The sequence below is a fragment of the Papaver somniferum genome, chromosome 10 (assembly GCF_003573695.1).
Source record: "Papaver somniferum cultivar HN1 chromosome 10, ASM357369v1, whole genome shotgun sequence".
Lineage (NCBI taxonomy): Eukaryota > Viridiplantae > Streptophyta > Magnoliopsida > Ranunculales > Papaveraceae > Papaver > Papaver somniferum.
The window spans coordinates 11,480,094-11,552,182 of NC_039367.1; the positions used below are offsets into that span (position 1 = coordinate 11,480,094).

Below are 72,089 nucleotides of genomic sequence, written 5' to 3' on the forward strand. Positions count from 1 at the left end.
TAAAATATCATATGTATTCGATGCATGTAAAGCATCGCTTTTAAGCAAGCAACTCAAAATGATCGATGCATGTGAAGCATTGTTATATTGAGCCTGTCTTGGTTGGTCGCGGAACCTAGTGTCTTAAAAAGAGCATGACCAGCCACTTTCAGGAAGATGCTGGGAACTATTTATGCATGCCAAAGGTAGGCCGGTCATTCCATATAGGAGTGATCAATGGTAGCCATTTTGACATCCTATTGGTTGGTCCAAGTTAAATCTAGACCGGTTAAATTGGCTAGCCAAATTGGATGGATGAGATGATTTGCGGCAGTTATTGGTTGACGCTAATTTATTTAAGACTCTTATAAGAAGCGCGGCCAGCCATTTTTTGGGCGATCGTTTAGGAGCCATATGGGCAGTCCACTGCATGGCCGATTGTTCCTTATGGAAGGGAGGTGGCCGATGATCATGGCCACATGTTGTTGGCTGTCTAAAATAGGAGTTAGGCCGGCTGATTCGACTAGCGAAGTTGGGAAGCCGAGATGATTTGTGGAAGTTAATGACTTTCGTTGATTCAATTTAGGTTTTAAAATCCGTGTAGACAATCCATTTTGGGCCAACGGTTTTTGATGATGGCGGCATGCTATAGACTATTCGACCGACCAGTGCTATAGTCGGGCCACCAGTGCGCATATCCACGCCTTGTCCGTCGATCGGAATTGAATCTAGGCCGGTCAATTCAGTCTACCTGATGATGCTTGTCCGGTCGCGTTAGAGAGCGGCTAAGCTTGATAGATCAGCCGGCCAAAACATACAGACGTGATTATTTTAAGACTGACATGGGCAGCCCATATTAAATTCCTTAAGGAATTTAGTGTCGACCAACCAACTTCTAACTTTATTAAAAGTGCGTGTGATGCATTTAAAGTGATCTGATTGGTCGATGGAAAGGGGCCCAGCAAGCGGCAACATGGAGTGTAGCCGACCGTCCACGGGTAGCGCCTGCTGGAGAAGATCGGTCGGCCAAATGGTGTGGCCACGCCTCCCTTTGTTGCTGCTTTTACTTGCCGCAGTTCCTCTTTATTTCTTTGTTTTCTGCTTTTTTAGTAGAATCTTGCTCCTACTAGCTCCATGATGGATTAATTTCCTATCTTTCCTACGTTTAGTTTCGACCAATAGGGTTCGAGATGTTGCGCAGGGCGCAAAAAAACCTAACTTTTGCAAATTAATTAGGTTAAAATTTGAATTTTGCGAGCTGTCACAAAATTGGTCAAGTTTGTTGAATTCTGTGTGTTGACACAAAATTCTTAATTTTATTCTCAGAGAGTAGTCAGTGATCTTCTGACTGAGTACTTTCATGCATACCTTAATCTTGATACTTCGGGAAATTCATGCTACTCAGCTGCAAGTGAACACTAATTGTCATGTCATATCAATACTAAAAGTTCAGCCGGGGAACATAGCATAGGAAAATAGTCAATAAACCATACATTAATGAATAATGCAGGCGAGAGGTTAAAATTTATAGAATAATTGGGATTGTTGTTGGTGGAAGCTAAATTGACTCACATATGAAGCTGTTAGTGGATTTAAGTTGAAAGATATTGATTTCAGAAACATAGAAATAGAAACTGGGCTTTTGGTATTGTATGTAGATGATTGGTTGCTGGTGGAGGAAGTTGTAATTATTTTGAAATAGAAACATTGTAGAATGTGAATATAAAGTTGTCTTGAGATGTCATTGGTGAAATACCTCATGAATTGGCTGCAGTTGGTGGGTTTGAATGAGGAGATATGGTCTTGTAGTCTGTTGGAGTTGATGTAATTTCAAAGAGAAGTGAGAGATTGCAGGTATAGGCAGTTGCTGGTTTAGTGGTAATTATAGAGAGGAGTTTGAGTATTTGTGATGGTTGTGGTGTATTGATTCTTGTGGTTTGCCTTAATTAGGAATGAGGTTGTCGTTGAAGATGAAGAGGGTATGTATTGAGATCTTGTAGGTGTTTCTAAAACTAAAGTTTACAAGAATGAAGAGTGGATGGTAATGGTATGAAAATGAATGAAGTGGCAGTGTTGTTAGTGTTCAAGAGATATGAATGATTAGGATATTACAAGTATGCAGTGGATATGGTAGTGAGTTTTCTTGCCATTAGCTTTGTATTGTAAAATGTTATAAGTGATGTTATAGTTGAAGACTACAGACATAATGGTTGTAGAGTCGCAGTTGCATTTGAGCTTGGTTTGAGCATCTTGTCTTTTGTTGTTATCTTAGTGTTCTTGGACAGTGTTCTGTCACTCTAGTCAGATGTCTGACTAATTTAGTTTACCTGACTCGGTTTTCTGACTGAGTTGAATCGGTGTTGACTCACCGAGTTTCTATTTCTCGACCTGAGCTGACTCAGAGACCTGACCAGTTGACCTTGACATTTGACTTGTACGTGGACTGTTAGTTGACCTATAACCGTCAGTTTGACCGTTAGTTAACTCTTATGGACTGGACCTTAGATTAATGGGCATGTTTAGTGGACTTGGGTTTAGTGCTAGATTACGTAATTAGGCGTTTTGGACCCCTTATGGTCCGAATTTACCTTTGGTTCCTTCTACAAAATTGTAGATACTCTTTAGACTTATCAAATGGACTATATATTCTACCTAATTGAATTAGTAAACCTTTGTTATGATAGATAATGAAATGATGTAGAACTATTAGATAGTTCACTTATCCTATAACTAGAGAATTGTATGAGCCTTTTGTCCAATCTTTAGAGTGCTTGTGTGATTAACATTTAATTGTTATTAACAACAATCGACCTAAAGAATGAACCAGTGGATTGAGGATCTCAAGGTAGGTGAGGCTTGTCATCAAAACAGGTGGGAACTCATGTAACTTTCTAGTAATCATTAAGACTCCTTTTTATTTGCGAGCATGATATGTATTTACCATTTTTGCGCATGTTGTGTGTACTTTAATGTATGTGTGTGTTATGCGTTGTGTGGTTTCCCCGCGAGGAGTGTCTGTGGTTTCCCCACAGTTCCTTGCTAAGCACTATTAGGCGAGATGTCGTGGCGAATATTATTACTTTTATTTTCTATATAATAAATTTATGTCTCTATTAGGACGGGAAGACGTTTGCGAATATTACCTATTACGCGAGATGTCGTGGCGAATATTATACTATATATTATGTGGGGAAATCATTTGTATGCATCTCATACTTGATTGTTTTGAAACGATTATGTTGTGGAATGTATTTTCTTTCTTGAATGTCGTATTTCGATATTACGTATTGAGTTGAGAGTGAAAGTGTAAGTGTTAATTGATTTCCTTTATTGTTGTACTTTAATTATTCTATATTTTAATAGCATGTTAGTGATTACCTGAGAGTTATATATTTCCATTGGGCACCCCTTTGTTCCTTCAAGTCATTATTTATTGAGAACATAACATACGAAGTAAATTTTGTTTACTTTCCCTTAATATTGGTGACTTGGTCATTACACTATGATCAAAGTGTCAAGAAAAGATATGCTACCTGTCTTATATAATTTGAGAATATTGAGTTATGAAGTATAGTTTATCTATGGACTTCGTAAAATCGATTACACTGATTGGTAATTCGCTATTATTTAGTGTATTGAACTTCTGGATGAGTTTAAACCTTGGAATTATGTTTGAAAGAAATTTCATAAACAAAGTTTAAGGAAGTGGACTTGCGAAACATCATTTCATAGTCTAACGTTGATTCAGGACCGATCATAAGTTTAGGACCGATCCCAAGTCAGAACCGATCCTAACATAGTTCAATTTTGTTTCCACATTTTTGACATGTTTGTTGTTTTAGGGTTTCCGCAAACATCGATATGTACATGGATTGAACTTGAAATGTTCATAAGATACCACATAGTGATTTGAATATGTGTTAGATTCTTATATCTTAATGATTCAAGTATTTTCCTTTGATACTTAAGGCAAGATCCCGAAACCGAAATTTCAATATTGTCTAGGTATTCAAAAATATATTTTTACCATATCATGTAAATTTGTGTATCTCTATTTACCATATTGTTAAAGTATATGGTTGTATGCTAGCTAATGTTAGTTGTCAACTATGAGCGATTCCGTTTTATGAGTTGGAATACAATTGGTATTTGTTAATTTTATAAATAATCTTCTCTGCATATCTTTGAGAATTTTACGAAATTGGTAATACCTTATATTCCACTCAAGCCTTTGTCTTAACACCATAAACAGTAGAGCTTGTATTCATCCAAAGCTTCTGTTGCGTAGGAAAAGGAACATTGGCCCTTGGCTAATGCGTTGAAATGTTCAGCTATCATGGCAGGACATCAGTTTGGCAGCGGACAGCCATCACGGATGGATATTGGAGTTGAAAAAGCGGGGGTCTAACAACCACACCCAATATTTCACTTAGCAATCTGTGTGGACTAACTCCAATATACTTTTAAGAGAATCAACTAAACAGTTATACTCAATCTTAATAAAAATATATCAAAGAGTTATATCTCACTTTCTTGATTCAATACTTACTCAAGAAAATAGAAATCTACGAGTCTAATTGAATACAAGAGAAATCACTTGAACGGTACCAAAGACCAATGTTCAAGGATCAATAAATTTCAATCAACAACCAAAGGTTGGATTTCCCAATTGATCGATTCAACGAATAACCTATGATATTTCAATTATATAACAAAATATAATGCGGAAAAGAAATAACACAGACACCGGAAGTTTTTTTAACAAGGAAACCGCAAATGCAGAAAAACCCCGGAACCTAGTCCAGATTGAACATACATTGTATTAATCCGCTACAGACACTAGCCTACTACAAACTAACTTCGGTCTGGACTGTAGTTGAACCCCAATAAATCTCACACTGATCCAAGGTACAGTTGCGCTCCTTACGTCTCTGATCCCAGAAAGATACTACACACTTGATTCCCTTAGTTGATCTCACCCACAACTAAGAGTTGCTACGACCCAAAGTGAAAGACATTAATAAACAAATCAGTATCACATAGAAAAGTCTACGGTAATAGATAAATCTGTCTCCCACATAAATACCTAAGAGTTTTTGTTCCGTATTTTGATAAATCAAGGTGAACAGGAACCAAATGATAAACCAGACTTATGTTCCCGAAGAACAACTCAGTATTATCAATCACCTCACAATAATCTTAATCGACTAGCGAAAGAAGACATTGCGGAATCACAAACGATGAGACGAAGATGTTTGTGACTTCTTTTATATCTTGCCTGTCGGAGAAATCAATCTCAAGCCAATCTTACGATTGTACTTAGCACAATAGAAACATCAAGATCATATCACACAACTACAAGATAGTAGTATCGATCTGGCTTCACAATCCCAATAAAGTCTTCAAGTCCTTAACCCACAGGGTCTCAATATATACCTAAGGTTAAAGGAGAATCGACTCTAGCTAATACAACTAGTATCACACAGGAGGTATGGGTATTAGGTTTCCCAGTTGTTAGAGTTCTCCTTTATATAGTATTTCAAATCAGGGTTTGAAATCAATGTTAGCTTAGTAACAAAGCATTCAATATTCACTGTTAGATGAAAACCTGATTAGATTCAAGCTAATATCTTTCAACCGTTAGATCGAAACTTAGCTTGTTACACACAAATGAAAAACGTTTTAGGTTTCTGTAACCGTACCCAAACATGTACACTTAGTTGGTTCAACAGTAGTTAACCAAATGCTTAGCCATATGAGCACTTTCATATCAACCATATTCTTCTTTACCATAACTAATTTAAATGACTCAAATGAACTAGTTATAGAGTTGTTCAATTGCTTAGATCTTGTAGAAGTATACAAGACACAATCGAAGCAAAAACGATTTGATTCACTCGAATAGATTCATGAACTTTATAGCCACGGTTTACAAACTTGCATTCCTTAGTTTATATAAGTTTAAGGTCACATATAATCGTTTTTAGAAAATAACCAACTTAAGTACGCATACTGGTACGCGGACTTAAGTACCCGGAATAAGTTTGTTTTTCAGTTCACAAACTCCAGCAGAAATTCACGGGATGTGAACTTCCGACAGTACGCAGACTCTAGTTCCGGTTTTCCTGAGCAGCAAAGTACGCATACTTTGGTTCAAGGAATAAGGACTTATACACGTATGAGTTACCACACAATGTTTATATCCTTTCATGGTTATGTAATCTAAACTCTCATTTCAATCATTAAAACATTCTTAGAGGATGTTATATAGTTGTTGTTCACACACTATTTTTCGTCAAAGCAATTTTCAAGTAATTGAAACTTAATATGACTTTCGTCACTAGTAAAGATGAACTTGGCCAAAGAGAAAGCTTACCAATACATATTTCGAGAAATAGATAAGCGAGATAAACTCGACTCGAAATAGCAAATGTGTATAATAAAAGTCTATATAGCAAAACGACTTTTGTCTCAAGATAGGAGATAGAATATATAGACTTTTGAGTGATAGATAAGTTCAAGTCTCCACATAACTTTTAGTCGATGAAGTTCCACCAGTTCCTTGAGTAGTTCTTCGTCTTTGTATGATGATCTCCATGGAGTCTTGAGCTCAACTACACTGTTTATCCTAGTCCGAGACTTAGTTATAAGTAGACTAGAAATCAAGACTTATAATTTTGATCACTAACATTGACAAACATGCTTGAGATAGAAACGCATGCGAGTTCGACCGAGCAATGCTCTAACAATCTCCCTCTTTGTCAATTTTAGTGACAAAACTATCAATACATATGGAATACAAAAATAGATAAATAAACTTTTGTAGCTTCTTTTCCACATGCCTGATCTTCTTGGTTCTTCAACATTACTCGAAATCTTCGTCACTTCCAAGTACTCCAATGATTCGAAAGGTTGTAAGTTTATTATCATCGTTGTTGAAAATCCGTATCCATAACAATGAGAAAACAAGAATTCTCAATCATTGTTATACGGTGTCATAGTATTATTACACAACATCAAAGTTCAGTTTTATCACAACTTCGACAACAATACTATGGTGATATGTATCACTCCCCCTTAGTCAATACTCCATCTCACATGGAAACCACTCCCCCTTACATAATGATCCGAAAACCATATGTGTTTGTAGTGTGAACTACACATTAATTCTCCCCTTTTTTGTCAATAAAATTGGAAAAGGTACGAAAACTAGTGGGATCCTAATGAAATTTCCATAGAGACATTTCATAACCAAAAGATAGCATATATCAACTTTTTTAGATGCAATCATATAGCCGAAGCTAAATGCATTCATCAAGGAGTTTATAAATATACTAGATAACCCTTATAATATTCCACAGCCGCACTCCCCACGAAGATTTGGCAATTAAGCACAAGATCAATTAAGAACTCTCCACCATAAAATGTGATTACTGAAAGAACAACATGAGCGACCTTACTTTCACAAGAAAATAAGGATTTCTTTGGACATAACAAATCACATACGAATATGAATTTGAATCCAAAAATACTCAATTAAATTAACCACAAAAAAACCCATGATTAATTTAATCGGAAATGTTCAACATAAAAGAACTTACGGAGCCGCACACTATATACATAAAACATGGATCATGGAAGATAAATACTGCGAATAGACAAGGATTCATTCTATTTTCCATCACTATTTGCACAATGACATACAATAGACAAAATCCTCATAAACAAAAGTTCATCCTATCTTCCATCAGTATTTGCATAATGACATATAATAGGCTTAAAACTTTTGTAATGTCAAAAGCTCATTCATTCTTTTATCAATACATGCATATCGACATACGAAGGACTTAACTTTTGACAAGGTATGGGACAATCATAGTTCACGGACGTAAACACACATATCCCATAACAGTTTGCAATATATAAAATCATGAAGATTAAAATTGGAAAAACAATCTTTGCCCTTTGAAGGTAGAATCAATCTTTTTCGCATGGATTTACACCAAGAGTGGTTACCACGGGCGTATAAAAAGATTTTCTTAACAAAGAAGAACATATAAAGTCATTAAAGACCATGCATCATAGTTCACATAAGATGATTGTGAACATTCAAGAATCCCATAGCAATGCGTACTACTGCTTATTCTTGAACTTCGTTCTTTGTGATTCACCAACATCATTCTTGTAAAATCTACAAATGATCTTATAAGAGAATTACTCCAAGAATCCAAGTGGCCAAGTCCAACGGAAGTATAACAAGTGCGACGAAACGGAGAAAATTACTCAAAACCAAGATACGGGACAAAGACCAACCTCAACTCATTCAAATTTAGGATTTCTCACCACCATTTTGAAGAGAATTCAGAGAGGAAGAGAATGCAAAAATAATTAGGTCATTCCGAGTTCGGACGAAGAAGTTACGATCAAAACAAGTTTACCGAACATCGACGTTAAGTATGCATACCGGTTTGCAAACGAATTTTCATGACCTGGGAGAGTATGCAAACGGGTATGTGTACTTAAACCCCTGTATTTTGATTTTAAATGATGTTATGCATACCAGGTAGGTGTGCCATGAATTCCAAACATCCCGAACTATTATTTTCAAACCTAAACTTTTAAGAACCTTAAACACAAATCAAGTTAGGTAGAAGTGAACAATAAGCAAGCTACATGGATCATTATAAGTACTCTAAGCAAAAAAAATAAATCTTGCTCAGGTTTATAGACATACCTTTTTACAAGAATCCAGTAGAATTCTACAACCTTACCGAACATAATCCGTGTGCTCCAATTCTCGTGCTTCCCTCACCGTATACATAGCAGGGCATTCCTTGGTGGGATGCACTTACAACACAATCAAGTTGCGCTGGGGTGAACAATGTCTTGCTCACCACAAGTGACCTTTGGATTATCATGAAAGAGATCGTTTTTAGAACCTTTCACATCCAATTCCTTTTTTCCAAAAAACTTGTTAAGTTCCAACATCATGGATACTTCCTTCTCCATAGTCATGGAATTTTCTGGAAGATCATTCATTTTTACACTGAAAGTATCATTGGATTTCTTTGGTACCCATTTTTGAGTGCGTTTATGAACAACCGGAACCTTCTTCCCATTACTCTCTTCAAGATTTCTCGGAAGAGAATTGGATTGACTATTCTTTTGCAAGTTAGTTTTTCTCCAATTGGGAGCGTTGGATATTGTCTTAATCTTTACGAAGTTATTCTTTTGATAACCATTACGATTGTGAAATGGATTCGTACGATGTTTATAGGCAAATTTAGATTTATCACAGCACTGATTCCTTTGCCTAAAGGTTGGACAGTTACAACCTGTAGCATTAAGGGGATTAGTCTTAACATATGATCTTGGTTTCACAACTTCTTGTGATGCCTAAACAAGAACATCACGAAGTTTATCATTCCTTATACGGAAACGACATCTCCTTTCCATGTGACCTTTATTTCCGCAATACTGACAAACATAAGGAATGTTCTTACCTCGATCCATGTGTGCTGACTTTGGAGGTTGATATACTTTGCTCTTTTGAACCTTAACTGCCGGTGAAGGTATTTCACTTTTGCCATCAGTGGAAACCTTTTGTTGAGAAGCATCACTAGCCTTAACAAATTTTACCTCTTTGCTAGTACTTGGAGCATCTATTCCCCTATAGCCCAATCCTCGTGTATCATGATGATTTTTACTTGCTCCTAGCATAGTGGTTAATTTGCTTGAACTAGTATTGAACTTTTTCAAGTCATCTTCCAACATCTTGATTTTATCAAGAGAAGCAGTTAAATCAGCCTCAAGGCGTTTTTCTCGAGCGAGATAAGCGCTTTCACTGTCGTCAAAACTTGGTTGCTGGGAGTTAATCCTTGCTTCAGATTCTGCAAGTTTCTCTTCCAACAAAAAATACTTTTGATGAAGATTATCACATTCAAGTGACTTCATACGTAGGTTTTCCTCAGAATCCTTGAGGATCGATTCGTTATAACGATTCAAAATATAAACACTTGCGTAACATTTTCTCAATTTCTTGTTTTCTCGACATAGAGGAGTCAGAAGAGGAGTGACATGAGAAGTTGTCATCTTATTATTTCCTAACGAATTCAAAACCTTCACATACTCAGAGACTTCCTCATCAACATCTCTATCAATATCTGAATCACCTTCATAAGAAAGTTCATCCAACTGTTGTTCTAGGCGTGTTTCTCAGACTTCAACAGGTTTTACATTAAGAGAATATTTAGCAACTGACCTAGATGTGACAGTCCTCTCCGGTGAATCCAATATTTCAAAATCATCCGGTAATTTATGAACAAGTACGTTATTAGAGATAGACTCGTCCATAATCAGGTCGCTATAAACACCAACTTATGAGGTCTTAAACGTGTTTGCCTGCTCTGATACCAATTGAAAAAGCGGGGGTCTAACAACCACACCCAATATTTCGCTTAGCAATCTGTATGGACTAACTCCAATATACTTTTAAGAGAATCAACTAAACAGTTAGACTCAATCATAATAAAAGTATATCAAAGAGTTATATCTCACTTTCTCGATTCAATACTTACTCAAGCAAATAGAAATCTGCGAGTCTAATTGAATACAAGAGAAATCACTTGAACGGTACCAAAGACCAATGTTCAAGGATCAATCAATTTCAATCAATAACCAAAGGTTTTATTTCCCAATTGATCGATTCAACGCACAACCTGTGATATTTCTATTATATAACAAAATATAATGCGGAAAAGAAATAACACAGAAACCAAAAGTTTTTTTAACGAGGAAACCGCAAATGCAAAAAAAACCCGGGACCTAGTCCAGATTGAACACACACTGTATTAAGACGCTACATGCACTAGCCTACTACAAATTAACTTCAGTCTGGACTGTAGTTGAACCCCAATCAATCTCACACTGATCCAAGGTACAGTTTCGCTCCTTACGTATCTGATCCCAACAGGATACTAGGCACTTGATTCCCTTAGCTGATCTCACCCACAACTAAGAGTTGCTACGACCCAAAGTCGAAGTCTTTAATAAACAAATATGTATCACACAGAAAAGTCTACGGTAATAGATAAATCTGTCTCCCATAGAAATACCTACGAGTTTTTGTTCCATCTTTTGATAAATCAAGGTGAACATGAACCAATTGATAAACCAGACTTATATTCCCGAAGAACAGCTCAATATTATCAATCACCTCACAATAATCTTAATCGACTAGCGAAAGAAGATATTGCGGAATCACAAATGATGAGACGAAGATGTTTCTGACTTCTTTTATATCTTGCATATCAGAGAAATCAATCTCAATCCAATCTTACGATTGTACTTAGTACGATAGAAACAACAAGATCAGATCACACAACTACAATAAAGTAATATCGGTTTGGATTCACAACCCCAATGAAGTCTTCAAGTCGTTAACCTACAAGGTCTCGATAGAAACCTAAGGTTAAAGGAGAATCGACTCTAGATAATACAACTAGTATCACACATGAAATGTGGAGATTAGGTTTTTTAGTTGCTAGAGTTCTCCTTTATGCAGTCTTTCAAATCAGGGTTTGCAATCAATGTTAGCTTAGTGACAAAGCATTCAATATTCGCCGTGAGATGAAAACCTGATTATATTCAAGCTAATATCTTCCAACCGTTAGATCGAAATTTAGCTTGTTACACACAAATGAAATGCATGTTTTAGGTTTGTGTAACCGTACCCAAACATGTACACTTAGTTGGTTCAACAGTACTTAACCAAATGGTTAGCCATATGAGCACTTTTATACCAACTATATTCTTCTTTACCATAACTAGTTCAAATGACTCAAATGAACTAGTTAGAGAGTTGTTCAATTGCTTCGATACTATAGAAGTATACAAGACACAATCGAGGCAAGAACGATTTGATTCACTCGAATCGATTCATGAACTTTATAGCCACTGTTTGCCAACTTGTATTCCTTAGTTTATATAGGTTTAAGTTCACGTATAATCGTTTTTAGAAAATAACCAACTTAAGTACGCATACTGGTACGCGGACTTAAGTAGCCGGAATAAGTTTGTTTTTCAGTTCACAAACTCCAGTAGAAATTCACGGGATGCGAACTTCCGACAGTATGCGGACTTGGTACGCAGACTATAGTTCTGGTTTTTCTGAGCAGCAAAGTACGCATACTTTGTTTCAAGGAATAAGGACTTATACACGTATGAGTTACCACCAAATGTTATATCCTTCCATGGTTATGTAATCTAAACTCTCATTTCAATCATTGAAATATTCTTAGAGGACGTTATATAGTTGTTGTTCACACACTATTTTTCGTCAAAGCAATTTTTCAAGTAATTGAAACTCAATATGTCTTTCGTCACTAGTAAAGATGAACTTGGCCAAAGCGAAAGCTTACCAACACATATTCCGATAAATAGATAAGCGAGATAAACTCGGCTTGAAATAACAAATGTGTATAATCAAAGTCTATATAGCAAAACGACTTTTGTCTCAAGATAAGAGATAGAGTAGATAGACTTTTGAGTGATAGATATGTTCAAGCCTCCACATAACTTTTATTCGATGAAGTTCCACCAGTTCCTTGAGTAGTTATTCGTCTTTGTATGATGATTTCCATGGAGTTTTGAGCTCAACTACACTTTCTATCCTAGTCCGAGACTTAACTATAAGTAGACTAGAAATCAAGACTTGTAGTTTTGATCACTAACATTGACAAACATGCTTGAGATAACAACACATGCGAGTTCGAGCGAGAAATGCTCTAACAGGAGTGGCCTATGGGCCAAAGCCGGAAATACATCCACCACGACCCTTCACTGGACCTGGCTCAGGAAATGTTCAACCATCATGGCCGAACATTGGAACTGGCCTGCGAGCCAGAACTAAATGTACAACCATCACGGTCGTACATTGCATTTTTCCAGGGGAGTCATGTGCAGCCATCACGGCCTTGGGACTTGATGAAGTCATTTTTCACCCCTTTCCAAATTTGTAGAAATTGCAAGTTAACATATATAGAGAGGGCTAGTTGGTTGAAGGTGCATATGTGGACCATGAACCAAGTAAGCTTTATAGCTTAGCCGGAATGGTGTAAATTATACTTAGGCCTCAATTATAGATGCGTAGACTTGCCAATGGAACATGTTAAGCATGGGAATTGCTATGCCATGCCACGGGCTCGATAATGTATACCCTATATGCATTTTGACGAAACGGCCTACACGGACTAGGCCATTACCATTATTGCTTGGCCACGGCCTTGCAAATGAGTTGGATTAAGTTTTCTATCCCTTTGAGGATGAACTACGGTTTTTGTTTGATCCCTTTAGAGTAGGGAAGGGTACGTAGGCAGCCGCAATGAGTTGCAGTATTGCTGGTCCAATATGTTGGCCCCTCATATCATCTACGCTCGGTAGCTCGACGCAAGAGATGATTGTGTCCAAGCTTGATGAGGCTTAGTTGCATGCCAGCAAGTGGATGCTCATACTTCCTATCAAGCTACACAGAGTTGGTAAGTGCAGTAGGGAAATTGCAATAGGATTGGGTCGGCCTATGCCTAAGTCCAAGGCTTATGCCTTGTGCAACTAAGGCATAAGGCTCGACGGTATGACGATTGCTCAACTAGATAGGAAATTCAGTGATGAATTCCCTACATTGAGGCAGAGCCAGTGATGCATGCAAGAATGCATTGGCCTTGGCATAATGACGTTACACCCTTTAGCGGATAAGGGTAAGTTTGGAACGGTGTGGAATCTAAGTTAGATGCATCATACTCCACGAGCATGCTTGCAAGGGCAAATGGACGTGCATTTGCCTAGTGTTAAGGTCCGGACTGTAGCATCATCATGGCGCATTGGGAGAGTTATGGCCTGCGCGCCCAAACGTGCCAGGCGTAATTTTCCGTGTCCGTCACATCAATGCTCTAATAGAAATCGCTACAATACTTCCCGATATTTGAATGGATACATGTATATATGGTATTGATTTCTTTAATCGTAGCTAAGTAGCAAGTATTTGGCGCGTTTGGGCTCGCATGCGCTTGCAAAACCTTTGACAACTCGCCTCATGCATTAGCTTTCAAAATTTACGTACTGAATTTTGAGATCCACGTGTATCAATACCTTCGTATATATCGAATTTCTTAAATAAATTCCATTTATGAAAATATTGATTATAAACTTTCTCCGAAACACATATATCATTCCAAATGGATCTGTCTTTCTTCTTCCTTTAGTTTTGTTATAGAGAGACTGAAAATCGTTTGATCAATCCCTGGACACAAAGACTGTGTTAGTTGATGTCGAGCTTCGTATATAATTTGATGCGCTGTCATGTAATTCTGGCATGCAAGAGGTTAGTGATCATATTCAAAAATTCATATTCTTAGATTTGTTGCTTCTCGTCTCTTTCATGTTTATTTTTGCAAAGATTTTTCATGATAATAGCCTATGTTAGTTTTACGTTTAGGTAGATATTCATAGCGAAACCCGTAATATCGACTTTGAACAATAATAACCCATTCCAAACTAGTTGTTTATCAATATGTTCAACATTATCTTTAAATGTTCTTGTACCCAAAGGGTTAAATAATTTTAATATCAACCATTTTTCCAAGGGTTAAATTATTTTATGGTGGGTTTGGATGTAGAATTTTAAAGGTGGAATTTATGGGTTTAGGGGATTTGGTAGAATTACGTTTCCCTTTGTACGTTTGGTTGTCTGAATCCTTGGAATCACGTTTCCTACGGGATTCAGTTTTCCAGCAAATCCTCCATATGGAGTCCGACTCTTCCCACTAAGATTTGCTGGGAAACTTATCAAGGGATTTATGGACCCACTTTTTTTTAACTCTAAATCCCATATATATGCAATTTTAAGATTTTAGGGTAATGCCAAGCGGTACAAAGACTTTAATACAAAAAAACTTTATAAACTTTATAAATACACAAAAAATTTATATGAATCCCATAATTTGTAATCCCATGGAATTATAAATTCCTGAAAATGATGAATTCCGCAAACGAACTCACCATTAATATCTGTATCAGTAACATATGTGTTATTTCATTATTAACACACAAAAATAACATTTTAAGAAAATCAATTTACAAATTTATGGAAATTACCGAATCCAAAATTTTATCCGCACATTTTCTCTTCTTTTTCTTCTCTACCAAAATTTTCAATTTTGTCATGGCAAGTTGTTCTTTCTCCCTATCCAGATTCCCTGCCATTAAAAGTCCAAACCAACCCTAGTTACTAGTTAGTCTCCGTGGCAACTCAACCCTAAATCTGAAGCACCACAGAGATAAAGAATAAAGAAGTCGCATGTCTTATGTGGTTTTAAGTCGGGCAGTTCCCTTCTTCTCCTTCAAAAACTCACTCGAACTGAATTTCATATTTAAAAAATAAAAAAGTTAATTTAGGAAAGAAAAGAACAAAAACTTTAAACAGAAAAGAAATTCTCACGAGAAAAACCCCCAAACATTTCGAGTCACTGGGTGAGCCGTGTGGTGTTGTATTCGGTGTTCATCATTCATCATCAGTTGCATAAATAAAAGCTAAAGGGCAGTTAAAGTAATTGTGACACAAATAAATTCGATAACTATAGATAGATAATAAAGTAAAAAAAAGAAAATCAGAAATAAAAAAAATTCCTCTTTTTGATTTTGTTTTCCACTTCCTGTGTCTCAAAAGCAGGGTTTGGGTTTTCAGTTAAATCTCTTTCTCTCTTCTTTCTCACTTAAACAACACACAGGACTGGAGAGAAAGAGAAACAGAGTCTTATTTCTTTTGGGCCGGATTTGATACTTTTTTTTTGGGGTTAGATTTCTCTCCATTTCTTCTTCCATCATCATCATCATCATCATCCCGTTCCGTCTCTATCTATTTTTAGGCGTTTCTTTCTTTCTTTCTTCTGTAACCCCTTTTTCGAAACCTGGCGCTATATCTCAGAAGTCGGTTCAACAAACTCTACAATCTTTCTGATCTATACTCAGTTTCACCCATCACATTTGTCATTTCAACTTTGATTTTCTCGACAAATCTCTCTATTCAAACAATGCAAGAACCCAAGACTAAATCATCGAAAAATAAATCCCTAGTATTCTTGATTTAATGGATTCTTCAACTACACCTGATACTGCTAAACCCTCAGAATCATCATCATCTCGTCAACCTTTGGTTTTTGAAATCGATCTTAATGAGATCCCTTATTCCTCATCATCAAGACAGGAAGACCCTTCCGTCTTCAGTGCTACGCCGCCTCTACTGGATGCAAATGAAGTCGTAAGAAGTGTACATGGTAATCCTAGGTTACCATTTAGAGCGCCTACTGATTTACCAGCTGATGTACGTGGTGTACCATGTGTTTGTGGCCGAGCTGAAGCTAGAGGTGGTGTCCTAGTTTGTGATGGTTGTGATAGATGGTTTCATTTGAGCTGTTGTTCAATGCGTTCTCGTCAAGCTATTGTTTTAGAAGATTGGATTTGTTCTTCTTGTTTAGGGAATGGTGTTGGTGCTAAGAGATGGAACTTGGGTTGTGTTTCAAATACCGTTACTGTCGCCATTCCTCCTCCTCCTCCTCCGACGACTAAACGTACTGCTGTTAGGCCGCTTTTGGATATCAATTCTTCTCCACCTAGAGATGAAGATGTTGAAGAGTTTGAACAACATTCTAGGTATGCCCCCCTTTCTTCTTGTTCTTTTCGTTTTCTGCTGATTTGGGGTTTCTTAATTTGGTGCTACTTGTTTGAATATGAAGTTTTTCAACCAAAGATTTCACCTTTATTTAGTGATTTTTCTTCTAAAGTTAGCTCCTTTTAGTAGTGGGGTATGATCAAATTCTGCCAACACCCTGTGAATATGATAGATATTATATACAATTTGAAAACATTGAGTTTGGAGGTGAAAGTGTATACTAGAAGTAGAAAGGTTTTTCCTTTTTCTTGCATTAGTTGCAGAAATTAGTCCAAGTAGTTATATGCATGTTCCATGCAAGCAGGTCATTATATAAGGGCTTGGGACGTTGTCAACTGCTTAGTCTCAAAGCTCAAACATTTTGATAGACTCTTATAAACCAGTTCTCCACTTTAGGGTACCACAGTTTCTAAAGATTTACTACAATATTAACAATAACAAACCCTAAGAGATTGATCCTTTGGAAAGAGGGGAAAGTAATCAGGATATGGGGGTTCGTACTGGGGTTCCATGATATTATGCATGCAGGGCATCTCATAGGTGCTTTCGCTGTTAACAACAACTTCTTGAAAGCTCGAGCATTTTGATAAAGGACTAGTGGCATATACTTCTAGCTAGGTTCAAGGGGTAGAATCATATTAATCAGTACTGAATATTATTAACTACATTCAGAATGTGTGAAATCTTCTAGGTTTAATCTATTAACCTATCCAAGGGATAAATGAACAAGAAAAGACATATTTATTATTTCAAGCATATCTGCATTCGAAGTGGATCGAGCATGCAAACATGGATAGCTCTAATTTGCTGTGTTTTAAGACTTTTCATGTAGCACAAGTTTCACTGGCATTATAAAATAACCACCAGACATTTGAAGGGCCTTCATGTGGAATTCTTTAGTTCCGATCATCATGATCAAACAAGTAGTTTTACATTGAGAGTCACCTTATGCTTGTGTAGTTCCCAACTCCAGAGGTTGTAGCCTTGTAGGAAAATGGAGAAGGATAGTTTATGGTGTTAAGTTAGGTATCACCACCAAGATTCTCATGCCTGCCATTTTGGCAGCTGCCGTGCACTCATGCATAAGCTGGCAACTAGGAAAATTTTTGCTGGTTCGTTCTCTAGGATGTTGTGACATTGAATCCTTGCGTGTTAGACATCATTGGTGCAACTATTAGCCCTTCAGTTTGGGTTGATCATACACTTGGGGAACTAGCCGACTGATAAAATGTAAAGCTGAAAATGGTTTGGCTGGTTAAGCAGAGGAGAACAAAGATGAATAGACCTCACAAAACTGAAGACTTCTTCCTAGAACTACGAATGTTCATTTCATTACTTTGTTAAGAGGGCGTTATAGATATTGCCCAGTAATCATAATGTTCGAATTTTGTTTGGTCAAGGGCTCTCTTGAATTTTGGTTGCTATGATATGCATATTGTGTATGTGATGTAGTACGTAATATTTTAGGATCTTGAATCTGTTAAATTCCTTTACTTATTGTTTTATATGGTTAGTCATAGACCATCAAGTGTGCACCTAGGTTTCTTCTTAACAGATTAATGAAGATACACATTTAATTACAAGTTGCAACTGTAACTAGTGATTAGATGGTTTCTCACCGTGTGTGTTATTTTCCATCTGGCTAATACTGTTGGGAATACGCAGTGCCTGTGACTTAGCACACAAGAACAGCTGATGTTTTGAGTAAACTGGAGCTCCTGTTTCACGTGGCAATGACATTTAAAAAAATAATATTCAGCTAATTAAAACTTAGGAGATCACTGGTTCTTCTATCCGTAGCAGTTAATTCATGTAAAATTTGTTGTAGCATGATTTTTGGTCTGTGGTTAATATTGTTGTTGATTGCTCAAACTTCAAATTTTTTAGTTTGATTTGTCTTGTTACGCTTTGTAGGATGCGTACTCTGGGTGATACCCATATTAGTGGTTTTCCGTACGGTACTCCTGTGAAATATCCGATCTTGTGGCATCCAAGTGCTGCTGTACAAAGAGAATCTGGCATAAATTCACACCCCATCAAATTAGCTTCAGAAAGGTTCTTAAACCGGGAACTGACTATGAGTAAGAGTTGGGAGGAGGCAGATTTGAACCCCACTCCTATGAGAAGATTTAGGAGTACTAATTCCTTTAATTCACCTAGGAGAAAGGAGCTTGCTAGACATTCAAGAACTAATAGTTCTGCAGATAATCGAGAAGCTCTGAGAAATAGTCGAAGTGGGGATTTTTCCTCTGATGTTGAGATTGTGGAACCTCATGCCAGCAATCTTGGGAGAAGCGCAAGAATTAGGGAAGCCGGACAGGGGGAAAATGGTGGCTCTGAGTCCGATCGACCTAATGTGAGATGCATTTTCTTCTCATCCTTATATAAATACATTCCACCTGTAATTCTTAGAAACTAGGTTACTGGTTCTTCGTTCAGTTCCTTTTTGTAATGTTATCATGGTAGTCTAGTCATGCTTTTGTGCTAATTCGAGTTCTTTCAGCTCATCATACATGATTTTGTTTGTGATTTCAGAATGGACTTCCCGTTCAGTTTGAAGATCTCTTCCTTACCTGTTTGGGGAAGGTTGATTCTCGACCATCATATCATGACAGGAGTCATATCTGGCCTGTTGGTTACAGATCTAGTTGGCACGATAAGGTAACCGGTTCTCTTTTTGTGTGTGACGTACTGGATGGTGGAAGCTCTGGACCAATCTTCAAGGTCAGACGATGTCCTTGCTCTGCATCAGTTATACCTGATGCATCAATAGTCCTACTGAGACAGATTCTTGGTCAGTCCGAAGCTGAAAGCAAAATAGAAAGCGAAATAGTCATTTTGTCAGACTTGAGCGATACCGAGGACACCGACATTCAGGTGCTTCTTTCCGATCCTTGTCCACCGGAGCAAGATCTTTTATCATGTTTTGCAGTCAGTACCCTTAGTGAATCTTACCGTGTTACGAAGGATATTTTCACCCCACAAACCAAGTGCTTAGTCCAAAAATCCGGTGGACTCTTCTCTAGTAAGTTGGGGTTGCAGGATGAAGTTGGTGAGTTTTTTGCTGAAGGAAGGTCATCATCTTCAGTGTGGGGTAAGGTCTCCGAGATGTTTGTTGAGGCCTGCCGTGAAGCCTTTAAGAAGACTTGCAGTGTTCAGTTCTATTGCACCCATGAGTCAGATGGTACGAATTCTTGGTCAGTTATAAATTCCAAGGACAGAAATGGTGTTGGTTCCCCGTCCAAATTCTGTGACATGTCTGGTCCCAGGCACATACCCCGTGTAATTCAAAGTTTAGATGAGCTTGAGATGATGTGCCAGGAAGTGGAGAAATGGTTGAACCAGGACAGGTTTGGACTCGATATGGAATTTGTGCAGGAAATGATTGAACAACTTCCTGGGTCCGATGCATGTTCAGAATATGAGTTCCTGACTAGACGAAGTGAGTACTCCAATTTTGAAGTTGTTGGAAATGGGCTACTTCATGCTAAAAGAAAGGGTCTGTTTCAAGGTATGGAATATGGAGAAGCTGCAGATGGTTTATTTGGGAAAAGTAAAAGCCTGAAGCAGAATATGGTTCAAGACCTTGGTATCAGAAGACATTTTCCTCATGGCAAGCCGTTGAGCTCAAAGCTATCAACAGAGCTGGTTGGTGATGTTCTACAGGTATGTGTATTTCGGATCTTAAGTATCCAAGTGGCGTAGGCTGTAATTTGGATGTAACCCCAGTTTGCCAGACTCTTTTATCTTACCTCTTTCTGGTTTTGTTTTATGTTTTTTCCTTATCCTTTTTTTATCTTTATTTTTTATGATTAGGTGTATGAGCTACTTTGGCGTTTCAATGATGTCTTGGCTTTGAGGGAAACCTTATCTTTTGAGGAGCTTGAAGGGGAGCTTATAAATCCCTGGTTTCATGATTTATCTTTTATGCAGAAACTTGAGAAGGGAAATCAAGAAAATACAGACCTCGTGTTGCATAGTAGTCACGGTATGGTTGGCCATAATGTAACCCCAAGTGGTGAACCAAATTCTATAGTTTTAGGGGATCTTTCACCAAAGTTCATCAAAGTGGACACAGCATCTGAAAAAGAAGCTGCACAAGCTAAACTAGCTTCTCATACTTACTATAGGTGCACAGGGGTGGCTTTGACTAAGGTGCATAGATCTTTGCTGAATTTACTGGTAGGTGAGCTCCAGGCGAAAGTTGCTGTCCTTGTAGATCCCAATTTTGATGCTGGAGAGTCAAAATCGAGGCGAGGGAGAAGGAAAGACGCAGACAAATTGTCAAGTTTAAGAAAATTGAAGATTGATATGCTCCCAGTGAATGAGTTAACTTGGCCTGAATTAGCCCGTAGATTCATTCTAGCTTACTTATGTATGGAAGGCAACCTGGATTCTTCAGAAGTTTCATCTCGTGAGGATATAAAGGTGTTCCGTTGCCTACAAGGTGATGGTGGGATGGTTTGCGGCTCATTAGCTGGAGTGGGTGGAATTGAAGCAGATGCCCTGGTAAGATTATATCACAACTTTACTCTTTGTCCAACTATCATGTAGGCTAGTTCTTATGCTATTTCTGTTCGCATTTGAGTTTCTAAGTTATAAAGTTCTCTGGTATGGATTTGTGAAGGGCATAGATTGCCATCTTCTTATTGATCGGTAGGATAACGTTGATGAAGTTTGTCATCACTCCATGGTGTTCAAGGCTTCTTCTAACCGGCAAATGAGTGTGTTCTTTGCCCGGGCCACCCCAGCTAAGCTTAATAGCGTGGTAAAACACTTTTGGGAACAAAGTCAACTTAGCCCAAGGTATTTGTGGTCTGGAGTCTCTGGACATCTATGAGCCTATTCTTGTAACCTAATTTAAAGAGAAAGTTATGGGACTTACATTTGAAACAAGTAATTAGTGAGACCACAGATTTGTGTTTCAATGAGCTACACAGTTTAAGGATTCAAGTACGCAGTAAATATGATGATGTGTATCATCTGGCATCGCGGCTCTACCACGCCATGCCTCCATATTTAAGGTCCCATCCCCCCACCCAGACAACATACAATCAGCCTTACCCCATCAAATGACCATTGGCATTTAAATGCATTTTGGTAGCACATTATCTATTTTTTTCAAAATTAAATCAACATGATAATCAGAATTCTCGCCGAGTATCACTGTGGTTGGTTCCTTTTTCTTTTTGCAGCATATTTACTGTAGTCTCTGTTGAGATTACTTTTCTTGTATCTCAATAAGAGCCTAGTAGGGTATACAATGGTAGTTCGTGAATTATTGTTTTGTCATAGTCAGGAATGTCTTAATTAGTCATCTCTCTAGTCTCGAGTGCATATTATGAAATATTTTTGGATTAGTATTTGACGCTTATGGAGCTAACAGCCAGGCTAGCATACAAAAGATCTGCGATAAATCAAAATTTTTTGCTCTGTTTTTTTGAGACCATTGCTCGAATACCATAATCTGAAGCCGTGCTAGGTAAGAACTATAAATTCTTTACCGATGCGAGTCTACATTAGAATATTGTCATGTTTCTTTCATGTTCGTGCCGTTTTTCCTTTCTCGTATTTGTTTCTTTGTCGTTTCTGAAGGCAAAGTCAAGGAAGTAGTGTGTAGAAGATTGAAGTAAAGTTAAGTAGCAGCTCGATGTGGCGGTAAAATACCCCACATATTGCTAAATGCAAGAGTGTGTCAAGTCACTCTAAAGACCTTACAAGTAAGGCCCCTAAGTCACTCTAAAGATCTTACAAGTAAGGACCCTACAGTAGTAATTTCCATTTAATGTAAGGAAACTGATTTGTTGCCGTATGGGCTGTCAGAAACTTAATGCTGCATGGCCGTAGTACCATACTTGGGTTTTCACTTGTCCTTATGTTATATTCCAAATTTGTTCTCAGCTTTAAGACTTTCCTACTCTAATCAGGTGATAGTGATAGATACCTATTTTAGGGGAGCACTCATTTATTTGATTCTCAGCTACTTGCAGAGGCTACAAAGCATATTTTTGGTTCCCTGAAGAGAGAAAATGATATTTGGTCAATGGAGTATATTGATGAAGTTGATGCCCCTGAAACCATCGTTACTGAAACCAGCAACGAGATTCCAGAGTGGGCAAAAGTCTTGGAACCTGCAAGAAAGCTACCCACAAATGTTGGAACCAGGATTAGGAAATGTGTCTACGAGGCGTTGGATAGAGGTCCGCCAGAGTGGGCGAAGAAGATACTGCGACATTCTATTAGTAAGGAAGTATACAAGGGCAACGCATCAGGGCCTACAAAGGTGCTTTTCTTTTTGAGTGCATATGGGGAAATTTTCTTCTTCAGATTGCTTTTTCTTATTAATTATTAATCAAGTCTTCAGTTTTACTTCATTTTGCGGAGCTACACAAAAGTTAAAAGAAATAACCAATTTATTGTTTCATTTTTGAGTTGGCAATGAGCTCTTTTTTTGCCAGCTTGTTTTTGAATCTATATTGATCTTGTTTATCGGATACGCAGAAAGCTGTTGTTTCGGTGCTGACACGTGTGGCTGACGAAGTTTCACAGAGGAAACCTGTGGTAGTAAAAAAGGAAAGACGTGTCAAAACAATGTCTGATATTGTCATGAAACAATGTCGTTATGTATTGCGCCGTACTGTTCTTGAAGATGAGGCAAAAATGTTCTGCAATTTGCTTGGAACAACCTCACTAAACCCTAATGCTAATGAGGATGATGGCATTCTTGGATATCCTACAATGGTATCTCGTGCATTGGATTTTAGAACCATTGACTTGAGGTTAGCAGTAGGCACTTATGGTGGATCTTACGAAGCTTTTCTGGAGGATGTACGTGAGGTATGTTGATTCCTGTCTTACTTCCTGTGAATTAAAAAAAATACTTGGCACCAAAGCTCATCATAGTCTTGTGTAGACGAGAAATTCTTAGGATGAGTTCTAGGTTCTAACTTGTATTGTTACTAATATTTGCTCTATCAGGTTTGGCACAACATACGCACTGCTTATGGAGACCGTCCGGATTTGATGCTTTTAGCTGAACAATTATCTGGAAATTTTGAATTGCTGTATGCAAAAGAGGTGTGATTATTTTCCATTGGTCAATCTTGCAATCTGCTTGTACATCCATTTCCTGTATTACCTTGTTAATTTACTTTACGGTATATTCTTCCAAACAGGTTCTTGATCTTGTACAGAAAATTAAGGAGCATGCTGATCCCCAATGCTTAAGCCCCGCATTAAAGAAGGAAATAGATGAGTTTCTGTGTGGCAAGGAGATCCCTAAAGCTCCTTGGGACGATGGTGTCTGCAGACTCTGTGGCATTGACAAAAGTGATGAAACTGTGTTACTGTGTGATCATTGCGATTCTGAGTATCATACTTACTGCTTGATACCTCCTCTCCTTAAGATTCCCATTGGAAACTGGTATTGTCCCACATGTATTGAAAGTGGTGAAGTAAAGGCACCACCCGATACTCACGTCATTCATCAGCGTAGACAGAAGAGATATCAAGGTGAAGGAACTCGTATTTTCTCAGAGACACTGAACAAGTTAGCTGCTGTTATGGAAGAAAAAGAGTATTGGGATTGTAGCCTGGAGGAGGTATGTTCCTGACACTTTATTTGCATTTATTGTCAAATTGTCCAAAAGATGTTCATTGCTAATATATATTTTGTGGCCACGTCATTGTTGCCCTATTATATAGTCAGGTTATTTTATTTATTTCTACGATTAACTTCTTACTTAGTTTTAGAAAATTAGCAAGCTGAAAGTATTCTTTTCGTGAGTGTTTCTATCTGCTCCATATTACAAAAATGACCTCCCTTGTTTATAGAAACTGATAACCATCAACCTTTTTGCTTGGTCTCACTTCTCAGTGAAAGTTTTTGGTCCCGACTACACCATGTTGTTTCCTGCTAGTAGTAAAGATGGATTGTTTCAGCTGCGAACAACAAAATGTTGAATATAAGTCCTGAATTGTTTGATCAAAACTCTGTAAGCAACTCAGAAAGTTAAAAAAAGTGTTAATGTCAGTTAATGGATGCTCATTTTTTCTTCTTCTGGTAGATCTGCTTAGGGCCTTTTCAGGGCACTTGTTGTGGCATTAATTCAGTTTTATCTTGATGTAGAGGGTCTTCTTGCTGAAGTTTTTGAGCGACGAGGCGTTGAGCTCATCTGTTGTTCGTGAACACCTTGATCAATGTGCCGAAATGTCGGCTGATGTGCAGCAGAAACTGCGTTCTTTTTCTACAGAATTAAGAAACCTAAAGTATAAAGAAGAAGTCCTCACAAAAGAAAGCAAAGTCACGCTTAATGGAGTTGGTGAAGCTGGAAAAGAAGGAGTAGCCAGTATGCTGTTGAACCTTAGCAGGGGTAGCGGTCAACACCAAACTTCTAATAATAGTTACAACTTCTGCTCACCCTTCCCTGGTATGATTCAGCTTGATGATGTTGCCGGGGAAAATGATTCTAACAATGTGAACAGTAATTCTAATTGGTCACTCGGGAAGAGCAATTCTGGGGATCATTGTAATGGAAGTAGAAACTTAAGTGTGTTGGCTGCAGATAGTGATGGTCAAAAGCCAGATGGTCTTTCAGTTCTGGATGACAATCTCGCACTTGAAAGTCTTTCCCCAGTTAAGGCTTCTAAGAGTAGTGAATCAAACAAACACAGCGAGGTACAGCTACCAGCTCTCCAGCAAAAACAAGTAGGTGACTTGAGAAAGGAACTTCCAACAGAAAGTACCATGAGTGAGAAACATGAAGTTGGTACGGAAACCACTGATTGTGTGCAGCCCATGTTTGAAGTTCTAAACGAACCACGAGCCTACAACCTTGAGGTGGACTCACTCAAGAATGAGATTTCACGTATGGAAAACTCAATTGGAGGCTTAGAATCGCAGCTTCTTCAGCTATCTATGCGTAGGGAATTTTTAGGTAGGGACAATGCTGGTAGACTTTACTGGGCTCTGAATATGCCAGGAAAATGTCCGTGGTTGGTTGTTGATGGTAGTACACCAGTCAATAGTACTCCAGATGATGCAAAGAGCAGCAATTCAAAAGAGCAGGTTCTGCCCGGTATGGAGGGTTCAACTTCGGCTTGCGGCTATGAATCTCATGATGGAGTTCTTGGGTTTTCATCATGGGTTTCCTATGATTCTGATGTAGAAATCCAAGAACTTCTTGGATGGTTGAATAGTAGTGATCCAAGGGAGAGAGAGTTGAAGGAATCGATTCTGCAGATGCACAGATTGAAGTCTCAGTCCTCTCAACAAGCTGGAAATCCTATTCTTAGTGACTTCCAAGTCACTGGGTTGAGGTCTTTTGATGGTGGAAAAGATGGAACTTCTCTTGCAACAAAAGCTTCAACAATATTGGAGACGATGTATGGTCCGTGCATGGACCCAGAAACCTCTGATGCCATCCCAAAGAGGCGGGGTAGGAAGTTGAAAGCAACTTCTGATGATAAAATATATAGGTGTGAATGCCTAGAACTAGTCTGGCCTTCCAGACCCCATTGTCTTACTTGCCATCAGACCTTCTCCACCAACTTGGAACTTGAAGGGCATAATGATGGGAGGTGCAACTCATTGTCACCAGCCAATGATGAACGCAAGGAGACTGATGATCACACAAAAGGGAAAGGGAAAGTAAGCAGCAATCGTGAGGAGCATGCAAGTGAAACAAGCAGAATTGAGGCATCGAAGAGTGGAAAATTGGACACTAGTTCTAGAGTGATAAAGTTTCAAAAGAAGGAAATGGTTTGTCCATATAACCTGGAGGAAATAAAAAAAAAGTTCATCACCAATGATTCCAACAAGGAATTAGTGAAAGGAATAGGACTCATTGGTTCAGACGGGATTCCATCCCTTGTCCCATCCACTTCTCTGTATCTCCATGATCCAACACTAATTTTAAACATTGCCCAACAGAAAGAAGCTGAAAATGGTACTAGGTGTAATGCTCTGGAGGTGGTATCTCAACAGAAAAACAAGACTGTATCAGCTGATAAAAATCCCACGGATTCTGCAAAAAGAAGTGCTAAGAACAGTCTGAAGGAGGAACAGCCAAAAGGCAAGTCATTGGTTTCAGAAAGTTCAAACAAGAAAGACCCAGAATCTTCAAAGAAGAACACTCCAGCACCTAAGGCTCCCTGCTGTGTAGTGCCTGAACGTTCATTGAGACCTGTGGTGGGAAAGGTTACTCCAATTTTAAGGCGGCTCAAAAGTAACTTACTCGACATGGATGCTGCTCTTCCTGAAGAAGCACCGAGGCCACTAAAGTCTGACCCATTGAAAAGATCTGCTTGGCGTGCATTTGTTAAATCTGCAGAGTCTATATTTGAGGTGAGCTTGTCTATTTCCTTGCCTTTTTTCCTAAAATGGTCGACTTAGTAGGTTATAATTACAGTTTTGAAGAACTGTCATTACATCATTTTTTAACCAGTGGTCAATTTCCATTCCGGTTTGTGTTATTAGCAGATAATAAGAAAATGTGGTAAGTGCTGTAGAAAAGAATTTACATAATATGTACTTGGCCACTGTTGAGCAATTCGTAACATTAGATTTCAGGAGAGCTTTAGTTTGACATCAATAATCTATACATTCCATTGTTTACGTATTATCACGATATGTTATTTTTTTTCTGCAAGTATGTTGATGAATAATTTTTCTTCAATTTTCCTTCTTGCCATGATAAAGTGAAAGTTTGTTTTGATCTTTCAGATGATTCAAGCAATAATTGTATTCGAGGACATGATCAAGACGGAGTACTTGAAGAATAGTTGGTACTACTGGTCATCTCTTTCAGCTGCTGCAAAAACCTCCACAATTTCATCTTTAGCCCTTCGCATATACACACTTGACGCTAACATCATTTACCAGAAGAGTCCTCCGCCAGATTCAGATGCGAGTCCTCCTACTACAGATACCAATCCAAGGCTGAGCAAGAAAAGAAAGGATACAGAGGGTAGATCTTAGACACATAGAAACCAGAATCAAATCTAATCTTGGTTGGTGGTAATGTGGTACAGCAGTATTGCCAACTCTGTAAATTTGTTCAATCACCCTGGCCTCTTGGGCAAGCACATCAAAAGGTGTACCCTTTCAAGGCCGTGGGCAGTTTCCACTGCTGTTGTCTGCTTGTGTGTATATAAAGAAGGCAAGTTTGACCCGCTAATACAGAAGGCCGGATTATAAGGCAGGCATGAAGTAGTTAGTTTTACATGGGAGAGTAGGTGTTGCATTGACAAAACAGAGGTGAAGGAGGGTGCAGTTTTGAACTTAGTCGACAAAGGTGGTGCTTTAAGAGATTACACGGTCATATTGGGGGGATATATAGAGAGAAACAGAAGGAGATAGAGAAAGAGAGAGTGGATGAAGCAGGGATAATTATTGTCTTCTCATTTCAGATGATCCGTATACCCATACAACAAAAGAATCAATGTAAAAAAAGGAAGGATGAAACTGAGCAGGTGTAATCAGAACATGTTTAATTTTGTTATACATGTTTCGCTTGCTCTCGTTATCTCATTGACTTTTTTTGTGCTCCATATGCTTTTTATGTTTACTCCGTTCTCTCTGAATCCAAGTGCCTACTGCTGTTATCAGAAAAGGGTTCACCGGGTTGTAAATTATTTGGATTCATACTAGAGATGTCTGTCAAAAGAGAAAATTAGAGAACAACGCTGCAGCCACAATGAAGGAATACTTGGAAAACAAGAAGTTAACTTACTCCCTAGGAGTTATAAAATTGGAAGTATTTTGAGCTTAGGAAAATACTATTACTTAGGTTGTTACTGAAGTTGACTAACCCAGGTCTGCAGCATCTTGTTCTTGCTTCAAGCTCCCTACAAATTTCCTTGATTACACCAACCAAAGAAACTCCATAGCCTTTTTGGTTGTGTTGATTATAATGCAGAATCTGCGGGTCATGAATCGCCTGTTGTGACGTTTTCACCTACTTGTTTGCACACTGCCTTTGCACTCTTCTGTTTTTGATGGAAGGAAACGGGTAAATCTCTAACCGAGTCACCCTTTCAACCAAAACCAGTTTTAGAAAGAAAACGCAACAAGGAGTTCCTTTTTGTTCACCCCAAAATTTGCTTTTTCACCACTTCCTATTCACATACATCCTCAAGAGGGTTTCTACTTGCCATTTTCAGAACACCAGGCGTCGTAGGTCTGCGTTAGCCTGGACTTCACATACGAAGTTTAAATTGTGATTGGTTGTTCTCTTTACCAAGTCATTCTAAATGGAGACAGTGTACCCAGGATAATCAGTCATTCTCGACTATCCCCAAGTTCTTGGGGTATAGAATTGTTTTCGTGTTCTTCCCTTGGGAACATTCATTAATATCTTTGTGGTTATTGTAATTATCTTACTTGGATAGTAACATGAATTTAATTAGGGAGAATTAAAGTAATGAATTTCGTCTAAGGACGCTTTCGAGAAAAAGAACAACCTTGCGAACAGGTCAACCTTCTCCCAAACCAAACTGGCTCTTATGGGTATCCTTGTGTTCCTAAAATATATAAGTCTGCACAAACAAAATGGCGGATCTTCTGTTGTTATTATACCATGACCCAAGATAATCTAGCAAAAAGGGGAGTGAGATTTGACCGACAGACGTGTATTCTGCAAAGCAGAATCGTAATCTACCAGCTGTCTTGTTCTTGATAGCAAGATGATGATTTAAGTCTCCCTTTGACGAGGCTCACATCATGGAACCAAGTTCGAGAGGAGTTACAATCTAGGCATGTGTATATATAAAAAACAACTGCTGGTTTCTTGAATAAAAGGAAGAGTTGGAAGGCAAGGTGATAGTGAAGATTAAGACACTATTTCTCAACTGGAACTCTGCTAATATAGAACTCGAAGGGTAACATTTAACATTTTCTTAGAAACCGGGCAACTCTATACAAGAAGCAATATCAGTACATCTCCTTCATGTTCTAAATTTCTGTGGAGGCATGTCTAAGTTGATGTTTATCAGTTATACATCTGTTTAAGCCTAAATTGGTTTTCTTGCTACCTTACACTAAACTTCAAACAATCGACTACTAGATTGACACATTACATTTTGTTTTCCATACCAACGCTTAATTAGATTGATGGCATAGTTTGCTTTTATTTGTGACATCATCAGAGTCTTCTTTCTGTAGTTGACAACTTAGGATTGGCCCAACGACGATGGATGCCATCCTCTGGTCACCTCTAGTGGTTGCAATGATGGAAAGAGGATAGTAAACATGCATGCTAGAAACAACAGTGTTGCAAAAACTAAACTCAAACACACTTTCCCAATAGTATGTGAATCAATCGTCTGCAATCTCACTATTAATAACACTAAACCTCTCCTCGGTCGTCACTATCATAGTGCTACTCGACCAATTAAAAAACAGTAAGACACATCACATTTTGATTGTTTCATGCAGTCACTTAATTGATATGAAAAAGAAAATAAAGACTAAGATTTTCCAAGCATTAGTAGAATAAGAACCTGTTTGCATTTTCTGGTCACTGTTATGCAATCTGATTTTTCATCATCTCCTCCTCCTTTCCCTTCTACTGCTGCACTGGATAAAGGCTTTCGACAAACGTTCCACACTCATAGCCATAAACATATTCATCTACGAGGAAGCCCTTGCCGTTACTAACGGTACTGAATTCAACAAAGTTCAATGTTTTCATTCTCCGATCATAACAATAAACAGAGAAGACACCTCCTTGCTGTTCATACTGATCAGGTCTGTACCAGTAATGGCTTGAAACAAAAGTTCTGAGCAGGGAATTGGTGGATAGCAATGAATCCACTTTTGTTCCATTCGAGAGGGATTGAAATCGTTTCTTCAGTCCAGTTAGAAGCAGTGAAACTCTTCCGTTCGTGGTCATCATGAAGTATCCACATCTTGATCACATTTTTGTTATCTCCATCAACTATAAGTTTTCTATCCAAAAGACCAACACATCCATCAACTACCAATAAATCATGACAATTATCGCTCAAAAGGGAACTCTGGCGACAATCAGCAATGGGTATCATTCTAAATTTCTCCCAGACAGAATGGATAAATGGTGAATATCTTCCACATAACTTGTGGAGATGAAACACTTCTATTTATATTAGAGATAAGTACATTATGAAACTGAAAATTGTTATGATCCTAGTAAATAGCAAAGACCTGACTAGATTACTTGGACTCAGTAACAACTGCAGTAGCTGGCATAATATCTTGCGGAAGACCTGGGCTAACACCCTCCCTCAAGTTGAACCGGAGTTGACGAATGTTCAACTTGTCTCGGAGTAGTTGGAACCTTGGTGAAGACAGTCCTTTGGTGAAGATATCTGCCAGCTGATCCTTGCTGCTGATAAAACGCACATGTAGTTGTTTACGAGATACTCTTTCCCTCACAAAGTGATAGTCTATTTCTATGTGCTTTGTGCGTGCATGGAATATAGGATTAGCTGTGAGATAAGTGGCCCCTAGATTGTCACACCACAAAGAAGGTGGAGGACACTTAACCCCCAACTCTAGCAGCAACGACTGAATCCATATAAGTTCTGAAGTAGCAATGGCTACACCACGATACTCTGCCTCTGTGCTAGATTTTGAAACGGTTTTCTGTTTCCTTGCACTCCAGGAAATGAGATTGCCTCCAAAGAAGATACAATAACCACTTGTGGATCGCCTATCATCAAGACTGCCTGCCCAGTCTGCATCGGAATAAGCATGCAGTGTATAATTCTGACTAGGTTTAATGAAGACACCAAAATCGATTGTATGCTTCAAATACCGTAGGATTCTCTTAACTAGCTCCCAGTGTTCCACATACGGCTCATGCATATACTGACAGGCTTTGTTGACAGCCACAGATATGTCAGGCCGTGTGATATGCAAATACTGCAGCGCTCCAACAACACTTCTATACAGAGTGGAATCCTCAAACCTTGTATAACCCACCTTGTGCAGCTTTGCATTAGCAGCCATAGGAGTGCAAACTGGCTTGATACCATCCATCTTCGTGCGTCGTAATAAGTCTGAGATATACTTTCTTTGGGAAAGCACCAGAGACCTTCCTTGCTGCAAAACTTCCACACCCAAGAAGTAAGACAACACCCCCATATCTTTGATAGCAAACTCATGACCCAGATCAGTAATTAAGTTTGCAACTAGGTGTGAGTCTGAACCAGTTACAATGATGTCGTCTACATAAACCAGTACATACATTACTGAGTTGCCTTTGATTTGAACAAATAACGAAGAGTCTGCAATGGAGGCTGTGAAACCTAGCTTCAACAGATGATTACTCAGACGAGAGAACCAAGCACGTGGAGCCTGTTTAAGGCCATAAAGCGATTTGTGTAATTTGCATACATGCGTAGGATAGTTAGGGTCTATATAACCAGCAGGCTGCTTCATGTAGACCTCTTCCTCTAAGATACCGTGAAGAAAAGCGTTTTCTACATCGAGCTGTCGTAGAGTCCATCCTCTCATTACTGCTAGGGAAAGGACTAGCCTGATTGTACATGGCTTAATGACAGGAGAAAAGGTTTCCTCGTAATCTATACCCTGCTTCTGGTTGAAACCCTTTGCCACTAACCGCGCTTTGTAACGCTGTATTGAGCCATCTGGATTTCTTTTAATTCGAAAAACCCACTTGGACCCAACGATATTCATCCCATCTTTATATTCAACCAAGGTGTAGGTGCCATTTTGAATTAAAGCATTTATCTTCACGTCTATAGCGTCACGCCATTCTGGAATTTGACAAGCTTTAGAGTAACAAGTAGGTTCCATGAAGTCCTGATCAAGAAGTGGATGCTTAGTGGCAGTCAGACAGAGCTTTTGTATTGGTTTTGAAATCCCAGCTTTTTCTCTAATGATCATTGTATGTACAGGAGCAGCTAAACCATGAGCCGGCCCGTTGTCACCCTGGTCCTGTGAAGTTTGATGTGATGGTAACACTGGTGATGAAGCTTGAGACTGCTGAGGGGTGACACCCTGTAGAATCGTCGGTAAGTGTTGCTGTGCATCAGTAGGCAGTACATTTTGGTGAGGCTGCACTAACAAAGTTCGATCTTGTGTGAAAATGGAAGATCCAAAAATATCAGTACTTGTGTCTTGAATAGCAGAACTTACCTCGGGAGAACGCTGTTGGGAAGTAGAGAATGGGAATATGTGCTCTTCAAAACGAACATGTCTTGATATATATTGCTTATTTGTTGGTAGATGAAGGCAAATGTAACCCTTATGAGCCGAACTATATCCTAGAAAAATGCAGGGGAGAGACCTAGGTTCTAGTTTGTTGGCATTATAAGGCCTAAGACATGGGTATGCCAAGCAACCGAAAACACGCAGAAATAAATAGTCTGGATGTTTGCCAAAGAGTAACTCAAGTGGTGTTTTATGACTAGATGACAGATTTGGTGTCCTGTTAATGAGATAACAGGCCGTGGTAAAAGCTTCTGACCAAAAATCTTTTGGAAGATGTGCTTGAAATAATAAGGCTAGACCACTCTCAGTGATGTGTCTAATCCTTCTTTCAGCTAGACCGTTTTGAGCTGAAGTATGAGGACAGGAGAAACGTTGCACTATGCCTGAGTTGTTTAGATAAGAAGACAGTTTCTTGTATTCTAATGCATTATCAGATTGGAATACTTTTATTTTATGACCCGTGAGATTTTCTACTTGTTTATGAAACTGACAGAAGATATTAAAAACAGAAGATCTTTGCACTAAAGGATAAATCCAGGTATAATGAGAGTAAGCATCCATGAATATCAGAAAATAACGAAATCCATTACGAGAAGTTTTTGGGGATACCCAAATATCAGAAACAATAAGACTCAAAGGAGTATCATAAATGGTAGTACTAGGAGTAAATGGAAGACGCCTACTCTTGCTTACATGACAAGAATGACAGAAGCCAAAACTCTTATTTTGAACTGGAAGGGAAAACTGCTTGACAACTCTAGAAACCGTGCTCAGCATGGGATGTCCAAGCCGCTGGTGCCACACTGGAATACTTGCAGAGAGAAAAGTTGAGGGAGATTGTGATGGTTTCATGCCACTTAAAGTATCCAGCACATATAGTCCATTCTCATTCCTTCCTGACAGCAGCGTTGCTCCCGTGATTTTGTCCTTCACAACAAACAGATTAGAGTGAAACTCAAAATATACATTATTATCCCTGCAAAACTGATGAACAGATAGCATATTCTTTTTGATTTGTGGCACATGATAGACATTATGCAATGCAAACTTTCGGTTACTAGAATTAAACTCAGTGTTACCAATGTGTGCTATTTGTAGAGTATTACCATTACCAACTCTCACTTGGTCAGGTCCATCATATTCATGAGAAATACACAAATTCTGAGCATCAGCAGTCATATGATTTGTCGCACCCGTATCTATGACCCACTGAGCATTAGTGTCATCAGGAAAAGCAACATAAGCTTCAGCAGGCCTTTGCCGATTGTCAGTGCTTCTATCATAGCGGAACCAGCAACGATCCGCTGTGTGATTCCTCTTCTTGCAAATTTGACAGTACACATCACCTTGAGAAGGACCACGTTGCTGGTAAGGAGGACGACGATTGTTGTTGTTCGGTGGTGGCTGTCGTCTAGGTTGATTGTTGTGCATCCTAGGTGAACCTCTGCTGGATGATGCTGAATTAGCAGTGACAAGATTTGCAATGGGTTGTGACTCCTGTGATAGTTGATTTTCTTGACGCATCTCATAAGTAAGAAGATGAGACTTAAACGTCTGGATATCCATATTATCAGCAGTACCCAACACAGTAACTATTGGATCATAAGACTGGTTTAACCCATTACAAATGGATTGTTTCATCTCATTAGTAGGAACTGTGTAACCAGTTGCTGCAAGTTCATCAAACAATCGTTTAGCTTCATTTAAATAAGCTTTCAAAGACTTATTACCTTTGGATAAGTTATGCAGTTTCTTTTTGAGATTCATCTGGTGAGCAAAAGTCTTAGGTGCAAACTCAGTTTCCAGCGCATCCCATATTGCTTTTGAAGTATCCATCTTTGCAACAACGCTTAGAACTTCTGGTGTAAGGGTTGAGTTAAGCCAACCAATGATTAATTCATCTTGTGCTTCATAGGCAGTGAAGGCAGGATTGATCTCATCACTGTCAGGTAGAGTGCGATCTGGTACTTCTTTGGATCCATCAATGAATCCAGTTAGCCCATGCCCCTTTAAGATAGGTTTGAATTGATCTTTCCATAATATGTGATTGGTTTCTGTGTGTTTCAGAGTTACTAAATGATGTATTTGAACTTGTCGAAGATTGATTGTTGTATCTGCCATATCTGACGCTGTGAGAAGATTGTTGGTTCTTAATTTTTTTTTTATTTGATATTTGCGGAAGGTGAACTTGGATCAAGAGCCTGATACCAAGACAAAATGGATAAATGGTGAATATCTTCCACAGAACTTGTGGAGATGAAACACTTCTATTTATATTAGAGATACGTACATTATGAAACTGAAAATTGTTATGATCCTAGTAAATAACAAAGACCTGACTAGATTACTTGGACTCAGTAACAACTGCAGTAGCTGGCATAATATCTTGCGGAAGACCTGGGCTAACACTCCCTTCCAACGTCAAATGCTACTATGGATTTAGCATCAACACAAGTTGACACATCGAAATAGTTGTAAGTACTCAGCCAATACACTGCTCCATTCACATAAACAAGTTCTCCGTGCGCCTTGTAAGGTGGGATGTCATCGATCTTTCTCCATGTATTTTGCCCTATAGTCAAGACCTCGCAAACATCATTAGCACCAATTTTATATCCAACACCGGTTGATTGCCATAAACAAACCACTTTGTGTTCCTTAGTATTGGAATCAAATCCAAATCCATAAATTGGGCTATTTCTTCTTTTCTCTTCTTCCCACACCCTTGATCCAATCCAGTTAGTTTTGTCTCTGGTTCTAGGGTTGTAAATGAGAACCTTACCCATAAAATCTATGAAACACACCAAACCGTTGACAGGATTCAGAATTTGAACTGGATCATGATCACAAGGTAACTCAACTTTCATCTGATCTACAAGCACTCCGCCCTCAACCAAGTCCACTGAAAACAAAAGCCTCCCAATGTTCCTGCTAACAAAAATAAGGAGTTTTGGACAAGCTTTTGATCGAATGTAGTGTAAACCAACAAAGTATGGATCTTGAACTACAGTACGCCAATGTTTACAAACACGCTTCACCTGCAATAATGACTTCACCGGGAGTCGGACCAGTATTTCACACAAAGTCCGACCATCAAGTAGACTAAAAGGGGTTCTAATATCATTGTTGTTAAAGTCCGAGGCATCCAACTCAAAACCAATTAGCAATGAGTAGAGCGGTCCTTTCATATTATATTTTAAATTCATTATGCGGAAACTAGTGATGTGGGACTATTGTCCTTCCTTTCACAATTGTTAACATCTACAATACAATCTCTTCTTCTCCACTGCTTGCTCGTTATTTGCATTCCACTGCCTTCCTTGTCAAGTTTTTCTGCAAATTTATTTTCCATGATGTCATCATTTAGGGATAGAAACAAGTTTAAATTTCCAGAATGCAATTATTCCTGTTTGGCATGGACCTTCAAACATTTGAACCAAACTTCCAAAATTTCTAATAGGGGTACCAGATTAAGTGGGAGTGTACCAAAAACAAGATAAAACAAAACATGTTTCTATATAGGACAGGATTTTGCCTTCGCTTGGTACACCCCCAGTAATCATGGCACCCCCATTAGCAGCCTTGCAAACTTCAATTATTTTTTGCATAACAAATATAGAATCACATCACAATAAGACGGACATTTAAATGACTAAATTGACAAAAAAAATCTACGTAGGATATATCCTAATTAACGAATTAAAGTAATCTGTGGGTTTTAATTAGTAAACCCTAAACCCCAAATATAATGGAAGTTCAATTCAAATAGTAGTTTCAAGTTTCTTGTATAATGCTTTACAATGAAAAGAAAGAAAGAACGTGTTGTCAGAGTAAAACTTTATACCTGAATCTGCGATCAAAACCCTAATGATCTGAATTTGTGTTGACAGAGAGAGGAGGAGGAGGAGGAGGAGGTGGAGAAGGAGCAGGGACACTGGCTGGGACAGGGAGTGACTAAATTGAAATGAAGTGTCTCGATTCCTTGTTTTAAGGCCTATTCCTATGCATATGAAAAATATCAGATTTTGCCATATATGCACCCATTATGGGTATGCCAAAGAGCCAAACTTATATGCATATATGTCAATTATAATATGTAGGCATACGCGACAGACTTTCCAGCGAGCGATAGAGTTTTCATCGCTAGAGGGTCTAAATATCGCTCGCTGGTCGTTCCAGCGCCACCGCTAGTCAGTTGACGCTCGCTGTTTTGATCATCGCTCATCAGTTCCTCATCCAACGGTTATAATTTTTTCCCTCTATAAATATCCAATTTCAAACTCATTCCAACTCACACCAGAATTTCTAAATCTCTAGAATTTCTCAATCTCTCAATCTTCTTCAAATCTAAAACAATCGCACCTTCTCTATAATTCTTAATTTCTTGTAATACGGATTCACAATCTCGAAGCCAAGGCAACAGTAAAGGTAAAAGGTCAAAGTCTGGGGTGCAAAATACACCATAGCAGAAGATGAACACATTTGTCGCAATTAAACCAAAATACATAACTTAATATAATTAAACCAAAATACATAACTTAATAATCACTGTCTTCCATGCTCTGCCCAAAGATTCACTCTCAGATCATCTCTTAAACTGTCATACAAATTCTGGTTCTGAATGTAATTAGTCATTTGAGCAGAATTTCTTGCAGGGACGCCTCTTTGTGGTTGAATCTCCGGCCTCAAATCTTCATCTTCATAGTTAGTCCACTCTAAATCACGACGGTTTTCCTGAATGACCATGTTATGAAGAATTATGCAAGTGAACATAGTCTTGTGAATTTCACGAGGAATCAACCCACGATATGGCCCACAGATGATAGCGAACTTCCACTTCAAAATTCCAAAAACACGTTCCACATCCTTCCTCGCTGCAATTTGGGAGGTGTTAAAATGCCGGTATGAACGGCCCAATGCATCGGCAGGAGGCTGACAGTAGCATTGAACCAAGGTGGACCATTTTGGGTAGATACCATCCGTAAGATAATACCCATGAGTGTAATGATGACCGTTGATCATGAAATAGACTTGGGGACAAATTCCATACTTCAGATCTTCAAACATATGCGACTTATGCAAAACATTAATATCATTTTGTGAACCCGGAAGACCAAAAAAAGCGTGCCATATCCAACAATCATAAGAAGCAACAACTTCAAGGATAATAGTTGGTTTTGGATAATGACCTTTATATTGACTGTCCCAATAAACAGGGAATCCTTGCCATACCCAATGCATACAATCAAGACTACGTAGCATTCCTGGGAATCCCCTTTCCTCGTTCTCCCTTAATATTTGTCTAACATCCTCCTTATTTGGTTTTCATAAATATGTTGGACCAAAATGATTAATCATTACTTAACAAAACAATGAAAGGTAAGTGAATGAAGTTGTTTTATACATACGAAGGTACTCATCATTCGCATCCGCTGGTCTTCCATAACCTAGAATCCTTAAAGCCGAAGTAACTTTTTTCTAAGGACTATGAACTCTAATATTCAGTGCATTAAACTGATAATTGAATTGAGGTTCTACTCGATAAAGCTCTTCAATAATCTTGTTCACCAGATGACGAGGCATGCAGAATTGACCTTGAAAATTTTGATCAGAGTATACACAATTGGGAAGAAAATAATCGTGCATCAGCTTCTGGTGGTAAAATTCTCTCCCTCGATATGTATACCTTCTTGAGAATACTTCTTGTGGCTCTGGAATCCTAGGTATTTGGCCCGTATGTACAAGCATCAAAGTGTCAATTAGTTTATTATCTTCAGCTTCCTCATCGTCAAGTTCTTGCAACCTCCTTCGATGCATTTCTTGTTGTAATCTAAACCAATTCATAATAATTAACATTTCTCTCTTCATTGGATCTCATCGTTGATGATTATGAAATTTAAAATTGATAATAGAGATAGAGAAATTGGTGAAATATATGTAGAAGTAGGTGTAAGTAACTTGGAGAAATACTGAAAATGCGGGGGGTCTGACAACCACACCCAACAGTTCGTTTGGCAATCTGAGAGGACTTACTCCAATATACATTCTAGAGAATCAACTAGATAGTTAGACTCAATTTATAGTAAAGTATATCAAAGAGTTTAATATCTCTAACTCTTAATTCAATCCGCAATCAGCAAATAGAAATCTGCGAGCCCGATTGAATCTAAGAGGAGTAACTTGAACGACACCAAAGACCAATGTTCAAGTGTCAATCAATTTAAATCAACAACCCAAGGTCGATACTCTAATTGATTGAACTTAACGCACAACCTATAATATTTCAATTATATAACAAAATATAATGCGAAAAAGAAATAACACAGACACCAGAAGTTTTGTTAACGAGGAAACCGAAAATGCAGAAAACCCCCGGTATCTAGTCCATATTGAACACCACACTACATTAAGCCGCTACATACTCTAACCTACTACCAATTAACTTCAGACTGGACTGTAGTTGACCCTAATCAATCCCACACTGATTCAAGGTACAGTTGCATTCCTTGCGTCTCTGATCCCAGAAGGATACTACGCACTTGATTCCCTTAGTTGATCTTACCCACAACCAAGAGTTGCTACGACCCAAAGTGGAAGACTTGATAAACAAATCTGTCTCACACAGAAAAGTCTATAGGATTGAATAAATCTATCTCCCATAGAAATACCCAAGAGTTTTTGTTCCGTCTTTTGATAAATCAAGGTGAAGATGAACCAATTGATAAACCGGACTTAGATTCCCGAAGAACAACATAGTATTATCAATCATCTTACAATAATCTTAATCGACTAGCGAAACAAGATATTCTGGAATCACAAACGATGAGACGAAGATGTTTGTGACTACTTTTATCTTTCCTATCAAAGAAATTAATCTCGAGTCAATTATTTCAATTGAACTCAATACGATAGAATCGGGCAAGATCAGAACACGCAACAATAAAGAAAATAGTTGGGTCTGGCTTCACAATCCCAATTAAGTCTTTGAAGTCGTTAACCTACAGGGTCTCGATGGAAACCTAAGGTTAAAGGAGAATCAACTCTATCTTATGCAACTAGTAACACACAGGAGGTGTGGGGATTAGTTTTCCCAGTTGCTAGAGTTCTCCTTTATATAGTTTTCAAATCAGGGTTTTAAATCCAAGTTGTCTTGGTAACAAAGCATTCAATATTCACCGTTAGATGAAAAACCTGATTCAACCAAGCTAATATCTTTCAACCGTTAGATCGAACTTAGCTTGTTACACACAAATGAAATGCACCCTCATTTAGGTTTATGTAACCGTACCCAAACGTGTACACCATGTTGGTTCACAAATAGTTAGCCATATGATTACTATCATATCAACCTTATTCATCTTAACCATAACTAGTTCAAATGACTCAAATGAAACTAGTTAAAGAGTTGTTCAATTGCTATATTCTCATAGAATTATACAAGAACACAATTGAAGCGAAATCGGTTTGATTCACTCGAATCAATCATGAACATTATAGCCACGGTTTATAAATATTGCATTCCTTATAATATAAATTTTTATGTTCATGTTCATAACCGATTTTAGAACTTTAACCTTCAAGTATGCAAACGGGTATTCATACTTGAAATACCCGGACTAAGATTGGGTTTCGCCAGTGCTTAAACGGGTACGCGAACTTTCAATCCCTTCAGAAATTCTCGGCCATGAACCTGTACGCCAGTACACAAACGGGTACGTATACTTAGGTTCCCAGATTTCTCAACTCAATCGGAACGCACACAGGTGCGCATACTATGGTTCCCGGACATCGATTACATATGTGCAATAGTGCACAACATGACATACCCAATAATGGTTAAGTGTTCAAAACTCTTATTTAAATCATTGAAACTTTCTTAGAGGATGACAATAGCCGTTTTTCACACACTATTAGCATCAAAGCACTTTTCAAGTTCTTGAAATAATCATAACGAAACATTCAAAGAAAACACCAAATGATTGTATCACACAAACCATGTAAGATGTTACTCGGCAATTTTCACATGATATAAGATGAACTTGGTCGAAGATAAAGCTTGCCAACACATATTTTGAGAAATATGTAAGCGAGATAAACTCAGCTCGAAATCTCAAATGTGTATATAGAAAACTATATCGTAATACGACTTATGTCTCAATATAGGAGATAAAGTATAAATAGACTTTCCAAGTGATAGATGAGTTTAAGTCTCCACATACCTTTTGTCGATGAAGTTCAACAAGATCCCCTTAGTAGTTCTTCGTCTTCAAATGATAAACGCCGTGAAGTCTAAGCTTAACTATACAATCTATGTCCTAGTCCGAGACATCTATAAATAGGCTAGAAATCAAGACTTATAGTTTTGATCACTAACATTGACAAACATGCTTGAGATAGCAACACATGCGAGTTCGACCGAGCAGTGCTCTAACAATCTCCCCCTTTGTCAATTTTAGTGAAAAAACTATAAATACATATGGATTACAAAATAAATAAAAATTTGTAGCTTCTCATCCAAATGCTTGATCTCCTTAGCATCTTCAACACGACTCGAAATCTTCGTCACTTCCAAGTACTCCATGATTCTAAACGTGTTCAACTCAGCATCATAGTTGTTGAAGATCCGTAGCGATAACAATGAGAAAACAAATGCTCTCAATCATTGTTATACAATGTCATAGTATTATTACACAACATCAAAGTTCAATTGTATCACAACTTTGACAACAATACTATGGTAATATGTATCACTCCCTCTTAGTCAATACTTCACATCAACATGAAAATCACTCCCCCTTACATAATGATCCGTAAACCATATGTATTTGTAGTATGAAACTACACATTAATTCTCCCCATTTTTGTCAATATAAATGGCAAAGGTACGAAAGCTAGTGGGATCCTCATGAAATTTTCATAGAAATACTTCATGACCAAAAGAGAATAACATGCCAATTAATTTAGATGCAATCATAAAGCTGAAGCTAAATGCATTCATCAAGGAGTTTATAAAGATACAAGATAACCCCTATAATATTCCACAGCCGCACTCCCCACAAATATTTGGCAATTAAGCATAAGTTCAAAAAGAACTCTCCCCCATAATATGTCATTCTCGAAAGGACAACAAAGGCGACCTTGATTTTACAAGAAAAGAAGGATTTCTAAGAAACACTAGGATACTTGACAGAAACACATCTACTATAAACAAATGCAAACATGAAAGAACACCACTCTGGGAATTCCAACCTCAATTGCCCAACAGATTGAAATAAAAGCATTATGGAGGACTAGTGAACTAGAACAACACCAATAGACTGCCGTAAGTGTTGAAATGTTGCATTATCTAATGGTTTGGTGAGAATATCAGCCAATTGTTGTTCAGAAGGCATAAATTCCATAGTAATGATACTATTTTCATAAAGATCTCGAATAAAATGGTACCTTATGTCTATGTGCTTGGTCCTTGAGTGTTCAACAGGATTCTCAGTGATGTGAATCGCACTTGAGTTATCACAAAAGATCTTCATTATTCCGGAATCAATTCCTTAATCAACAAGCATTTGTTTCATTCATAGAAGTTGAGTACAACATGAACCGGAAACAATGTATTCTGCTTCACATGTTGAGAGAGATTGTGAATTTTGTTTCTTTCTATGCCAGGCTACAAGATTCATCCCTACGTAGTAGAATCCCCCTGATGTACTTTTTCTGTCTTCCATACACCCTGCCCAATCAGCATCTGAATAGGCAGTAAGATCGGTATTAATATCAAAAGTGTAGGAAAGACCAAAACCCGGCAGTGTGATTAATATAACGTATGATCCTCTTTGCAGCTGCAAGATGAGATTCCTTTGGATTTGCCTGAAACTGGCACAACAACCAACACTAAAAGCAATACCAGGTCTAGTGGTCGTGAGATACAAAATACTTCCTATGATAGATAAAAAAGTTTTTGATCCACATTTACACCTTTCTCATCTCTATGTAGTTTACCCATGGTAGGCATAGGAGTAAGTTTTGGAGTTGACTTATCAAGACCGAATCTTGAAACAAGATCTTTTGCATATTTTTCTTGAGATAAGTAAATTCCATCCTTGTGTTGTTGAATTTGTAAACCCCAAAATAATTTTAATTCACCAACGTTGCTCATTTCAAACTCCTTACCAAGAGAGACTTGAAAATCTTTTGCAAGTTTCTCCGATGTTGATCCGTAAATGATATCATCTACATAAACTTAAGAAATTACAACATCTTATCCACTCTATTTGGTAAACAATGTTTTATCAACTCCACCTCTTGAAAAACCTTTCCTAAGAAGGGAAGTAGTTAGTTTTTTAAACCAGACACGAGGTGCTTGTTTTAACCCGTACAATGCCTTGTTGAGCTTAAGGACATGATCGGGGAAATTAGGGTTTTCGAATCTCTTAGGTTGAGAGACATAGACTTCTTCCTTTAAGTTTCCATTTAGGAAAACGGATTAATGTCCATTTGAAATAGCTTAACCTTAAGAAAACAAGCATGAGCTAATAATAAACGAATGGACTCAAGGCGTGCCACATGAGCAAAAGTTTCGTCGAAATCGATTCCTTCAATCTGTGAATATCCCTGAGCGACAAGTCTAGCTTTATTTCTGACAATAGTGCCAAATTCATCAGACTTGTTCTTAAATATCCATTTGGTACCAACAATATTTATATTTGGGGGAGGGGGGGGGGACCAGGTACGAGTTTCCATACATCTTGTCTTTAGAATTGATTTAACTCTTCATTCATTGCATTTACCCAAAATGGATCACTAAGAGATTCATCAATATTCCTAGGCTCCACTTGCGATAGATAACAACCAAAATTGCAAATATTTTGAAGTTGACCTCTCGTCTTAGCAGTATAATCCCTACCTCCAATGATATTGTTCGTATCATGATTCCTTTAAACCCAAAGGTGTGGTGGAGGTACACGTTCTTGTTCAGTAGGAATAGCCTGACTAGGTATTTTCTCCTCATCACTAGAGACATCAGGATCAGCAACCGTTGGGACAACTTCTTCTGATTCTGAAGTTTCTTTGATTTTCTCAATTGTCTCAGTTGGAAGAAATTCAACAGGAGAGTCATCATGACGAAAATTACTTAGATCATCAATGATAACATTTATCGATTCCATCATGACTTGGGTTCTGAGATTATAGACTCGGAAACCACGACTGTCAGATGTATAGACAAGAAAAATACGTTCATCGCTTTTTGAATCAAATTTCCCTTTCTGTTCACGATCCTTTAAAATGTAGCACTTACTGCCGAACACTCTGAGATAGTGTAAATTAGGTTTCTTCCCGTACCACAACTCATAGGGAGTGTTTAAGATCTTTGACCGTAAATAAACACGATTGATCAAATAACAAGCTGTAAAGACAGCCTCACCCCAAAACCTTAAAGGTAAGTTTTTGTTATGGAGCATTACTCTTGCCATTTCCAGAATATTTATATTCTTCCTTTCTGCAACTCCATTTGCTTGTGGAGTGATAGGTGGATAGTATTGTTATATAATTCCCAGAGAGTCACAATATTCAAATACTTTGGTGTCTTTGAATTCAGTGCCACGATCGCTTCTAATTTTCTTTATTTTGCGACCCTGTTCATTCTGGATTCTGTTAACAATAATCTTGAACTCACTAAGAGTTTCATTCTTGTGAGCCAAAAACGCCACCCAAGTGAATCTGGTGTAGTCATCCACCATAACCAAAGCATACTTCTTTCCAGCCACTGTAGATTGTTGAATTGGGTCGAAAAGATCCATATGAATTAAATCAAGTGAATCTTTGGTGAGAATATTTCGAGATGATTTGTGTGGAACTTTCGTTTGTTTACCCCTTTCACAGGCACCACATATACCTTCAACCTTAGCATTTATTTTGGGAACGCCTCTAATAAGTTTTTTGTTAATGATCTTAGTTAGAAGACGATAATTGATGTGACCAAAACGCTCATGCCAGAGGTGTGTAGATTCCACTTTGGTCAAATTGCAACAACTACTGAACTGAGTATCTAGGAGATAACAGTTATTTTTTCCACGTGATCCTTGAAAAATTAATTTTCCGGATTTATCGACAATGTCACATCCTTTATCATTGAAGACAACCTTATGGCATTTGTCACAGATTTGACTAACAGAATGAAGATTAGCAGTCATACCTTTAACGTATACGACATCATGTATTTCAGGAACACCAAGCAATTTGATCGTCCCATTCTTGCTTATGTAACAACAACTTCCATATCCAAACGTTACTGGTCCACCATCAAAGTCGCTTGAGTTGATAACCAAGAGAGATCTCCAGTCATATGTATGCTACATCCACTATCAAGGAACCATTGAAATGGTGATGTTGAATTTAGAGAAAAATCTCCCATACTAGCACTACTAACCATATTTGGTTTTCTTGTTAGTATTAAATGTCTTTTAAGAGAAGACAAAAGTTGTACAACTTTCTTATGAAGATCACTCACAACTTTTAATATTTTCTTGAAAGATAAACAAGCATGTTGAAGGTGATCATGAGCACCACAAAATAAGCATGTGCCAATATCCTTATCCTTGTTCGACAAGTTCTGAGCACTATCAAATTTCACAAAGCCTAGACCTCCCTTATCACCTGATTTACGGCAAGTCTTCAAGGAAGAATTAGAGGAGTTATTTAAAACCATTGAAGATGAATTTACAGATTTCAAATCCTTAAGTTTTGCAATTTCTGCAGCAAGATCAGAATTGATCTGGATTTGTTCATCCAACTTCTTCTAGAGGTCAACTACCTCTTCAACATGTTCTTGAAGCACATAATTTTTGGTATATATTTTGCAATGAAGATCATCAAATTTTCTTATCAACTTATATTTTTCGAGGCAAAGAAAATTGATGAGTATTTTAAGTCAGGATTCTCAACCTTATCGATGGTTTCTAGAACACGCTCAATATTGAGTTTATCCATTTCTGGTGAAGCGTTTTCAGAGACTATATTTTCCATCATTAGATCGCTACAAACACAAACTTATGAGGTATTTAATGCGTTTGCCTGTTCTAATACCAATTGAAAATGCGGGGGGTCTAACAACAACACCCAACAATTCCTTTGGCAATCAGAGAGGACTTACTCTAATACTTTCTAGAGAATCAACTAGACAGTCAGACTCAATCTAGAGTAAAGTATATCAAAGAGTTTAATATCTCTAACTCTTAATTCAATCCGCAATCAGCAAATAGAAATCTGCGAGCCCGATTGAATCTAAGAGGAGTAACTTGAACGGTACCAAAGACCAATGTTCGAGTGTCAATCAATTTTAATCAACAATCAAATGTCGGATATTCTAATTGATTTAACTTAACGCACAACCTGTGATATTTCAATTATATAACAAAATATAATGCGGAAAAGAAGTAACACAGACACCGGAAGTTTTGTTAACGAGGAAACCGCAAATGTAGAAAAATCTTGGGATTGATTAGACACCAGAAAAACCCCGGGACCTAGTCCAGATTGAACACCATACTGTATTAAGCCGCTACAGACTCTAGCCTACTACCAATTAACTTCAGACTAGACTGTAGATGAACCCTATTTAGTCTCACACCGATTCAAGGTACAATTGCGTTCCTTACGTCTCTGATCCCAGCAGGATACTACGCACTTAATTTCCTTAGTTGATCTCACCCACAACCAAGATTTGTTACGAGCCAAAGTCGAAGACTTGATAAAAAAATCTGTCTCCCACATAAAAGTCTATAAGATTGAATATATCTGTCTCCCATGGAAATACCCAAGAGTTTTTGTTCCATCTTTTGATAAATTAAGGTGAACATGAACCAATTGATAAACCGGACTTATATTCCCGAAGAACAGCCTAGTATTATCAATCACCTCACAATAATCTTAATCGACTAGCGAAACAAGATATTGTGGAATCACAAACGATGAGACGAAGATGTTTGTGATTACTTTTATCTTTCCTATCAGAGAAATTAATATCGAGTCAATTATTTCAATTGAACTCAATACGATATAATAGGACAAGATCAAAACACGCAACTACAAAGAAAATAGTTAGGTCTTGCTTCACAATCCCAATGAAGTCGTTAACCTACAGGGTCTCGATAAAAACGTAAGGTTAAAGGAGAATCGACTCTAGTTTATGCAACTTGTAACACACAGGAGGTGTGGGGATTAGTTTTCCCAGTTGCTAGAGTTCTCCTTTATATAGTTTTCAAATCAGGGTTTGCAATCCAATTTACCTTGGTAACAAAGCATTAAATATTCAACGTTAGATGAAAAACCTGATTCAACCAAGCTAATATCTTTCAACCGTTAGATCGAACTTAGCTTGTTACACACAAATGAAATGTGCCCTCATTTAGGTTTATGTAACCGTACCCAAACGTGTACACCATGTTGGTTCAAAAATAGTTAACCGAGGTTAGCCATATGATTACTCTCATATCAACCTTATTCATATTAACCATAACTAGTTAAAGTGACTCAAATGAAACTAGTTAAAGAGTTGTTAAATTGTTATATTCTCATAGAATTATACAAGAACACAATTAAAGCGAAATCGGTTTTATTCACTCGAATCAATCATGAACATTATAGCCATGTTGGTTCACAAATAGTTAACCGAGGTTAGCCATATGATTACTCTCATATCAACCTTATTCATCTTAACCATAACTAGTTCAAGTGACTCAAATGAAACTAGTTAAAGAGTTGTTCAATTGTTATATTCTCATAGAATTATACAAGAACACAATTGAAGCGAAATTGGTTTGATTCACTCGAATCAATCATGAACATTATAGCCACGATTTGCAAAGATTGCATTCCTTATAATATAAATGTTTATGTTCATGTTCATAACCGATTTTAGAACTTTAACCTTCAAGTATGCAAACAGGTACGCATACTTGAAATACCCGGACTAAGATTGGGTTTCGCCAGTGCTTAAACGGGTACGCGAACTTTCAATCCCAACAAAAATTCTCGAACATGAACCTGTATGCCAGTACGCAAACGGGTACGCATACTTAGGTTCCCAGATTTCTCAAACCAATCGGTACACACACGGGTGCATACTATGGTACCCGGACATGGATTATATATGTGCAAGAGTGCACAACATGACATATCCAATAATGGTTAAGTGTTCTAAACTCTTATTACAATCATTGAAACTTTCTTAGAGGATGACAATAGCCGTTTTCACACACTATTAACATCAAAGAAATTTTCAAGTTCTTGAAATAATCATAACGAAACACCAAGACAACACCAAATGATTGTATCACACAAACCATGTAAGATGTTACTCGGAAACTTTCACATGATATAAGATGAATGTGGTTGAAGAGAAAGCTTACCAACATATATTTTGAGAAATATGTTAACGAGACAAACTTAGCTCGAAATCTCAAATGTGTATATAGAAAACTATATCGTAATACGACTTATGTGTCAATATAGGAGATAGAGTAGAAATAGACTTTCCAAGTGATAGATGAGTTTAAGTCTCCACATACCTTTTGTCGATGAAGGTCAACAAGATCCCCTTAGTAGTTCTTCGTCTTCAAATGATGAACGCCGTGAAGTCTAAGCTTAACTATACAATCTATGTCCTAGTACGAGACATCTATAAATAGTCTAGAAATCAAGACTTATAGTTTTGATCACTAACATTGACAAACATGCTTGAGATAACAACACATGCGAGTTCGACCGAGCAGTGCTCTAACAAGTACAAGGGAGTATATATAGGAACCAACATGGGGAAATATCCATTGCAAAATAACTACTGGTCGATAATCTTAATATCTCCAACAATGCTATTTATAACGCGCGATGGGATGTATGACGCCAGCGACACTCATAATATCGCCAGCATCTAGGATAATAACGGTCGATAGAAACTCTGTCGCTCCGTGGTTTTCCCATAGTGGCGCAACTCGTTTTCCATGCCACCTGATATGCCAACATGTTTTTTTTTGACATGTGCATAGGAATAGGCCTAATGGAGGGGTAATATTAGACACTATATATGAGCTTCACAATTCAACAAATGAGCTTCACATAGTTTCCCATTGACTAAAAAGTTTGAAGTTTGTTATGGGGGTCTTGATGTAAAGGTCGGATTCTTTGACATGGTTATATTTGACAGTATCTAACAGGGTCTTTGAGCAGTTGGATCGAACCAAACTGATGGTTTTGACTCTTTAGATTTAATCAATCTTAGATGGGTAATATCAAATCAACCTGTGACCCGAAAATATTTCTTGGTTTATTACTTAATCAAATTTACTTTTATTATGCAGAGAACAACATAATCTAAAATTATGAGTCATTGAACTTGAACTAAAACAACGGTATATCCACGCTTATCGATCAAATGGGGGCTTCTGCAATTTAAGAGATCAAAAAAAAAAAAGATAAATAAAAATGGCTTAGATCAACATATTTTTGGTAAGAATGATAACTTTCCACACTCTTATTACAGATCTTATATTAAGAATGAAACTTACTAGAAAATCTTGTTTTAATTATAATACTGAGTGTCTTGAGGATTTTAGACATAAACTTTTGAAGTTACAGGTTTACCAATTAGTGTAGTAATAAAGATGAAATGGATGTTTTTCCAAGTACCGCGATTCTCTTAATTGGATATGCCGGTGCTTGCAAAAAAGTTAATCAACGATCTACGTATGATCTCGTTTCATTCTTTTTACTCAAACTTCATGTAATAGGTCTTAATTTTAAGATCGAGGATTGACTATATGATTTTGAATCGAGGTATCTCATTTGGTTCTGATAAATTGATGAAATAAATTCACAGAAACATATTCAGGAAAGACAGATAGGGAATCAACGAAGAGGAAAGAGATCACTCGGAGTAATGTGATGGAATTGATATAATCTATATTAATCCGATCTAATGGCTCAAAGACCCTGTTAGATACTGTCAAATTTGACCCTGTAAAGGCATCCATCCTCCTTGATGTAATGGAAAATGTAAGTTATACTCTATCTAAAATAAAAACCTAAAAACTAAATTCAAAAACTAATTCTAATACAAAATTATGCTCCACTTTTTCTTCTAAAAATCCTTTCCTTCATCAACCGTTAATCCTTTCCTCTATTTTTTTAATTGAAATCATTTCGTAATCTTTAATCAATCGGCGATTCCGAAAACTTATAATCCTCAATTGAAATCTCTATTAAATATGTGGAGAATAAAATTGACAGAAGTAGTGGTAATTAACAAACCAATTATATTTGAAATTGTTAGATTGATTGGAATCAGTGGAAAAAATTAGGTTTCAGAACCATTTACGGTCAAGAAAACCCAACTGTAACTGTTTTATAGTTGGGGTTTCCTCAAAAAACCTAACTGCAACTATTTACAAACTCCAAGAAATACAATCGTAACTGATTTACAGTTGGGTTTTTACCCAGTTACAGTTGGGTTCCACCAAGACCAAACATTACCGTAAAACCAAAAAACCCAACCGTAAGTGGTTTACAATTGGGTTTTTCAAATTTTACCAAGTCACGGTTATGAGTTCATCATCACCTAACCGTAAATTTGTCTTACGGTTGGCTACGAAGGAAAAACTCAATCGTAAACCGCTCTGAAAAGGTATAAAAATTCAATCTTTTTACGTATTATCGCCAATTATGAGAAATAAAAATGACATTGGTTGGGTGATTTAAAATCTAAGGTTAATATCCATTTTTTTCTCCAATTTTTCTTAAATACTACACTTATCTGATTTTTGATAGCTAAGTATATAAAAGAACTTATTGTTCTAATTATTAACTAATTAGATTACTAACACTAGAGAATATAAGACTGCCTTCTAAACGATACTTATTTGTTGCAGTAACTAAACTACACCTCTCTGCGACTGATTTAGGGCGTCAGTTCTTCTTCTTCCTCCTCCTCTTCCCTGAAAGTGCAGAAACGACTCTGCAACTTTCTTTCTCCGAGCAAAGACCTTCGTTGGCTCTCCCGTGCCTCTCTAACTTCACCCCAAAGTCTCCACCCCTTCCTTGACCTCCCAACTGGCTATATATACACACCAGGCTAAGAAAATCTTCAAAATATCTTTTTTTTCTTTTATCGGAAGTCTCAGACTTTTCTTTCCTTTTTTCTTCCTTTTCAACACGTCTTCTGTCTTTCCAAAACTTCCCAAATACCCTATAAATATTAATATGAATCTAACAGAATATATGGTTCATTACTGCACGAAACTTCCAAGAATACAAACAACAGAGTCCGAGTTAACCTGTATTCCCTGTTTAATCGAAATATGCGTAGAAACATTCTTTCTTTCCAAACAAACTCTCTTACCAACCCTGTTTCGATGTACCGTATCATTCCAAAACCAAACTGTAGACAACTAATGAGAAAATATCATTTAAATCAAGACCAGATAATTCTGCTGCTAAGAAAAATTCCGAGAACTCTCCACATGCCCTGTTTTTCTTCGGACCATTATCCAATCCAATTCGGTCCATTTGATAAACTATACCAACATTGTTTGGCCCAATCCAATCCATTCCAACACAACTCAGCCATTGAATCTCTCTCTAGCACGCCCGAAAATCGAGCCTTAATTTGTTCTTTGCTGCCAAAAATTTCTCGCCAAATTTGAGGATTTGAATTGTTGAAGATGACCTCCCCTTATCCAGACCAGGAGTGCGAATAACAGGTGAGGTGTAAATAGCAATTAGGGTACCCCTTAGTAATTGAGTACCCCTTATCCAAACTGAGAGTCCGAATAATAATTTTCTCCTACGAGCCCAAATACCACTTTTCGAGCCAATTTCGCTGCAAAAGCTTATTTCTCCAAAAACACCTACAAAGACATAAAAAACCGTAATAAATACGAAATCGAGCGCTAACAATATATACAATTGAGATTATATAAGACACAAAAATGTGCCTATCAAATACCCCCAAACTTATTATTTGCTAGTCCTCGAGCAAATCAAATAGAAAATAAAATCCTAACTCACTGTTGCAGGCATCGTCGATTGCATTTAGCGTATGCAATAAGCCTTTAAACCCCTAGGTGGCCCTAGTGGCCGAGTTATAGTCTCGGGAGGGCTTACAAGAGATATACCCACAAAATCTTTACTCCAGACCCTAACTATCTACGCAAAACCTTGGAAGGCACTAAAGAATCTCCTTGGTTGGAATACTTATTGACTATAAGAGGAAGTACCCTGATGCGAAATTCCAATTGCTGTACACGAGTTTGCACTCAAGCATACTAAAATTCTTATATAAGTGACAGAGCTCTACTCAGATAGTCGCACTATGGACATCAATATCCGGAGTCAAAACTAATCACATGGATAGATCAAGAAGATGGATATAGAAAAACATAGATGGTTTTGATGTTTACTAAGTGAACAGCGTTTCCCATATCTGTCTGAAGGCCTCCGCCAAAATGAACCTATCCTAATGGATTGAGATACTAGTCTGACTAATATCAACACACTGGCATATACAAGGGTATCAGTGGTCGATAACCTAACTTTAGGTCAACACAACTGGCATATACAAGGGTACCAGTGGTCGACTTTATTGAATTTATTCCTTTTGGTCAAATGGTCTGGTCTCAATTTTTTTTTTCTCTTTTTTTTTTTTAACTTTTTTTTTTTCATGGTATCTCAATCACTCTAATTCACCCTAGCATTGGTAACAACTTGAATCGTGAGCCCCACCAAATCACTTAGAAACATATTTAAAAAGAAAACAACATCAAAAAAGAAGTGAAAAGGACTCAACGAGATATGGTGAAACTATCATGTTATTCCTAACAACTGAGCTCCGTGCTTTTATGAATAGACTCTTTAGATGTTGCCATCTAATCAGATTGGTTCCTCAACTCCTACAATCAAAATGCTTCCATCCACTTAGATTAGTTAGTGCAATCCTCAATAGGCATAAATTTCTAGGTTCTGGAGTTTATTTATTCATACTGCAACTAAAAAGTTTCTCCCATACCCCCAAACTTAAATCTAACATTGTCCTCAATGTTCTAAAGATAAAATTAAAAGCATGAACAAGGAGAAACTGTTACCATTTGAAGCAAAAGAGATAAGGAAAGATATTACCGTGTTGCATGAGATTGGGTTACCTCCCAAGAAGTGCTAAGTTTAACGTCTTCAGCTAGACATAAGAAAGGATTAATCACCTCGTATCATTAAGTAATAGCCGAAATATCTGTGGGTCATGAAAACCAAATAGAGCTATCACAAGTAAAAGGAATCTGCAACATGCCAAGAAAATTAACAAATAAAGCGCACCCTTGTCTAGTTTCCTGTTTAAGACAACTACATCTAGTTGTGGTTCAGGTTCAGGCTCTGTGAAAGGGTCTAGATAAAATATAATAGCATGGGTTAACCACATCAACCAGAGGATGGGTTTCTAACAACTGAGCTCTCTTATGAACACAACTAGGTTCAGGAAAAAGTGTATGAAGATAATCTTGTAAGATGGTTGAGGCACAAATGTCAAGTCCTACACGAGGGAACTTTCTAAGAGTTAAAGGTAAGGCACCAGGAAAGTGATAATAACCCTCAAACTTAGAGTTTTCAGTGTCTCTAGGTAGACTAGTCACAATTTCCCTAATTTCTAAATCATTAGATTCCTAAAAATGGTCAATTGATTCTTCTAAGTTGTAATCAGGTGCATCCTCACTCATTTTTACGAGTTCACTTTCTTTGTCTAAGACTGTTGTTTCTAAATTGCTAGACCCAAAATAAACTCGTTCCTCTAAACCATCATCACAATCATATAAAGGATTATCATAGAAAGTTTCTAGTAAAGACCCATTAACTAAGGTGTTAATCAAAGTTACTTCCTCCGATTCACTGATAGGCACATCTAATAATGGATTATTAAAATTATTTGGATTTGTACTAGAAACAAAACTATCATTATAAAGCTCAATCGGAGTAACAAATTCCTGATCACTATGCCTACATATTTCATGTTCTTCATCAATACTATCCTCATCATGATCATCATTATAATAACATGAAAATGATCGAACCTCATCTAAACAAGTAGTGTTACCAATTCTAACCTCTTCATATTGATTATTATAAAAGTTATCCTCATTTTCACGGGTGATATAGGAAAGAATGTATTGGAAATCACGAGTAATTCGAGCTTCTCTTTCTTCCGTCTCTAATTCAAGCCTACGTGTTGACTCAGCAAACTCACGTGTTGACTCAGTTAACTTACATGTTGACTCAGCTAACTTCCTGAGGGTATCTTCTAAAGAAGTTTCACTCATTTTTACCGTTCTTTCATCCATAAATAAGTCATTTGTGTTCGCTAACTTATGCGTCGACTCAAGTAACTTACGCGTTGCCTCAAGTATCTTACGTGCTTCATCTAGAGGAGAGGAATTATAAGAATCTTGCTCGTATGACCGGTGGGCATGTGGATAATAATTGGGCTCACCATGGTATGACCCATAACCTTCAAAAGTTTGGTGTTCCCAACCACTATTCACACTAATAAAAATAATAATGTTCATGTTGCTCAGTCGAATAATCATTGTATTTATACCAGTTCGACATCCTAACTGCAAGGGAATTCTAAACAAACACAAAGAAGGCTGACTCGACCACAACAAGCCTATTTTATCTAGCAAACAAAAAGCATGATGGCTCCCTTATTTTGTTTCTAGACCATCTTTTATTCTTTCGAAAAGGAATTCGTTACAATCTGAGCAAACCTCTCTGGAATCAATCCGAGTTGAAGTAAGTTGAATAGAGACGAGGGAATCTCAGTGGAGCTTTGATACCCAAGGCCTCACCGGCGTTACAAGGCGGCGTATTCAACTCACAGAAACCATCATGAACTTCAAAGTATGCTCAAAAGAGTAACCAATATTTTCCGAACGACTTCCCTAATAAGTTCGTTACCCTGTCAGTCTCGTTCTAGTCCAAATTTTAAGGCTTAGGTTCGCGTAGGTTACGTGTGCGGGCAAGAAGGAAACGGTGATGAAATCCGAGTCCTTATCTTGATTTGGCAAGGCCTTGCCCTTTACTAGAAAATTAAATCCGATTTCAGGTCCTCAATATATATGCATACGAAATCATCCAGTAAACCTGCTGACAGGGGATTCGCGGGTGTTTAGAATTCTTACCTCCCGTTCCAGACGGGGGATGAACCGTTGAATTCGACTCGGGCCACGACTCCTATGTCATGTACGAACCCGCGGGGCCGAAGCGATATCGTAATCGCCGTCCTTCTCTGCAAACAGTTTATTTAAACTACCCTTCCGTAGGGTTTTAAAAATAAAGTCCAATGTTCAATGTCCAAAAGAAAAGAAAAAAAAAAGTCCAAAAAAAAAATATTACAAAAATAAAAACCTTAATTACAGTTTCTAAAAAAATAAAAATAAAATTATTTACAAAATCTTCTTCTTCACTCCTTTTGGATTTCTCTTTTCTTTCCTTTTTGGGCTTTTCCTTTCTTTTCAGCACTTTCTCTTTTCCTTTAGCTTAGCTCCAAATCTGAAAGCAAACAAAAATACCAAAACGCGTAAAAAAGAACAAATAAAATAAAACCTAAAAACAAATCTATAAACAAATATGCGTCGGCGACGCCAAAAATTGATCGAAATTTTGATGGTGGAAAATAGGTTGTCGTTCACTCGGACTTGTTGAGAAATTGTTCAAAGACTTAATAAAGAAAATAAGAAAAATATATACAAATATGATGACAGGATGAGAGGGGCTGGGACTGAGGATTCCATTATTTTTTCATGTTCATGGGGTTCAGAAATTAATTGTAGACATTTATAGCTCAAAACAAAGGAAATATCAACTCTATTCTTTGCCAAAGTAGATTTCATAAAATATTACGCGTAGGTCAAAAGCATGGCGCATCAAAATTACTTAGAACTAAGCATGCTCCATCAAACAAAGTCACGAGTAATTAATAAAAATAATAATTCGTTAAAAATCAATGCAAATAGTAAATAAACAATTAATTGAATTACCCCAATGGTGAAATCCAGCTTCCTCCATTGTACCAATGTTGGGTTTTAGCTCCTCATATTGTAGACACGCTCAAAGGATAATTTATTGCTCAAAAAAGTGTTTACAAATGATGAAAATGGGAGAAAATGATTAAAACCGGGTTTGTAACAAATATAATTGTTACAAACCAAACTGTTATAGAGAACGATATATGGTACTTGTCGCTGTCACTGTAGCACTACGACCCTCACTGTTGTGTCGTTCTCACTGTAGATGAACGACAGTTCTTTAGGGTCTTATGTTCTTCGCTCTCTCCTTCAATGGAAACAGCAGAGACAAGCTCTGCAACTCTATTTCTCACCCTTTTTCGTCCCCTAACTCTCCATTTCTCCCTATGCTTCTCTACGTACACCTTAAATAGCCTCCCAGAACCGAAAATAATCCTCCATAACTCCAGAATTTTCTTCCCCTGTTTCACGAGATTCCGTATATCTTCCTCTTTGATCGAATTGAAAGCACTTACCATCCCTGTTGTAGTATAACAGGCTGGTAAGTATCCAAAACAAGAGAAAATCCGACCAAATATCCATGAGTTTAATGGAGAATATCTTCCCATGCACGTACGCCTCTGTCTTCTTCAACATGAGAATCTAGCCAATTTTATCCGAAAAAATAAGCCATACCATGTCTGTTAAGACCAGTCACATCATCCCAACAATTCTCAGCCATTGAGTCTCTCTAAAATGTCCTCAAATCTCGAACAAAAAATTCTGCAGGTGAGAAACAAGTTTCCTGCCAAAATTCAGTTTCAAATGAGGAAGATGATGGTTGCCCCCTATTCAGAGTATGGGCGCCTTTAACAGATGGGGTGCCTGGGGGTGCCCTTATCCAAAATGAGGGTGCCTTTAGTACTTTTCCGGGTGCCCCGGGCAACTTTTCGAGCCGAATTTTCCAAAAATGTTTATTTCCCAAAAATACCTACAAACATATAAAACACCATAATAAATACGAAATCAAATACCAACAATACAGAACATTGAGGACAAATTAGACACAAAAATGTGTCTATCATTATGAGACTCGAATTTATGAGATGATAGGTTTACCACCTGTTTATGGATAACTAGCAGACCCTTCTCAAGTATAGTGGGGTTGTGGGATTGAAATGACCCTATATCATAGATCTTTAGACTTGGTGACCTGTTAGAGAAATGATCAATGTTAATATTTTTTCTCAACATATCATCTTCATTCTCTTTAGTAGACTGGTCAGAGGCAACGGCCTTGCCTTTAGTATTATTCCATGTGATCAAATTATCCTCTTGTGTTTCCGTTACACATCTGGATGAACCTCAGTGGGATTGGTGATTTCAACAAGGAAATCAGAGTCCGACGAGGCAACAACTGGTTGTGGAGGAATCCATTTAGCAATCATAATCTTTGGTGGGCTACTTTCGAGATTGGAGGAATGACTATCTTCACCTTGATTCCTTTTGAATTTAGATTTCATCTTGAGACATGGGCATCCATATGGTCTATAATGCGACAAGAGTTACAAAAGAATCTTCGAACTATCACACCAGTTTCATGTCAACGACTAGTTCTCAAATTATTAAATTTACTAACTATAAATTATTCATTCACCACATACACCTCACATTATATTCTGCATGACTTTTTTCTTATAATTCTAGTAATTCTTCTCATATATTTAATTTTTATATTAGTTCACTATGTCTCAAATTATATTCTACGTCAATTTTTATGTTCCAACTAGAGGTGAAATCATTTTAAAAATTGAATAAATTCTACGTGGTCTTAAATATAGAAAATATAACTTCACCTGATGGAGATGCTATTAGCAATCTACTATTGTTTTTATTACTTTTTTTTTTCTGGGGGTTATTTTTATTTTCTGGGCAACCGTGTGATTTTCATACTCGAGAGATGTGAAATTAATTCAACTGATGCATATGATTCATCTAGGGCCGTCTTAGGCATAGGTTGGGATGGTCCGCCGTCATATGCCCAGAGTTTAGAGGGTCCCGAAAATGCAAATTTTGGTTTAGTTAATGAGATCAAATAATAGTTTAGTTAATGCTAATTTTTGAAAATTTTGGCTTATATTTAATAAATGTATTCTTTTTAATTTAGTTATCTTTTGAATTTTTTTTCCCCATGTGTAGTATCTAGGTATGACCGGTTGGTCAAATGGCCTACAAATAATGCGCAACAGTTGTGCATTATTGGCAACTTGACATATGCCAGAAATGCAGTGGTGCATTCAGAGTTGCAGTTAGGCCAAGGTTTGTGCCAAACAGGGTTTGGACATGGCCAATGATGCGAGACTAGCATCAAGAAATGCCAAATGAGTTCTGCATGTAAACTGTATGCATGTGGCGTGCATGAATGCAAGCAAGACTTGCATTATCACACTTGCATCATTGGGAGAATGATGCTTAGCAATGATTGCGGGACTTTGGCTAGTAAATGCAATCATTGTCCAACAAGGCTGGATGACATGTGCCAGGCACATGGCCTTGACGGTTTCAAGTTGGTTACATGAAGTTGTTTTGCTTTATGCTTTCTTAAAGGATAGGAAGGGCATGTTTGTCTTTAGGGGAGCAATTAGGCAAGTTGGCACGGTTGGCCACCAGCCTGGTATAAAGTGAATCTGTAACTTCCTGACAGTTATATATAGTTTTGTATGGCTATATAAGCCTGATCTTATGAAGGGATTGGGTAATCCGGAACAAGAAGAGTTGTGTAACCCTAAGTTTGCAATAATAAGGCTTCGACCAAGATTAAAACTAAGTTCTGTTAGTGCATTGTCCATTTGTTTTGGCTTACGGTTTAATGCATCAAATGGAGTGTGTATATTGATTTGAAGGCTTGAAAGATTTGTGAGCAGAACCTCTGTTTAGTATGGGCTGAATAGAGTGGCCAAGAATTGAAGAAATTGGATAAGTGCGAGTTGGCTGAACTGTGTTGTGGAACATAGTGTCATTGTCAAGGTTGGCTGTCGCATTTGGGTTGTGCGAACCTTTGACAATTCGGGTATCAGAGCCCTGGTTAAGGGTCTCTCTGTTCACGTTGGAATATAGAAGGTTGAGTGAATTTGTTGTTGTTCTCCGTGAATTGTATTTGAAGTGAAGAATCAACACAGAGAATACAAGGCATAAAAAGGATGGAGCTAAGATCAAGCCAAAGGTTAGCATTAAAGGTATGTGAACCCTATATCCAAGAATCTACAAGAAATAATCAGACACAAATTATGTCCTCGGAACAACTTGATGAGGGTGAAACGAGTTGTTCAACATATCTGAACTACACTAAGGGTACCAGATACGTTGGAAGTGCTGATGAGAAACGACACGATGCTGGGAAGGCTCAGCATGATGTTGGCCCCAACATCAGTCGCTTGCTAGGGAGCAAAGCACACACCAAGAAGAAATTGTCTTCTAGACTGATTGTTAGAGCACTGCTCGGTCGAACTCGCAAGCGTTGATATCTCAAGCATGTTTGTCAATGTTAGTGATCAAAACTATAAGTATTGATTTCTAGTATACTATAGCTAAGTCTCGGACTAGGATAGAAAGTGTAGTTGAGATCAAGAACTCTATAGCGATCATCATACAAGACGAAGAACTACTCAAGGAACTGGTGGAACTTCATCGACTAAAAGGTATGTGGAGACTTGAACTTATCTATCACCCAAAAGTCTATCTACTCTATCTCCTATCTTGAGACAAAAGTCGTTTTGTTATATAGACTTTGATTATACACATTTGCTATTTCGAGCATAGTTTATATCGCCTATCTATTTCTCGAAATATGTGTTGGTAAGCTTTCGCTTTGGCCAAGTTCATCTTTACCTAGTGATGAAAGTCATGTTAAGTTTCAATCACTTGAAAATGGCTTTGACAAAAAATGGTTTGTAAATAACAACTATATAACGTCCTCTAAGAATGTTTCATTGATTGAAATGAGAGTTTAGATTATATAACCATTGTTGTATATAAGCATTGTGTGGCAACACATATATGTATAAGTCCTTATTCCTCGAACCAAAGTTTGCGTACTTTGCTGATCAGGAAAATCGGAACAAAGTCCGCGAACCCAGTCCGCGAACTTTCGGAGGTTCTCTTCCCGGGACAATCTGCTGGAGTTTATAAACCTTTACAAACTTATTCCGGTACTTAAGTCCACGAACTCAGTCTGCGAACTTAAGTTGGTTATTTCTAAAAACGATTATTCGTGAACTTATACTTATATAAAATAAGGAATGCAAGTTTGCAAACCGTGGATAGGAAGTTCATGAATCGATTCGAGTGAATCAAATCGTTTTTGCTTCGATTGTGTCTTGTATACTTCTATAAGATCTAAGCAATTGAACAACTCTCTAACTAGTTCATTTGAGTCATTTGAACTAATTACGGTTTAGAAGAATATGGTTGATATGAAAGTCCTCATATGGATAACCATTTGGTTAACTACTGTTTAACCAACGAATGTATATGTTTGGGTGCGGTTACACAAACCTAAAATCGTGCATTTCATTTGTATGTAACAAGCTAAGTTTTCGATATAACGGTTGAAAGATATTATCTTGAATCTAATCAGGTTTTCATCTAACGGTGAATATTGAATGCTTTGTTACTAAGCTAACATTAACTACAAACCCTGATTTGAAAGACTATATAAGGGAGAACTCTAGCAACTGGGAAACCTAATCCCCACACCTCATGTGTGATACTAGTTGTATTATGTAGAGTCGATTCTCCTTTAGCCCTAAGTTTCTTCGAGACCCTGTAGGTTAACGACTTGAAGACTTCATTGGGATTGTGAATCCAGACCGATACTACTTTCTTGTAGTTGTGTGATCTGATCTTGCTGATTCTATCGTGTTGAGTACAATCGTAACGATTGGCTTGAGATTGATATCTCCGATAGGAAAGATATAAAAGTAATCACAAAAATCTTCGTCTCATCGTTTGTGATTCCATAATATCTTCTTTCGCCGCGTCGATTAAGATTATTATGAGGTGATTGATAATACTGAGCTGTTCTTCGGGAATATAAGTCTGGTTTATCAATTGGTTCCAGTTCACCTTGATTTATCGAAAGACGGAACAAAACTCGTAGGTATTTCTGTGGGAGACAGATTTATCTATTACCATAGACTTTTCCGTGTGATACAGATTTGTTTATTAAAGTCTTCGACTTTGGGTCGTAGCAACTCTTAGTTGTGGGTAAGATCATCTAAGGGAATCAAGTGCGTAGTATCCAGCTGGGATCAGAGACGTAGGAGCATAACTGTACCTTGGATCAGTGTGATATTGACTGGGGTTCAATTACGGTCCAGACCGAAGTTAGTTTGTAGTAGGCTAGTGTCTGTAGTGGCTTAATACAGTGTGTGTTCAATCTGGACTAGGTCCCGGGGTTTTTCTGCATTTGAGGTTTCCTCATTAAAAAAACTTATGGTGTCTGTGTTATTTCTTTTCCGCATTATATTTTTTTATATAATTGAAATATCACAGGTTGTGCGTTTTAATCAATCAATTAAAATATCCAACCTTTGGTTGTTGGTTTACATTGATGGATACTTGAACATTGGTCTTTGATACTGTTCAAGTGATTTCTCTTGTATTCAATTAGAATCGCATATTTCTATTTGCTTGAGTAAGTATTTAATCGAGAAATAGAGATATAAATCTTTGATATACTTTATTAATATTGAGTCTAGTTGATTCTCTTGAAAGTATATTGGAGTTAGTCCATACAGATTGCTAAGAGAAATATTGGGTGAGGTTGTTGTACCCCCACTTTTTCGATTGGTATCAGAGCAGGCAAACACGTTTAAAGACCTTACAAGTCTGTGTTTGTAGCGATCTGACTCTATGGACAGGAATTATATCTCCACAAACGTACCACCAGTCTTCGATGGCTCAAACTACTTATGGTGGAAAATTTCTATGCGTGCTTTTCTTCAAGCTCGTAATTTTCAAACATGGGTACGTGTTATTAATGGATATTATCCTACGGTTAATACAAGGCGATGTATCTATACTGAAGGATATAGGTAGATATAGTCCAGAAGAAATTCTTGCTGCAAAGCATAATTCTGATGGCTTAAATGCTTGATTCATGCCATTACCCCAGATCTTCAGCATCATGTGACTATATGCACTAAGTCTAAAGAAGCCTGGGATATCTTAGAAACCGTATTTGAAGGAAATACCAATGAGAAAGAAGCAAGGCTTCAAAACCTTAGTTCTAATTTGGAAAACCTTCGTATGGCAGATGAAGAAACGTTTAATGGGTTCAATCACAAAGTGTCTGAACTTGTTAATGCATGTTTTGCATTGGGTAAGACTATTCCTGAAAAGGACATTTTGTGATGAAAATTCTCAGATCATTTCCATCTAGATACGATTCTAAGAAGCATGCCATCGTTGATGGAAATAATCTCGCAACGCTTTCCAGAAATACTCTGGTTTGGAAGCTAAAGATCTTTAATCATGAGCATACATCCAAGTCTAGTAAGGATGTTGCTTTCAAAGCACAGAAGAACACTAAATTACTTGATAAAAGTAAAAGTGTTTATATCTCTGAAGATGATCTTTCTGAGGCTGATTCATCAGATGAAGATCTTGACAAGTCAGTCTCGTAGATCACAAGACAATTTAGGGATCTTCTTTTGAAGAGAAGTAAACGGTTTTCCAAAGATAAATCCAAGTCATCAGATAAACCCAATAATCGTGTTCTTCCTAAAAATAGTGATATTGATGAAACTGATGACGAGGATATGCCTCAGTGCTTTAAGTGTAAAGGTTTTGGTCATTTTGCAAATGAGTGTCCAAATCGAAAGAAATACAGTGGGAACAAAGGTCTTGCTGCAACTCTTGAGGAAATGTCTGACAACTATGATTCTAATGAAGACGAGAAATCAAGCGTTGCACTTCTTTGTGAAAATATTGATTTTTATAATTATAGCAATACATACATCAATCTTGATATTCTTCCAGAAGAAATCTCAACCAATCTGGAAGATGAAATTGACCTTTCTATTGGAAACTCTATGTATAATGTTTCAGGTTCTACTATGTGTCTAGCAGCTTGCACATCTCAGATGCCTGAATTATATCCAAGATTGACGTTCTCATATTGTTCACTCAAGGGTCATGAACTATCAAAGTGTTACAAGTGAAAACACAAATTGAGGCATGTCAATAAACTTCAACGAAGAGCAAATCAATTAGCAGACAAGCTTAAACTCGCTCAGAAGACCGCTGAGGTATGTAAGATTTTATCTTCGTCTAAGAAGTTAGTTTCCAAGGACAAAACAAGACCATTAGAGAAGAAAGTATGGTCAAATCGTTTTGTTATACAAAGATCTGTGGATTCCTCTGAAGAGGAACATGGTGGAAAAATTGTTGTTTACCGCAACACAACTTGATTGTGTTGATTTGTAAATCTTGTCTCATGTGCCTGACCAAAAGAGACAAGGTTGTGCACCTCTCAGGATTTAGGAAAAGTTTGTTCTCTTCTTTTCTTAGTTTTTAGGAATTCTGTGTCTACCAATAAAAGGAGGGTTATTCTCGACAATTCTACTCTCTCTAGGGTTCATAGTTGTGCGTGGACGAACCTGTTAAAAAGGTTGCGTAACCCTACATTCCTTTTTCCTTCCCTGAAACTTCTTTTATCTTAAGACTACTTGTTGAGATTGTGATTTCCTCTCACAAATCCATACGTTCATGGATATTCCAAGCAACATGTCTTCTGATGGAAAATATGTTAATATGATTGTCAAGCCATCAATCATGAAGGAAAAAGATAAATCTCCGTTATCTCTGACATTGAAAAGAAAAAGAAGGAATGTGAAGAAGCCAAGAACTGTTCCTTCAAATTCTCAGAAGTTTCTGATGTTCTTGAAGTGTTGAAGGAGACGCAAAAGGAGATTCAACAAATAAAAGCTTTTGTGTTAAAGACTTATGAGATTCAGAAGGCCCTGGTTCGACATCAGTCAAGAAGGTTTATTGATATTAACTCCTATCTTCATGAACCTTATGTCCCAATGGCTGTTGACGACAAGGAGTTCGGGGACGATAAAATATTCTTCAAAGGTCTTAACATCTAGTAAATCTTCGGAGAAGGATTTTATTTTCTTGTTTTGTTTAGAAGAATAACTAGAGTTTGGAATCGCCATTATTGTGATTACACATAGCTATGTCCAACATTTTCATCTTCATGTTTTTAGGTTTATTTGTTTAAATTCTAAAATTATTTGGAATATGGTTTTATATATTGCAATTTGTTATGGGATATATGTGTTTGCGTCCGTGAACTATGATTGTCCCATATCTTGTCAAAAGTTAAGTCTTTCATATGTCGATATGCATGTATTGATAAAAGAATAAATGAACTTTTGATATTACAAAAGTTTGAATCCTATTACGTCATTATTGATGGAAGATAGGATGAACTTTTTTTTGCGAGAATTATGTCTATTGTATGTCATTGTGCAAATGGTGATGTAAAATAGAATGAATCCTTGTCTATTCCGCAGTATTGATCTTCCCCGATCCATATTTTATGTATATACTGTGCGGCTCCGTAAGTTCTCTTATGTTGAGCACTTCCGATTAGATTAATCATGAGTTTTCTTGTGGTTAATTTAATGAAGTATTATTTGGATTCAAATTCATATTCGTATTTTATTTGTTATGTCCAAATAAATCCTTCTTTTCTTATGAAATTAAGGTCGCTCTTGTTGTTCTTTCGGGAATGACATATTATGGGGGAAAGTTCTTAATTGAACTTGTGCTTAATTTCCAAATCTTTGTGGGGAGTATGGCTGTGGAATATTATAGGAGTTATCTTGTATCTTTATAAACTCCTTGATGAAAGCATTTAGCTTCGGCTTTATGATTGCATCTAAATAAGTTGATATGCGCTTGCTTTTGGTCATGAAATGTCTCTTTGGAAATTTCATTAGGATTCCGTTTTCGTACCATTGCCAATTTTATTGACAAAAAGGGGGAGTATGTAGTTCACACTAAAAATACATATGGTTTTCGGATCATTATGTAAGGGGGAGTAGTTTCCATGTGAAATGGAGTATTGACTAAGGGGCAGTGATACATATCACCATAGTATTGTTGTCGAAGTTGTGATACAATTGAACTTTGATGCTGTATGATAATACTATGACCCTGTATAACAATGATTGAGAATTATTGTTTTCTCATTGTTATAACTACGGATTTTGAACAACGATGATGCTAAACTTACAACCTTTGGAATCATTGGAGTACTTGGAAGTGACGAAGATTTCTAGTAATGTTGAAGATTAGGCATGTGGAATAGGATCTACACAAGTTTATTTATCTATTTTTGTATTCCATATGTATGAATAGTTTTGTCACTAAAATTGACAAAGGGGGAGATTGTTAGAGCACTGCTCCGTCGAACTCGCATGCGTTGCTATCTCAAGCATGTTTGTCAATGTTAGTGATCAAAACTATAAGTCTTGATTTCTAGTCTACTATAACTAAGTATCGGAGTAGGATAGAAAGTGTAGTTGAGCTCAAGAACTCCACGGCGATCATCATACAAGACGAAGAACTACTCAAGGAACTAGTGGAACTTCATCGACTAAAAGGTATGTGGAGACTTGAACTTATCTATCACTCAAAAGTCTATCTACTCTATCTCCTATCTTGATACAAAAGTCGTTTTGTTATATAGACTTTGATTATACACATTTGCTATTTCGAGCTGAGTTTATCTCGCCTATCTATTTTTCGAAATATGTGTTGGTAAGCTTTCGCTTTGGCCAAGTTCATGTTTACCTAGTGACGAAAGTCATGTTAAGTTTCAATCACTTGAAAATGGCTTTGACGAAAAATGGTTTGTGAATAACAACTATATAACATCCTCTAAGAATGTTTCAAAGATTAAAATGAGAGTTTAGATTATATAACCATTGTTGTATATAAGCATTGTGTGGTAACACATATATGTATAAGTCCTTATTCCTTGAACCAAAGTATGCGTACTTTGATGATCAGGAAAACCGGAACAGATTCCGTGAACCCAGTCTGTGAACCCAGTCCGCGAAATGTCGGAGGTTCTCTTTCCGAGAAAATCTGCTGCAGTTTGTAGACCTTTACAAACTTATTTTGGGTACTTAAGTCCGCGAACTTAAGTTGGTTATTTCTAAAAATGATTATTCGTGAACTTATACTTATATAAACTAAGGAATGCAAGTTTGCAAACCGTGGCTATAAAGTTCATGAATCGATTCGAGTGAATCAAATTGTTTTTTCTTCGATTGTGTCTTGTATACTTCTATAAGATCTAAGAAATTGAACAAATCTCTAACTAGTTAATTTGAGTCATTTGAACTAATTATGGTGAAGAAGAATATGGTTGATATGAAAGTGCTCATATGGCTAACCATTTTGTTAACTACTGTTGAACCAACGAATGTACATGTTTGGGTACGGTTACACAAACCTAAAATCGTGCATTTCATTTGTTTGTAACAAGCTAAGTTTTCGATCTAACGGTTGAAAGATATTAGTTTGAATCTAATCAGGTTTTCATCTAACGGTGAATATTGAATGCTTTGTTACTAAGCTAACATTGATCGCAAACCCTGATTTGAAAGACTATATAAGGGAGAACTCTAGAAACTGGGAAACCTAATCCCCACACCTCCTGTGTGATACTAGTTGTATTATCTAGAGTCGATTCTGTTGGAGAAAATGAGTTTTAATTAAAAAGATTTTATGGTCTTGGTATGGTTTGATCTAATGACCTAAGGGTCTAAGGATACTCACTCATTTTTGGGTGAATGAAGTGGAACCTTTAGTCCCACATTGTGGAAAACTAAAGAGGAGCTCCACTATATAATCATAAACTTATGTATGAATTGTAAAACGTGGGTGGAGCGGGTGGGCAAAAATACATATTTTGACCCATGCGATATACGCGTATACCATGCACCAAGTCCCTTTCCTACACGGATTTATTTTTGGGAGAATTTTTCTTTAGGAATTTAATTCCAAAATTATTTTTTAAGAGTTTTATTTGTGGGAAATTCCTTTTACGAGTTTTACTTGTTTTTGAAGAAAACAAAAAACCTAACTTGATTTGCAAGTATCTCATCCTATAAATATGACTCGAAATTCTGTTTTAAAAACACACAAGCAGCGACTATCTCTAGGTCTACTTTTCTTCTTCTTCTTCTTCTTATATTTTGTGCGGCGTTTTGCTTCCATCCCTGTTGCTGAGTTCAAGAGTGGGTAACTTGCGTTGTGCTAACTCAAGTTATATCGGGCAGTCTTATCCTGGACACATCTTCGCACGTTGGGGTTTAGCATTACTTCAGAGTATACCCGCGAACTAATGTGTTAAGGAAAGCTTGTTGAACCTGTGATTCTGCCCTCATCAATTTGTTCGTGGTAGAGTTGTTTGATACTGTTCTTTATATTTATTGTTTGATACATCTGACGTTTCTTCAATTGTTGCAAGATTCCAACAATCTTAACACATTATTATTCCTTGTAACAATGGGAAAGAACGATGTTGAAAGACCACAGAAGTTTAACGGAAAGGATTTCAAGAGATGGCAATCCAAGATGCTATTTTATCTAAGCCATCATGAACTGGATTATGTACTTGTTCCACATGCTGAATTGATGAAAGCTGAAGGTTTAACTGAGGAGGCGATCGAGTATAACAAGAGGTGTAATTTTCTGGCGAAAAATCATATCATGAATGGTTTGGAAGATGCGATGTATGATTTTTACAATGCTAAAGAAAATTTCAGTGCTTATGATTTGTGGACTGCGTTAGATGCAAAGTATCAAGCGGAGACTGCAGGGAGCAAGAAATTTCTGGTGGCGAAGTTTATGGACTTCAAGATGACGAATGATAAACCTGTTGTTGATCAATTTCTCGAATTTCAACAGATCATTAATGAGATTCTTGCTGAAGGTATGGTCATTGATGAGACGTTTCAAGTATCTGCGGTAATTGAGAAGTTACCATCTTCTTGGTCTGAATACAAGAAAAAGCTAAGACATGAAACTGGCGAGATCAACATGGTTGAATTAGGAAAGAAAATTCAAGTGGAAGAGATGCTGTGCACCAAGGATAAGAACGTGTCTTCTGCAAGGGACATGAGTAACAAAGCTCATATGACTGAACACAGATCTTCCAAAGCTGGAAAAGGTGAGAGTAACAATCGTAACTCTAAGCGTGGTCCTCCCAAGAAAGGAATTTTTCGAAAACCAGAGTCTAGAATTACTAAAATTAAGGGTGCTTGTTATGCGTGTGGAGTTACTGGACATATGGCAGTTCACTGTAGACATCGTAAGGACAAAAAGGATAGTGTTAACTTGGTTGAAAAGAACAAGGACGAGTTTTCTGCAGTAGTGTCTGAAGTTAATTTGGTGACCAATGTGATGGACTGGTGGGTAGACTCTGGAGCTACCAAGCATTTTTGTGGGAACAGAGACCTGTTCACCTCCTACCAGAGGGTAGGGGAAGGCGAGAAACTCTATATGGGTAACTCATCTGCATCAGAGGTTGCAGGAAAAGGAAAGGTCGGTCTGAAGCTCACATCTGGCAAGACTCTCACATTGAATGAAGTTCTTCATGTTCCAGACATCTGCAAAAATCATGTTTCTTGTTCTGTTTTAGATGATAAGGGTTTTAAAGTTTCAATTGAGTCTGGAAAACTTATAGTAACTAAGGGAAATGATTATGTGGGTAAGGGTTATAAGACTGGGGGTCTTTACAAACTTAATGTAACCTGTCCTGAAGTGAAATTGAATGATTCTTCTGCTTACATGTGTGTGTCATCGAATGTTTGGCATGGTAGACTTGGTCATGTAAATTACAAATCAATGCATAAACTGGCTAGCGTAGGCTGCATACCCAAATTCACTTTAGATAAAAGTCATAAGTGTGAGATTTGCGTAGAATCTAAGCATGCTAAGAAATCATTCAGGAAGAATGTCCAGAGAAACACTAAACTCTTAGAATTGATTCATTCAGACGTAGTTGACATGAAGTCAGTTCAAACTATAGGTGGTAAGAAATGGTTTGTCACTTTTATAGATGATTGTACGAGGTACTGTCAGGTTTATTTGCTTAGAGGGAAGGACAATTCCTTAGAAGCCTTTAAGATATATAAACGTGAAGTTGAAAACCAATTGAATGCTACCATTAAAACTTTTAGGTCTGACCGTGGTGGTGAGTATCTAATTCCTATTGGAGATTTCTGTGAAGAACATGGCATAATACATGAAACTACAGCCCCTTATTTACCTCAATCCAATGGTGTAGCTGAACGAAAGAACCGTACCCTTAAGGATATGATGAATGCCATGTTGATTAGTTCAGGATTACCTTCGAATTTGTGGGGGGAGGCTATCCTCTCAGCCAATTACATCCTGAACAGAGTACCCTTTAAAGGATCATATAAAAGTCCATATGAGTTATGGAAAGGTAAACAACCATCTTATGATTACTTCAAAGTGTGGGGGTGCTTGGCAAAGGTGGCCATCCCTCCTCCTAAGACAAATAAGATAGGACCCAAAACCGTTGATTGTGTTTTTATAGGGTATCCTGAGCATTCTAGTGCTCATAGGTTTATGGTTGTGAGTTCTGAAATTTCTGACATAGGGTTGAATACTATCATGGAGTCTAGGGATGCTGAGTTCTTTGAGAATGTTTTTCCTATGAAACGTGATTCTCGAAAGAGATGTTTAGATGATCCCCTAGAATTTACATCATCCAGTCAGTCATTACCTTTAGAGGAAGATGAACCAGAAATAGAACCTAGAAGAGGTAAAAGGGTTAAAACTATGAAAACCTATCCTGGTTGCATTACATACCTAGCCGAGTCTGATCCTCAGACTTATAAAGAAGCCATGACTTGTCCTGAAGCTCCGTGGTGGAAAGAAGCTTCAATTAGTGAAATGGATTCCATTCGAGAAAACGGTACTTTTGAACTTGTAGATTTACCTCCAGGGTCTAAGGCCATAGATTGTAAATGGATTTTCAAGAGAAAACGTAATATAAATGGAACTATTTAAAAATACAAGGCTAGGTTGGTAGCGAAAGGCTATAAACAGATAGAAGGTATAGACTTCTTTGATACATATTCACCAGTAAGTAGAATTAGCTCTATTAGAATGTTAATTGCTATAGCTTCTGTCCATAACCTACAGATACATCAAATGGATGTAAAGACAGCGTTTTTTAATGGTGAATTAGATGAAGAAATTTATATGGAACAACCCGAAGGATTTGTAGTTAAAGGTTGTGAGAAGAAGGTTTGTAAACTGAAGAAATATTTGTATGGATTGAAACAAGCACCTAAAAAGTGGCATGAGAAATTTGATCATGTGATGATTTCTAGTGGTTTTAGAATTAATGAATCTGATAAGTGTGTTTATACTAAACTTGTCAAGGATGCCTGTGTGATTCTATGCTTGTATGTTGATGATATGCTTATACTAGGTACAAACATGGATGTTATTAATACCACTAAGAAAATGTTGAATGAGAACTTTGACATGAAAGACTTAGGCCCCGCTGATGTCATATTAGGGATGAAGATTAGAAAAACTTCTAATGGCTATAGTCTGAGTCAGTCTCATTATGTTGAATCCATACTTAAGAAATATAATCAGTTTGACTGTAAACCTGTTTTCACTCCATATGATTCTTCTTGCAAACTCATGAAGAATAAGGGTGTAGGTGTTAACCAACTTGAATACTCGAGAGTCATAGGAAGTCTGATGTATTTGATGAATTGTACGAGACCAGACATTGCTTATGCTGTGAGTAGGTTAAGCAGGTATACTTGTAATCCAGGGCAGAAACATTGGGATGCACTTAATAGAGTGCTAAAGTACTTGAAGTACACAATGACCTTTTGTTTGAATTACGAAGGGTATCCGGCCGTCCTTGAGGGATTTTGCGATGCGAACTGGATAGCAGACTCAGAGGAGTCTAAGTCTACGAGTGGATATGTATTCACTCTAGCAGGTGCGTCTGTATCTTGGAAGAGTTCCAAACAGATATGTATAGCTCGCTCAACTATGGAGTCGGAGTTTATTGTGTTAGATAAAGCAGGAGAGGAGGCCGAATGGCTAAGAAACTTTTTAGAAGATATTCCTCTCTGGCATAGGCCTGTGCCAGCTATATCTATACATTGTGACAGCAAATCTGCAATAGGTAGAGCTAAAAATAGCTTCTACAATGGAAAGTCTATACATATGCGTAGAAGACATGATTCTTTGAAATTGCTAATCTCAACAGGCGTTATTTCCATAGATTGGACAAGGTCCAAGGAGAATATCGCGGACCCTTTGACGAAAGGCTTGTCCAAGGAGATAGTTAGTAAAGCATCGAAGGGGATGGGGCTTAGGCTCAAATAATTAAACTTTCCATGAAGGATACTCAACCTTGCTGACTGGAGATTCCAAGATCAAGGTTTCGAATGAAACAACTAATTTGTGGTAGTTAAAGGTAAACACTATCAGATAATTTTATTATCTGTCCCTTCCCTATGGTGTTGATGTGATAGTGTGACTGCATGTGGAGGATGACTTTTAATTAAGTCTTAATGAGTTCTATAGTTTCAATTTAAGATTGAAGTGGGGTGTAGCAGTAAACACTCTTGATGGAACTCACCTATCTGAATGAGGAAGTGGGTCGCTTCCTATGAGAATGGAGCCAATTCTTTAGAGCATTCTGAGAAACAGGATATGTCCAGGGCCAAAATGGACAAAACGGCACGAACTTAGCAACACTTGGAGGATATCATGCGTGGATATTATTTGAACTACACCAAACGCTAGCAGTTCAAGATATCGCGTTCACTGTTTAGCTAGTAGTTCCGGTAACTTCTCACTAAGCAAGGTTCAAGACCTCATAGACACCTTTGCCTAAATGGTATTTTCCTTACTCTGATTTTTTCGTTTTCCGACATTTCATTCATGTGGGGGATTGTTGGAGAAAATGAGTTTTAATTAAAAAGATTTTATGGTCTTGGTATGGTTTGATCTAATGACCTAAGGGTCTAAGGATACTCAC

At 37.4% G+C, this 72,089-nt stretch overlaps 2 protein-coding genes across 2 annotated transcripts; one reads left to right on the forward strand and one right to left on the reverse strand.

Annotated features, from left to right (window-relative positions):
• The first annotated feature begins 15,506 nt into the window (after positions 1 to 15,506).
• LOC113318531 (methyl-CpG-binding domain-containing protein 9-like) lies at positions 15,507 to 28,314 on the forward strand. The gene is made up of 10 exons (XM_026566699.1): positions 15,507 to 16,683; positions 18,617 to 19,058; positions 19,238 to 20,368; positions 20,519 to 21,211; positions 22,683 to 22,985; positions 23,204 to 23,539; positions 23,681 to 23,779; positions 23,878 to 24,303; positions 24,831 to 27,047; positions 27,426 to 28,314. Exons 1-10 carry the CDS (start codon positions 16,121 to 16,123, stop codon positions 27,678 to 27,680), a joined length of 6,465 nt encoding a protein of 2,154 aa, XP_026422484.1. The 5' UTR covers positions 15,507 to 16,120; the 3' UTR covers positions 27,681 to 28,314.
• A 7,006-nt stretch (positions 28,315 to 35,320) lies between these two features.
• LOC113315323 (putative F-box protein At4g38870) lies at positions 35,321 to 36,106 on the reverse strand. The gene has a single exon (XM_026563617.1). The coding sequence runs from the start codon at positions 36,104 to 36,106 to the stop codon at positions 35,321 to 35,323; it is 786 nt and encodes a 261-aa protein (XP_026419402.1).
• Positions 36,107 to 72,089: the final 35,983 nt, after the last annotated feature.

Excerpts from the sequence above, each read along its gene's own strand:
- LOC113315323 (XM_026563617.1), bottom strand. The coding sequence starts at position 36,106 with ATGAAAGGACCGCTCTACTCATTGCTAATTGGTTTTGAGTTGGATGCC.
- LOC113318531 (XM_026566699.1), top strand. The coding sequence starts at position 16,121 with ATGGATTCTTCAACTACACCTGATACTGCTAAACCCTCAGAATCATCA. Across the intron at positions 20,369-20,518 it reads TGGTTGGTGATGTTCTACAG|GTGTATGAGCTACTTTGGCG; the intron begins GTATGTGTATTT and ends TTTTATGATTAG. Across the intron at positions 23,780-23,877 it reads AATTGCTGTATGCAAAAGAG|GTTCTTGATCTTGTACAGAA; the intron begins GTGTGATTATTT and ends TCTTCCAAACAG.